At 43.5% G+C, this 72,089-nt stretch overlaps 1 protein-coding gene across 5 annotated transcripts; it reads left to right on the top strand.

The window, feature by feature from the left end:
• The first annotated feature begins 37,545 nt into the window (after positions 1 to 37,545).
• CDH5 (cadherin 5) lies at positions 37,546 to 67,161 on the top strand. Of its 5 annotated transcripts, none has more exons than XM_064671344.1 (13): positions 37,546 to 37,758; positions 51,122 to 51,191; positions 54,030 to 54,231; positions 56,424 to 56,712; positions 56,802 to 56,918; positions 57,670 to 57,834; positions 58,226 to 58,413; positions 60,132 to 60,385; positions 60,968 to 61,110; positions 61,541 to 61,665; positions 63,136 to 63,244; positions 63,514 to 63,759; positions 64,554 to 67,161. In XM_064671344.1, exons 3-13 carry the CDS (start codon positions 54,043 to 54,045, stop codon positions 65,057 to 65,059), a joined length of 2,331 nt encoding a protein of 776 aa, XP_064527414.1. In that variant the 5' UTR covers positions 37,546 to 37,758; positions 51,122 to 51,191; positions 54,030 to 54,042; the 3' UTR covers positions 65,060 to 67,161. The 5 variants fall into 5 exon arrangements, with proteins under 5 accessions (XP_064527414.1, XP_064527413.1, XP_064527417.1 ...); XM_064671345.1 differs by lacking the exon at positions 37,546 to 37,758 and adding an exon at positions 49,761 to 49,807; XM_064671343.1 differs by lacking the exon at positions 51,122 to 51,191 and having other exon boundaries at positions 37,547 to 37,758.
• Positions 67,162 to 72,089: the final 4,928 nt, after the last annotated feature.

The following is a 72,089-nucleotide window of genomic DNA, read 5'->3' as shown; positions in this document are numbered from 1 at the left end:
ATTTGCTGAAGACATGAAATCATTAGCCTTTCTTCATTTAAATTAAAGAATTTTTGGTGAATAAAGATTTTTTTTTATTTCAGTGCTAAAAAATTGTATTCTGGGCAGCATGGCCCAAGAGGATTGGACATGGGGCTGGGAGACAGGTAATCCTGACCTGAGTAAACTATTAGATATCTAAAATCAACCAATCAGCTATTTTAATTTCACCACTGCTAAAGCAGGAGTATAAAGCCAGCTCTGGTTACAAAACTCTTCCAGACCTGTCAGTGATGATCATTTTGGCTCCCCTGGCAAGCTGGGACAGGTGTCCGAGGCCATGTGAGGATTACAGGAGGATGGAGTCTGAGCACACTCTAAGCAACATTAGCTTTAATTACATACCCCCTTCCCCCTGGAACAAAGGTGCTCGTAAAAAGCACATTGAGCTCCTCCCCTTCTGGTAGGAATTACACCACCAACAGTGATTTGCAGACCAATTACTGCTGTCACACAAGAATAAACTTTACATCAGAACTGAGGTAGAAATAAAACTCCCCTGACATATATACAATTTTTTATTACCAGGACAATGCATTATAGAGAATAAAAAATCAGCATTCTGAAGGCTAAACATTCAGATACACTCTTAAATAAAGCACAACTAAAGCCTGTAGGTGATAGCATCAGTTGATAACAGATGGAGGGTCACAGACAGCCCTCCCCAAGAGCTTCCAAATGTAGATCTAAAGAAGAAAGAATGCATCATTTTATGCTTGGAGTCCAGTTCTATTAAAACAAAACAAAGCAAAAAAAATCCCACACTGGTCTACCAAGAATTCTGTGTTAAAACTCACGGCCATGCCCACATCAGTCTGCAGGAAAAAAGGGTATTTTCAGAGCTTCAGTTCAATAACACTTCACTGCTGCTGAGTCTGCATGAACAAGTTTTACAACACTCTTTGAGTTAACTTTTTAATATCAGCCCTGAAATATTAAACTTGAATTTAATCTTTAAGATGGGAGATCATTCAAACCAGAGTGAAATTTGAGAGAGAATAGAGATAAATGGTTGGAAACACTGCAAGCAGGAGGAGGCAATTTGTTGTAACCAGACAATTCTATGTAGTCCTGGACTGGTTAATCTACAAAGAACAGAAGGATGCCCTTTGTAGTGACAGTTCAGTTCCAAATAGTTGTAACCCAAGCTAAATGCAGGAAAAGCCTAAAAAAGAAGTTCACATACCTAGTTGTGCTTGTAATACCTAGTCAATGCTAAAACTCATGTAGGTTTATATCTGCAATATATATTAATATTCTTTTGTTTTTACACCAGAAAATATCTTCTCTATTTTCTGCTGTCTTCTGTTTTCGCTTCTACAATCATAATTTTCTCAGGTTCTTTAAAATTTGATTATCCAGTACACCAATATTGCTGTAGAAGTCCAGAAAAACAATATATATTCAGTGTGCTAATTTTTCTTTGCATAAAATAACCATATCTAATATAATTTGACCCCCATCTTTAGCTTTTGCAAAAAAAGGCTGGACTAGATGATCCTTGAGGTCACTTCCAACCTGCTCTTCTGTGATGCTACAATACTTCAAAAAAGTCACGCCACTCTCTCCTTCTATATTATATATAATTTTTCAAAAGTTCTATACAGCAGCTCTTCCATGAACAGCTCACACTTCCTGTAGTTTATTCCTCTCTTTGAAGATGGAGAGGGGAAGTTGATACCTCTTCAAGCAGCTTTAACTTCCAGAGTTACAGTTCCACCATCTCAGCAGTGCAGAGTCTCAGTAACCTCGGGATGAGGTAAAATAACCTTTCATAGTGTCTTACATCACATTTTCTTTCATTCTGATTATCTCTGTTATCTTTCATTACATTATATTTTCATTCTCATTATTTTATTTTTCCTTCATGCTCCACGAGTTACAGCCAGAATGTTAGAAAGGAAGGAAGGGAAAAGGAAGGAAAGGAAGGAAAAAGGAAGGGAAAAGGAAGGAAAGGAAGGGAAAAGGAAGGGAAAAGGAAGGGAAAAGGAAGGGAAAAGGAAGGGAAAAGGAAGGAAAGGAAGGGGAAAGGAAGGGGAAAGGAAGGGGAAAGGAAGGGGAAAGGAAGGGGAAAGGAAGGGGAAAGGAAGGGGAAAGGAAGGGAAGGGGAAAGGAAGGGAAGGGGAAAGGAAGGGAAGGGGAAAGGAAGGGGAGGGAAGGGAAAAGGAAGGGAAAAGGAAGGGAAAAGGAAGGGAAAAGGAAGGGGAAAGGAAGGGGAAAGGAAGGGGAAAGGAAGGGGAAAGGAAGGGGAAAGGAAGGGGAAAGGAAGGGGAAAGGAAGGGGAAAGGAAGGGAAGGGGAAAGGAAGGGAAGGGGAAAGGAAGGGAAAGGAAGGGAAGGGAAGGGGAAGGGGAAGGGGAAGGGGAAGGGGAAGGGGAAGGGGAAGGGGAAGGGGAAGGGGAAGGGGAAGGGGAAGGGGAAGGGGAAGGGGAAGGGGAAGGGGAAGGGGAAGGGGAAGGGGAAGGGGAAGGGGAAGGGGAAGGGGAAGGGGAAGGGGAAGGGAAGGGGAAGGGGAAGGGGAAGGGGAAGGGGAAGGGGAAGGGGAGGGAAGGGAAGGGAAGGGAAGGGGAGGGAAGGGAAGGGAAGGGAAGGGAAGGGAAGGGAAGGGAAGGGAAGGGAAGGGAAGGGAAGGGAAGGGAAGGGAAGGGAAGGGAAGGGAAGGGAAGGGAAGGGAAGGGAAGGGAAGGGAAGGGAAGGGAAGGGAAGGGAAGGGAAGGGAAGGGAAGGGAAGGGAAGGGAAGGGAGGAAGGGAGGAAGGGAGGAAGGGAGGAAGGGAGGAAGGGAGGAAGGGAGGAAGGGAGGAAGGGAGGAAGGGAGGAAGGGAGGAAGGGAGGAAGGGAGGAAGGGAGGAAGGGAGGAAGGGAGGAAGGGAGGAAGGGAGGAAGGGAGGAAGGGAGGAAGGGAGGAAGGGAGGAAGGGAGGAAGGGAGGAAGGGAGGAAGGGAGGAAGGGAGGAAGGGAGGAAGGGAGGAAGGGAGGAAGGGAGGAAGGGAGGAAGGGAGGAAGGGAGGAAGGGAGGAAGGGAGGAAGGGAGGAAGGGAGGAAGGGAGGAAGGGAGGAAGGGAGGAAGGGAGGAAGGGAGGAAGGGAGGAAGGAGAAGAAAGAAAGAAAGAAAGAAAGAAAGAAAGAAAGAAAGAAAGAAAGAAAGAAAGAAAGAAAGAAAGAAAGAAAGAAAGAAAGAAAGAAAGAAAGAAAGAAAGAAAACCAGCAATAGGTGGTTTTCCATTTAGATTCAAATGCTTTTGCCTCTTCATTAAAAGTGAAGCATAAAGTTCTATTGCACTTTTTGAGGGCCCCACCTATTTAGTTTTGAATAGAACCAAGTAAGACGACAAATTTACAATTAAACTCCTATTTCGAGGAAGAACTTGCTTATCTGTGTTCACTGGAGACAACAGGGGCAGCTCAAGCTGGTGGCCACTGAAGAGAGAGCCCAAAGCTGCTCCCAAAAGTGGAACAGCCAGATCCAAGTGCTCTGGTATGGCCACAGCAGGCTCAGCCCCAGTTTGTTCCCCAGAGATTTATCTCAGGCACCCACAGAACCCAAGAGAAGTGTTGCTGCCTGTCAGGGGGAGCAAAGGCATCGTGTGGTGTTCATGTTTCCCAAGCTGTGAATATTTATAAGGCAGGTTTAACATCAATACGGTTTCAAGCAAACCCAAAGAGCACATCAGACAATCTGAGAAGGCACACATTAAATGCTGAGATACTGAGACCTCAAGAGAAATAAGCTGTGGAATTAATTTATAATGCTATTGTGTTTTTCTGAATAGTATGGCCGGGTGTATATAAGGCACCTATTTAAGTATTTTCCTTTTTCTCCAGCCTCCAGAAAATAAAGTTTGAAAAGCATTCTTCTCCTTAAAAGCTTTCTTTGGTGTTTTATATTACACATGAAGTCTGAATTTCTTCTACAATTATTCAGATAATTTATCTACCAAAAGTGTAAAATGGATAATTTCCCAGCTATGAAAATACCAGTATTCCACTTCAATATATGCTGTTATTTCCTTACCCACAAAAAAAAAAAAAGGAGCTGAAGCCATTATCTACCTGTTACAAAGAGATTTCAACTTCTTAAAAAGCTAAGATAAGTAAAACTGCCATTCTCAAAGGTCTACTTTAAAGCAAGAAAGGTACATTTTATATTTAAAGGTGAAGTTTCTTCTTTCACCCTAAGGGCTTTACATTCTCATCTTGATGTATTAATTAAAGAACATTTATGGTGAATTTTTAATTATCTCCCTAATAAATGGTATCACAAGGAATAAAATGGTCTCTTCACAAGTCTCTCTAGACTCCCCTGTGTCTTGGAAACAGCACTAATTCCACAGCAAACTAAGAATGCAAATTGCTGGGAGGGCTGTGAATGCTGATGGGCAGGGAGCAGATGGTTGTCTTGCACTCTCTTTGTGAAGCAGAGCTGCAAAATGCTGCAGCCACCATTGGCTACACGGAAAAGATGAGACTCTCCTATATTTCACAGACTCACAGGATGTGCTGAGTTGGAAGGGACCCACAAGGACCATCCAGTCCAACCCCTGGCCCTGCACAGGCCCATCCCCAGGAGTCACCCCCTGTGCCCCAGAGGATCAGCCAAACCCTCCTGGAGCTCTGGCAGCCTTGGGGCTGTGCCCACTGCCCTGGGGAGCCTGGGCAGTGCCCAACCAGCCTCTGGGGGAAGAACCCTTGGCTGAGATCCAACCTGAGCCTGCCCTGACACAGCTCCAGCCATTCCCTGGCTGCTGTCCCTGGTCCCCCCAGAGCAGAGCTCAGTCCCTGCCCCTCCTCTGCCCCTGCCCAGGAATTGGAACTGCACTGAGGTCTCCCCTCAGTCTCCTCTGCTCCAGCTGAACACACCAAGTGCCCTCAGTGTCCTCACACACCTTCAGATCAAGGCCCTTCCCCATGTTCATTTTTTATGTTGTGTGACCCAAAACTGCCCCAATATTGCAGGTGAGGCTGCCCCAGGGCAGAGCAGAGTAGGACAGTCCCCTACTTTGACAAGCTGGCAATGCTGTGGTCAGTGCACCCCGAAACACAATTGGCCCTTTTAAAATACATATATTTCCTTCTTCCACTGAAAATAAGAGAGAACTGAGAAAGGGTTTTTTTGTGAAGCTACTTCCTAATAGCCTATTCCCTCGGTCAGCTCATGCTCCTCTGTACTCCTGGGCAGAGAGGGAAAGGACAAGCCCTTTGAGGTGTTTGCACCCACCAGTGCTGTCAGCATTTATTTAGAGTGCAAAGTAAGTCCTAGCCCAGTGGAGGAGCAGCTCAGGAGCACAGGACAGCAGCTGGCACAGCCAGTCCCACACTGGGGCAGCACCTCATGAGCCACAACGACTCCACACGGTCACACTGGGGTTGTCATCTACAGAAACAGTGGCTGATGGGGGAAATACCAGCACAGCACTGGGAAGTTCACTAAGCAGGTTCAAAGAAATGGAAGAATGACTATACAAAAAGCAGAGAAAAAGAGCAGCTTGCTGTCCCACATAACCCAGGCATCACATGGGGCAGGTACCTGTACCTGTTCGTGTCAGGCAGTGGCAGCACAGAGCAGGGGGAAAGGAGACATGGACTGTTCAAATGGTAGAGAGTGTTGCCTTTTTACCCATACTTATGTGCACATATGCACAAAATAAATATGTAGGTTGGCCTCTAATCCCATGGAAAGATTTGATTCTTGGGTTGCTTTCCAGGAGCTTCTTTACAGAAGACACTCCAGGCCCTGCCAGACAAAGTGTACAGACCTGTGTTTATCAAAGGGTAAACCAGGAATATAAAAAGCCACAGTGAATGACAGTGTCCCCCTCTAAGAAGGGGCTAATAAACTTCTCTGGGGGAAGTGACTGTTGCCCACTTTGCTTTTTATCCTCCACCCATCCCTCTTGTAGAATGCTTAGGATCAAATCAAGCCAGCACTTCAAAGCATCTGGTAGGGTATTCAATGAGTAGAGGTAAGTGTTCCTAATTCCCTCATAGCTGGGGCTATAAATCCATTTCTTTGTAAATGCTGGAAGTCAATTGGTATCATGCAGTTAAAATCCTGTTTGCTATTTTCCAAACAGACTGCACCCCATAGCCTCAGTGCCTTTGGCCTGCTGCCACTCACTTTAAATACAGAGAAAAATATCAGAATATATTACTGCTCTACAGAATACTTCATTGATTAACAGGGAACTTATGACTAGTTCTTTTAACCACAGTCTAGCTGTCCCAATCAATTTTCTCCACCTTTGGTTAACAAAGCTACTTCAGCTGTGCAGAACAGCAATCAGGAGTAGCAGTTTTTTAAATACATATACAATACCTTAAAGTCTCATGGCAGAGCATTACACAGGAGAGCATCAGTGCTCCACAAGACCAAGACCACAGTGTTAATTGACAATTGCATGTTTAGTTATTTGTGAAATAGAGCTTCCTGTGTTTATTGTGCAATGTTTAAAGGTCTAACAAGGTGTGGATAATCGGGAAGAACTGGTATCTCCTAACTTGTACTGAGAGGGTCTTATACACACATTGACCAAATCCATGAGTAGGCACATAAATAACACTTCTGGCATATTTAATGATTAGCATCCCTGTGGTATTTTCCTGTTGAGCTAAAAATTGTTATTAATTATGCTTTAGCAATTATATGTTTTCCAAACTGCTGTCACTCAGCTTCAAAGATGTCAGGAGTTCTGCAAGACTTCTCCACTTACCAGTTCAAGCTGCTACTCATTCAAGCTCCTAACTAGAAAAAAATCAATAGGAATTGTATACATTATGTATTGTCATTACATGCTGGCATGATTCCCTTGCAGAACAGATTATGCTACATCTCCAGCATGTTGATTTCCTAATAAAGCATATTAATTTGTCTGTGACAGTTATTGCCTTGAACCACCACAAATTAAGGATGAAATAAAGTATTTTATTTTTAACATTTTCATTTATATGCTCATCTGTTGAAGTACAGACATTATTTTCGTGCAAGTTATGATGTGCATGAATCAGATTCACTTGCTTGTAAAGTCTTAGTAGCTTGTAATTAAATAGCTTATTTTTTATGTAATGCAGGGCAAAGATTTACTCTGTGTGCACTGCCCTGGCACATGTGCAACTTCCCTTGCAGACCTGCACAGCATAGGCATTACAAACTCTATTTTTATATTTGATTTTCCAAGTCATGCCTGATTAGCATTACCTTACAGAAGGAGAACAGACACAAACTCAGGAGATGAATGACCTGGGTCTGCTGAGGCCATCAGTTCTGAGCACCTCCAACTCACACACACACACAAGGAGGTCACATTCCTGGTTTTGGGTCCTGGCTGGCCCTGGTTAACTCCCAGCTGCTCCCAAAGGCACCAGGAACCACCCAGGGTATCAGTGCAGGGCAGCCACTGGCTGAGCAGTCACACCACAGTAAAACAGGCAGGACATTTCTCATGGCCTTAAACTGCAACCTTCCCATGGGGAAGGAAGGCAGAGCAGAGCCCTCCAGTTACAGCAGCCAGAATTTTCCTCAGCTTTAACATGTGCCTTATTCCCCACAGAGATGGGGACACATCCTCCAGGCTGAACCCTGGGCACAGCTCCTGCCTGCAGGGATTCAGTGTCAGAGCATGGCTCCTCACTGTCATAGTCCCATCTCCTTTGTGTCACAGGGCCAGCTGGAGCAGGGGCATTATTGCAGCAGGTGGAGGGAGGTCACAGATGCACCAACTACAGCACTCACTGCAGAGGACAACCAGCCACGGAGCAACAACAGGGCACCACAGCCCCCCCTGCCATGGGGGCACTGGGGGCTGGCTGGAAACAAAGGATGGATGACTTCATACAGATGAGCACCATGTATTAGTCAGGATACAGTTAAAATAAAATAAAAATCTATGGCACTTAAAGCAAAATGGCACAGACAGCTGGAGCCAAAGTCATAGAGCATCGTTTGGGAAGTTACTCAAGTATTCTGAAGAAAGGTCATTCCTGTCTAAATCATGCTAAGCAGGAATGTCTGTAGCCCTCTAAAGGCAGAGAAGCCATCAGATCACAGACCTTTCCCCTCCCAGATACAGACCCCTGTGAGGTACCAGGGGAAGCTCCAGCTTTCCCACAGAACCGCCCCTTCTTCTCCAAAGAAATCCCACACTGGGTGAGCCCATCCCTCCTTTGACAGTAGAGCAGGTACATTATGAATCTATGGTCAAACCATGGCCCCTGCTTTCCTTCTGGTCCCTTAGCTGATCCTAGAGCAGCCAACATTCAGCTCTCAAGCAATTGATATTTCCACTCTGGCATAAAACACAGCAGAAATTACACTATTAATAATCTCTTGCACTTGTCACCCACTGAAGTGTCAACCCTTTGACAGCTGAATTGTTGAGGTTGTGTCAATAAGTGACGTTAATAAGTTTTTCCATAATACTTAGTGCAGCCACTGGTTGCTAGGCAAGCTTTTTATTATAGAACTGTATTAGATGAAGAGGTGCAAAAAGACTCATTAAAGAATGGCAAAGCAGTTTAACAAAAAGCCATTTATAAAATCAAGATGAAAAAGTGTAGAAATTCCTGAGGAATTAGATGAGGCGGAAATGTGTTGGATTATGCATCCTTTGGCTGAGTTTTCCACAGCAAAATATTTATCAGAAACTTTGAAACAGTAGCTTCTTCCTGAAAATTCAACAAAGCAAAACATGGATATCTGCCAGTTTCCATCTGAATTCTTCCAAATCAGTAAGTATCAGCACAGCTGCATTAACACCAGAGGGAATACTTGGGAAGTAAGGCACTATTGACAGGAATCTATCCTGTGGTTCCAACTAATATTTACTCTGGGAGAGGTACTTATTTTATAAACAATTCGCTTTCAGTAAAGTCTTCGTTTTCTGCATAGACCTAAACTCACCTGAGTAGTTGCACCACACGAACGGTGCATTTGTCCCAGAATTCCCATTTTTACAGGATATGTGTGTAGCTACAGCTTTATGCCCTTAATGAGGCTCTGTCAAGCAGCAGAATATAAAACAAAGACCTGTAATTAAGCCTCGTTCACCTCAGCCATCCTCTGCTGCAGCAGCCCCAGAGAACAGCCCCTCTCCCTTTTCTGCCTGGCTTTAAGACAGACCCAGAGCCTGCCCCAATCTCCCCCTTGTCCCTGCAGCACCTCACGGCTGCTGATAACCCCCCTCCGATGCAGCAGAGGAAACTTATCTCCTTCCCCTCGAAAAGGAGATTAAAGGATCAAAAACCTCTTACCACCTCTCGCCAGGAGGTCTGGCTAACACCCTGAAATATTCCCTTTCTTGCAAGTGTATGGAAGATTATTAATCCTTTCCCATTAAGCCTGTGCCACCCAAGAGCTTCCACAGCCCCCTCCCCAGACACTGCACGACCAACCCCGCTGCACAGAATTGTCTGCTCTCTGCTGTGAAAAGCTTCTGCTCTTCACTTCCAACCTGCCTAAAATATTTAATGAATACTTGAAACAGGCACCAACTTTTAGTTTGCCTCCTGAAAAACAAGGGGGAAAACATATGGGTAATATGCAGCCTGTTTTGCGAAACAACGATGAAGCATCTGGTAACTTCTCCAGGAAAAGAAATGGAAGCTGAGGGGATATTTTACAGGACTTGGAAGCGTACATGGGATGGTGTGCTGTTATCCAGCATGTGTCTGAACACAGCCTCCTAGCACAGCTTGAGGAGAGATATTTGGTGTATTCCTTGTAAATCTCTGGCAAGCACAGCATACGGCCACTCTGCTCCCTCCAGCAGGCACAGGAGCCAAGCCTGCTCCTCACAGCCAGCCCAGGCAGGAATGTGCCCAAAAATGCAGAGAAAAAGGCTTGTGACAGAGCCATGGGCAGACTTACACCTTCATTGTGCCATCAGCCAGCAGAGCCAACCCCTCACGTGCCAATGTGTTACTTCCTGCTGGGGTAATACACCTATCCTAAAATTCAGGGTTCCCTGGCATTTAAAGTTTATCCTCAACTCTAATTCTATCCCCTGCTAGGATAAATAAGTCCTCTTGTATGATTGAAATCTGAGGCATTAAAAATATACCTTCCAGACATCACTTTTATTGTATGGCCATAATACCTATAACCACACACAAAATGCCAAATTTAACAAGCAGTACATATTATGCACTACATAATGCTCATACACACGTACTAAGCAGTGTATGTGGAGCCACACTATCAGCTGGTGTAACAGACCCAGGATTTGCCTTAGCAGTATAAGAAAAGAATACTAATTAGAGAGCTGTAAGAGAATTTAAACCCAAGTTGTTATAAAATACTATTAAAAGGATCAATGCTGAGAGAGGGAAGGGCATGCAACTAGAATACACTCAGCAAGGGCATGATCAAAGGTAGGACAAATAGACTGCAAGCACTGTGTAATGTGCAAACACCTCTGAGGTGTGTAAGGGTCTCTGAGCATCCTCCCTCCAAGCAGGAGGCTGCAAGCACCTTCAGAGGCCTAATCCACCAACACATCACAGCCAACTCACATTTCTCAGGCAGGCAAGTTCTGCTGGGCTGGCCCAGTGCCACACAGTCACATGGCAAAGCTGTTCCCCACGCCTGTCTCTGCTCCCCTTCCAGCAGTGCTCAGGAAATTCCATGGGGGAATGGCACAAGAGAACAACCAAGCACCTTGGAGTCAGGGTAAGCTCCAGCCACATGGTGCCAGCCCCACTGCCAGGCAGGACCTGCTGCCACCTCAGCTGCTGTACCTGTCCCCTGCATGTCCCGTGTAAGACCAAAACAGCCCCCCCAGCTGAGGAGGGTCCACACCCATGCCCCAGCTGTACCTCACCTTACACCCCATCCCTGAGTTTGTCTGAGCTCTCTGCACCCCTCACTGTACACAGACCCCGGGGCTCCTGAGTACTTGTGTCCTTTGGAAGTTAGAAGGGGGAAGGTGGCAGTTTGGAAAATTCCAGCCTTAACCCAAACCACTCTACTACCAGTATGTGCAGTGCCTAAGTGTGCAGACTTCCAAGGAAGAATTAATTATTAATAATTCAATGCAGTGAGAGCTGCTGTTTTCATTCTCCTCACAGCTGTCAGGGAGGCACAGATGCAGCACCACCTTCTGTAATTGGAATCTTTATTTTGCAAACAGTGCAATAGACTGTGTTTTATCTCCTTTGATCCCTGTGTAATACAATCAAGGCTCACCAATCAAGGCTCCTTCCCCTTTGTTTGCCCTTCAGATGCTGCAGAGAGCCTCTTCCTGCAGGATATTGTTGCTCTGTGCACTGCATAGTGAGAGTGGTGTGATACAGCAGCTTTTCAGACAGCTTTTGTCCTGACTTTAAGGTATCCCCGTAGTGCCAACTGGCAGCACATTCCAGCCTGGCCAGGTGCTGTTCTTCAAAAGATACCATTATGTACCAACAATTAACAAATCTATCAACGCATTTCCTCTGTGATTCTTGGTGCTACAGAATTTAAATACCTGCAGAAGAATAACAGTGCCTCGGTGGTGTACAAAGACATGTCTAGCTGGCAGACCTGAAGGATGAACAGAGCAAAGCAGCTCTGCTAAACTCCAGAGGGATGGGAGCACACAGAAATCATAACCCTGTGAAAAGCCTTCAGCCACAGGCAGGGCAGGGGCTGTAATGGGGCTGCCTGACACTTGGAACTGCAGAACAGCAGCTGCAGGTGCAAACTTTGTCAAATCTTTAACAGCTTGGGCATTTCAAAGGGAGACATTTTGTGTGAGTATTTCAACCACAACACTTTTGCCACTTCTGAGAATGCCCCTGAAGCAACAACAAGCTCATTTTGCCCAGGTTAACTACAAACTTTTTTACTTTAAGATCAGGAGTGTGCAAGTGCTTGGAGCAAGCAGACAAAATACAAACAGCTTTAGTTTTCATGATAACCTGCCTGACTTTGAGATGACTTCAGAAGTAAAGTTCATGCCCATATTTCTTTACAGAAGTTTCCTTGGGAAATTGCCAAGCAAAATGTTTTTCTGTTCCTTTTGCCTGTTTGTGGGTGGCATGAAAGGTAAGAGTTTAATATTAGGGAAGATAGGTGCCAGCTAATCAGGGACAGCAGGATAGATCAGGAGCTGGGACTGGCTAGGAAAAAAAAAAAAAAAGAAGAAAAGAAAAGGAATGAAATGCCAAACTAGAGGTTTTGGCTACAAGCAGTACAAAAATAAACACACAAGAAGAATTGATAGGAAGCAATATACTGGGGGAACAAGCACTCGCTTGACAAAGAGCAGTGTCAATGGAAAGCCACAAAGACAGTAAAATAAAGACAGATTGGATGAAGAGCCAGGAAAATAGTGTAGATGATGAGTGTAGACTGCTAATGATCAGAGCTGGAGACTGTACCAGGCTTTGCAGGTGTGTAACTGCAACAGGAAAATCAGGACTAGCTGAGGAGTGCTTTGGCTTCAGGAAGGTGAGGAGCAAAGATCACCCATGTCCAAAGAGCACGTCCTCTCCCTGGCCCTACCATCACCTTCTGGGCACAGAAACATCTTCTTTATTTTGGGAATGATGGGGGGGAAAAGCACAATAAGCACAATTAAAATGCTAATTAAAACAGTTGTCAAATGATGAAGTGAATTTAGCTTGAGCAGCCCCCTGGTAACCCTGCAATCCAGGATCAGGGGGCTTTTGGTCTCTTTTCCCTGGGGGTGTCAGCTGCGTCTCAGCAGTTGGGGCCCAAATGTTCATCTCTGCTGCCATGAGCTGTGGTCACTTCAGAACGAGCAGGATTTGTTTCCTTATGCCAGGAATCTGTAAAGGTGGGTGAAGCTTTCCTGCCTCCCAGCCCTGTTGCCCTGAGCTGACTGCTCTTCTCTGGGAGCCCACAGGGAAGGGTGAGACCTTCTCTCCAGTGAGGGCAGTCAGGCCCCTCAGCTGCCCCAGTCCTGGTTCTGTGCCCTGGAGTCACCTTCCTGACCATCTTTCCTCTCTCTTCTCCAAGAGGCGGAGAGAAATCCAGCAGCAAGGAGATGAGGAGGCTTTGGATCAGTCTGAATTCCCCACCTAAATCCCAAGAGCTCAAAAGCTTTCAGCTGTATCCTATTCACATCTTTTCCTTGTCAGATATCCCTTGATGTGAACAAGGTCTGACAGGAGGGAAGGAAGAAGAAAATTACATAAGCAAAACAAAAGTGTAATTAAATTCCCTCTGCAGATGAGCAGATCAGGTCTCTGCTGTTACTTTTCTTCTTTCTGGCACATTCTGGACTGTTCTTTAAGGAATTCTCTGCTAACTGGAACTCAGAGGGCAGCTAAAGTTTTCCTTTTTCCAAGGACTGCCATATGTTTGGTCTCTTTTTCCACTCCTGCTGTCTTAGGCCATTTATACCAACCTGAGCATTGACTGGGTGAAGCCCAAAGTGTTTATTTTCAAGGTTCTAAAATGAAAGCACCAAAACCATGGTTGAATTATTCAGGGATAAAACTTCCACCAAGTGTCAGCCTCCCTGGGGTACAGTCCTGAGCTGACTCTGACTGCTCACAGCAGTAACAAAATGCCAGCTGACTGATACTCTTAGTGTTCCTAAGGCACCTCATCAATCACAGCCTCAGCCTTTCCCAGTGACTAACTTAGGAAAACAAGGCCATTCCTCCTGCTCACCCTGCTCTGACGATTTTCAGAGGCTCCATTATTCTGAGTTACTGACAGATGCTTTGTTTCTCCACCTGAACAACTTCTGGGTACAAACTACTTTTGATTGAGCACACAGATTCAGTCCTTACCCCGTCACACTTTTCTAATTGGAAAAAGGCCTGAGGCAAATTCAAGGAAAACTGTCCATGGTTCCTTCTTTCGACATAAAGTTGTGACATCTTTAAAAAGCACACAAAGGATGTTGGGGGTCAGGTATCTGAAGAAGACACTGCCTGAAGAAGAAAGAACATGAGGTCCTGATGAGAACACCGGGTTGTGCCACACTGAACTGCTCTGCTCCTGCTCAAGGTTATTGTGCAGAACAACCTGAAGATATTCCTTAGAGTGGGGGAAGTAGATCAACTCCAGATATTTTACCTGCAGGCAGAAGATCATCTTGACATTCTTGGACTGCTTAAAGAGATCAGACAAACTCAAGAGACTAAATTCAACTAAACCAGATTAAATCTTTTAACAAATAGAATGCAAACTACTGAACTACAATAGGTCTCCACATCCCAAGTCCAATAAGAACATTTTTGCTCACTTCCTGACAACTTATTTGCAATACATGCAACTTGAGGCTACTTTGAAAGGTGCTGGAATATTTTGTTCAAATTTATAATCTAATCATTCACATGGAAATGTTACCTTCCCTTTCAGATACTTTTAGCAGCTGGCTATGAAATTCTGGCAATTTATCCAAAGACTCTTCGAGACTCAAACTTAATAAGCATGAGTTCAATTTCTTACAAAAAATTGTGTCTCATTTTTTCTCAGTATTCCTTTACCAGCTGAAAACTATGCCTTATTTTGGGGAGGGAGGAAGGTACAAAAAAAGGAACAGCAAATTTTTTAAGTGGGGAATAGAAATTGTGAACTTTCTACAAAGTTGGAGAGAAAAGGAAGGAAGTGAATCTTTCAACTCAAAAGTGCAAAGTAGACAGCAAAGTCTCAGCATTTGGATCAGCAAAATCTACATAATGGTGCAGTCAAGTTTACTGCACTCACAGCTTTATTTCTCAATTTTTAACTTGATAGCATTTAGCAGGGGATTCAGAAAGTAATTATTTACATGGAGGTTTCACTCACTTTTAGGGTACTTTATTTTGTTGGTTTTGGGGTGGTTTTTTTTAGCTAATAGAGAACGACAGTGATGGTTAAGAGGAATAAATCTTTAGTTATAGCTACAGTAGAGGAAAACTGTCTCTCAATACCATTTCATTTCCATGACAGAACTATTTCTGAAATCCAGACTCCAAAAACTATCAATTCGATGCACTAGATGGATTTGCATGCATTGAAATTCATGACTTAAAACACTATCAACTGTACACATATAAAATGAACACACACACACACACTTGCCTCCATTCATTCATTACAATTTAACTGACCCTTATTAAGGGCTACCAGTGTTTTCCCAGGAAGAGAAGTGACTTAAGTGATCCCCAAGAGGGGGAACTGGGGTCCAAGTTCTGCCTTCCTTGACCTGCTTTAACATCTCACCAGAACTTCTGGAGGCAGCAGTTCCTCATCTCTGGAGGAGCTGGAGCAGCCCCAGGGCTGTGGGGAACAGGGCCCTGCTCAGCCCCAGCAACAGGAGCTTTGGCTCAGCTTGACCCTCACAGTGATTCCTCAGTGTGTGAGCACAGAGTGAACTGCTCTGATTTAGGAGGACACCGAGTGTGAGATGGGACAGCCCTGCAAATACTGCAATCCTTAACTCAGGTTTTGGGAGCTTTGTACCCTACCCCTGCCCATGCAACCAGACAGATGGATGTCTGCAGATCTAAGAAGTTTATTAACTCTGAGAGTTACTAATGATCATATTTCCAGCCACTTTTACCCTCAGGTTCTCACTTTTTTGCTGAAAACTGCACATGCAATTGCTTAATCCCTGCACTCAATGACTCAGCCCTGACCCTGGCACAGCCCAGATCCCTGCACTCCAACAGCATGGAGAAGCTATTGGGATGGAGTTGGTTCTGGAGAAAACAGCTAAAAAACCCATTTTTATCTCCCTCTAAAATCAAGATTATACTTGATCTTTTATGTAAAAAATCATGTTTTGTCTAAGAGTTAAACTAAAAGCAGTATATTTCTTTTTAAAAAAAATCAGTGACAACCAAACCATGGTACTTTATCCCTCCCACGAAATCCTGACAACATTTTTACTGTAAGTAGGAGCAGTAAATGATTGCCCATCTCAGCTGCAGAGGACACACAGCTTATATGATCCAAACAATTGACGGTAACATGCACAAAAGTAAGGAAAGTACATTATCCAAATTACTAAAGCAGCAACCTGATGTAATAGATTCATATACTATAACTTGCAGAAATATTCATTTATCTCTTTGCTTCATGCAATGTCTAGTACATGAAAATTATACTTTGCACCATCTTATTTACCACAGGGAAGAAGGTTAATGTAGGAGAACATATTAAAGGTCATTTTCATTCTTTGAAATAATTAAGTGTAGTACTTGCAGAATCCTTTTGAGGAGACTTGCAACAGAAAATGCTCTTAAATAGCTCCACAGGTAACTGCATTAAAATAAATCTTCAGACAGTGGAGACTGGACAGAGAACTTGGAATAAAACAGCAGCCCCTGTTTGAGAGAGTCCCAAGGTTTTTTCAGTTTCCAAACCAGCAGTGCCCACAGAACATTGTTTTGTCTTATGGTTCTTGTAGGTCCAAGAGGAAAATTATCATCTACTTATAACTAGACTAACTCAAGATTTTCATATTGGAATAAACCTTTAATGGACTGGAAATATGATACATTCTGCACTGTCATTTAACCAGATCTCTCGATGTTACCAAAAACACATTGGAAAACCAGAAAGGGAAGCTCATTAAACAAGAGCAGAAATAAGCTGAAAACACTGTGTTCTTGTGGTGTTGGACCCAGAAACTCCTCTTGCCAGCTCACAGAAAAGGTTTCATTCATTTGGGGCACAAAGAACTGTCAAAGCTCCTAAGCCAGCACAGGGGAATCTGGGTCTGCAACCAGAGTGAGGAGGTAACCCCAGCACCACTGGCATGGATGGAAGAAAAGCATTACCTGCCTCCCCTTGGGGGCCTGACATTTTTGTTAGGGGGGGCACAAATCGTTTTTAATACCCTTCCTTCAGTGTTGTCTTCTCTTGAGGCAAAATAGCTCAAATATACAATGCTGGTGATAAGGACACATATGCATAAAAAAGGGGAGAAGGAAAGGAAGGATCTTGTATTTTAACCAGCAGTTCTAACATACATGGCAGGAATCATTGAGGCCACACCACATGCAGGAAGCACAGGAGTGGCAAGCATATTTTCCCTAAATTAGGTCATACAAAAAGCAGTGGGATATGTCAAAATCATCAGACAGAGAAGCCCCAGCTCCATAAGGTTTTGGTGGCCTTTTTCAGGCTGACAGCTACAGGGACACTGCTGTGTTTGAATTACACCAGGTGACAGTGAATTACACCAGGTGACAGTGGCAAACTTATAAACACCACAAATCTGGTCCCCAGCTTCACTGAACACTTCAGCAGCCTCGAGCTGCCCACCAGGACAGAGTGAGCCCCAACCCCTGGTTAGTGCTAACTGGGCACCAGCAAAGAGATGAACTACAAACCAGCCTGTCAAGAGCAGTCACAGACTTGGTTCAACTTGGTAGATATTTTCATTTTGATACTTTATTGTTCAGACTGAACCATAACCACTTGTTTGTACAATAACAGTCAGGAAACCCTGAATGGAAAAGCCAAAGCGATTGAGTTTCACTGTGTCCTTTAAACACCCTTAAGCTGCTGGCAGTGGTGGGGGCAGCAGATCCATGACTGCTGCCCACTCCTTGACCTTCACACCTACATTCCTACCTGGGAGGAGCAGGCAGTGCCTCTCCCAGTGCCCACAGTCCCTCTCAGGTCAGGGGAACCCCCCAGCAAGGGTGACAAGATGCCATAGAAAGGCTTCTCCTCCCAGCACAAACTGCCGGGGCACAACCATCAGAACTATTTTCCTGCTGAACTCTGCTGTCAGCTACAGCCCATAATTTGTACCCTTGGACACATTACAAGCATAATAGAGAATACATAAACGAATGCGCAATGATTATAGATATTTATATGCATCCTGCTGCTGAGAGATCATGCCTATAATTCATATGTGGTAAAGCCACAAAATTATGAAGGTCTTCCTAGCACAGCCATTTATAATCCAATGGGAATCCATTACATTTGTATTTCTCATGTTACAAGAGGCAATTTATGACTGTCTCTATATCACATTATGTTTTAGAGGTGATGATAATGTAAAAGCAGCCTGACCTCAAAATGGAATCACTGATTCAACCCAAAAGCAATTGCGCAATATGTTTACTTGGTTTCTTAGAGAAATAAGCGACCACAGCTTTTTAAATTTTTGTTATGGAATCCATTTTAGAAAACCCTTTCTGTCAGAATAATCTCTTTCTGGGGCCATTTAATTTAATTTTCCTTTTATGAGCAGAGGTGTGGTTTTATTTTATTCTCTAATCACAACCAAACATACATATCAGAAGCCTTAAAAGAGCCCATTCTCTAGTCTTTCACTCTGGTCATTCCCAAGCCATTTTGTGATCAATACTGAGCTGTTCTCAGCCCAAATGGAAATTTCAAGACTGCTACTATTTATCTGCCTCCTAATTGAGTTTTAACAGGTGAGCTCTTGGTGCACGTACACACATTTAAGAGTTACTGGGGTGACATCACTACCAGAGGCCAGAATTAGTGTCAGCTGGTTGTCACATGTAAGACACACAATTTCATGGGTTTGATTTGTACCTATTGCTACTTAAAAATTAAATAACATTTGTGACAACAACTATCCTATGTCCTCTGCAAAAACTGCCACTCCTGAATGTGGGACATGACCTGAATGTTCCTTTATAACTGCTGTTATTGTTGGCTTTGTTATCCTTTCTAAGGATAAGTGTTCTATTACATTCATTTGGTTTCTTAACAGCAATATAATTTTGTTCATACCTTTGCAAACCTACCACGTTTTCATTCTCAGATTCTCAAGTTTCCAGTATTAAGGAGAGCATTGCCATATTCCAGTCATGGTTTTTTTAAAGCTGTAAATTCTGCTCCACGTTGAAGGGCTCTCTCTCTGGGGGCATAAGTATTTCAGAACAGATACATAAAAATTGACAGCTAGCTAAACTTTATACATCCTGACCTCACTCAGAGTTCTGTTTCACCTGTAGTAGAGCCATTTATATTGGCATAATATGTTACACAAGTCTAGCTGAAATAAAATTACACTTAATAAGCCAGACTATATTTTAAAAGAAGATGAAATAATGACTATAATATTTAATGTGTCACTTAGCTCTCACATTAATAGTAAATCTATCAGTAAAGATGACAGAGCTACAATGATTTAGCAGTTACCAATCCAGACCATTAAAGCTTTATGAGTAACACCAGCAAACAGCATTGTGGGACCAATTCATATAATTTCTCACATGGAAAATTATTTTTTGAAATTCCTGAACAGCCTCAACTGGATGGGACTATTATGAGGCTGCCCAGAGTCAGTCTAATGTCAGACTGTGGCTCTAGCAAGTGTAAAACATGACACCATTTTCCATGTTTTACTGGAATACCTCCTGATGTGAATTCTGTGCCACATCTGAGCAACCTGCTGGCTGTGTCACCCTGAGAGGGCCTAAAGACAGACAACTCTTTCAGCATCAGACAGGAATTCCTTCTCAGATTCACCTGCAGAGGTGAACACTCCTCAGCCAGAACCAACTCAGACAGTGCCCTGGAGGGATGAGAGATCAGAGAGGGGAGGTGGGAGCAGAGCAGCCCAGGGATGTATCAGGTGAAGCTGCCTGAGGCTGAACGCCCAGAGTGGACACAGCTGAGGACTGACTGCAGTCTCCTCACAAGCCCCAGCAGCTGCAAGTACATCTCTGTAGAAGGGGAGAGAATGTTGCCTTTGTTGGATCTGCAGTGATGCATTTCAGGCCTTCTCCACCTATCTGGAGACTATTTTAATTTTCTTTTAAATATCACTCTGACTACACATACTGAAACAGTGCTTTCTTCTTTTCATATTAAGTGAGCCTAATGTTGGACCAAGATGCAAACTTTTTCCCACAGTCTAATGCTTGAACTGCAACTGAGCTTCTGAATATTTCAGCAATGTCAACCCCAAGCTCTCTTCGCTCACCAAGGAAAACTGCAACTGCCCAAGTAGCCTTCTTTTTATAAAAAGGCAACAGCTCCAGTTCCACCATGCCCTGTTGTCCCTTAATTCATTGAAAAGGCCACTAATCCAGGTTTAGCAGATGCTACATGGCCCATGTAGTCGAAACCCCACTTTTCTTGGGCACTGAACATTGTTCTCCAGCCATACGAGAGAACAAGTTAAAAGCTCCATGTCCCTTACAAGCATCCCAGGCTATTTGATCATTCAGATTAGAAAGACTCTAAAGGTTATACAGAAAACACATGGGTTTACAGTTAGCTGCTCTGGGCTGTGTGCTTGGTGTGCTCTGTGAAAAGCTTTCTCAACAGAAGCTGAAGCCCTTGTTTATATCTTTAGTACCCACCCCCCTCACTGGCACTGTGGTCTGCTCCAAAATTCAGTAGTCTCTGGCCACAGATAACCATCCACTAAGTAACCTTAAATGTTATCCCATCAAGGTTAAAAAAGTGTGTTTAAGATTACTTTGGCTTTCAGGTCACATTCTTGCATCTTTCCTGAACTCCTTCTTCCCAGGAGATTTTGCCCGGTGATGGATTCAGTGTGTTTTTCCTCTTGTTCTTTAAAGTCAATTCATTCATCACACTAGGTGGGGTACATTTTTTAAGCACTGGAATGAGAGCTGGTCAGCACAAAACAGCATGCAGGAAAGATAAAATTATGGTGAAAACAGACCTGGGGTAGTGCTGAGGAAGAGTCCAGAGAAGTGCACAAAAACCTCTCCTACCGAGACCTTGTACCAAGCAGCTCACTGCACCTCCCTCTCAAAAACTCTGTAACCTCAAGTGATGTTTCAGGTATTATGCTGTATTAAGGTTTATTGATATTAACCTGGAATATAACTAAAAAAATTCAACATTTTCTCTCATCTTTGAAGTCTGCTGAGGGAAGGGACCCAAAAAGAAAACTGCTCAATAGCCAGCCTGGATTAGTATTGTCTATATAATGAACCCAACATCATAGACAGGACTTATGACAAGTATTTTTCAAATAATTTTTAATAGACAGTTACTTTTCTCCATATATATTCTCTGTTTCATGGTACCTACCCTTATCCTCTTAACCCTCCCATATAACTGCCAAAGAAGATCTGTTAGAAAATTCAGCTTTCTCTGCTCCTGAAGTCATATGTCATTGTAAGATATGTCTCACCATTTACTTCTCATGTTACAACCAAGAGTAATTAGGATGTAATTAACACACATCAAACAAAAATCTACTCATCAGATTACTAAGAAAATTTCAGAAGGAATTAATAACAGGGTTTGCCTTTGCACAGTACAGATACACATTCCTATTAGAAAGTCCTTGGTCATTGAAGATTTGCCTATTGGGACTGGGCACAAAATCCAGGACATGGACTTTTCATCTCTAGGCTTAGTCACTGCTGCAAATTGACTGTTTAGAACTCAGGTTGCTTATACAAGATCACAGAACACATTTTGAATTCAGACCTAAAAGCATCATTGAACTATTGGCATAGAAAAAAATTAAACCCTAGAGAAAAAAATATTTCTGCTGCTGTTAGTTTTCATGTCCATCTATAACGCAGCTGTCTCCTTTGAGAACACACGCAGGATCACTCTCGAGGAGAAAAGGCAACGCAGAAAGAACCGTGTCTTGCAGAATACACCATCTAAGGAGTCTTTCTGCTGTGCCTTTTGCAATCAGACATGTCTGTCACGGATTGGCCTCATAAGCCACCAGTGTGCCTGTAACAAATGTGGATAGAGCCTTCCCAAATCTTCGTTCGCGAAGCCCAGCCATGATGATGAGTTTTCATGTATCGCTAATCTACATGATCTGTTATTTAATCTACTAGTGCTATCACTGATTTTAATGGCCCAATGGTAATGATTTTCTTTTAAGCTGTCACTAAATACAGAGAAAAAGATGTCACAGCCCTAGAAGAGACATGAACCGAGCAGGTGTCTGCCTGCTGAATCACACCAGCACAGGAGGGGATTACCATATCTTGGGGTACAATAGCTCTTCCTGAGGGGGTTTCAGGTGTAGGCAAGGTGAGACACAACTCTTATCTGTTGGAAGAACTGATATACATGGCAAAAGGTATCTTGGATCTCCTCCAAGATCTCCTATTTCTAAAATGTATTAGTATTAAAATACTACAGAAACACAGAAAAATAATTTTCTCCTTTTCCTTACATTTTGCTTTGTTTCCCCAGTAGCCAGTTTCTGAAGTGTGGAAAAAACCCAAAACATTCCCAACAGAGAAAAGCTCACTTTAAAGGTACAGGTTTACCATTTTACAACAGTCTATAGCTTGTTTCAGCAAAAGCCCAAACACAGTGTGCTTCCTGTCCCCAGCTTTGTTATACAACGGAAATCCTTTCCACAGGAGCATAGATGGGTCAAAACAAACCAGAACTACTGCATTCAGAAAGAAAAAACTTCCCATTCTCACCTATTATTCTATTCAAAGAGTATTTGAGAGCATTTATTGGCACCCAGATTGAATCTTCCCCTTCACCATGATATGTGATTTTTACTGAATGCCTTCAAAAAGCTGAGAAATCAGTTGGTTATTTTCTCTTCAATGAAAATCTCCTCTCATGACCAAGGAGAGGGGACACAAGTCATTCAGTAGGTAAGAACATGCAGCAAATGTCATGGGAAATCCAAGCCTGGGGTAATTGAGCTCCACAGCACCTCCTGCAATGGCAGCCCAGTGTCACCCTGCCTTGGATGCACAGACAGTGCCAGAGAGGACACGTCCCTACGACAGCCCTTAAACCAGAGAACAAAGCAACACCTGACAGCAAACAGCCTTCCCTGAAGGGAGAGTCCAGCACTTAACACACCTCAGCAGCATCCTCAGCTTGGGCTTTTCCTGCTGATGAAGTGCTTTGTGAGTGTTTGTGTCATTTATAGAACCCAGAGCAGCTCACACTACATGGTGCACAAAACAAAATGCTACCAATCCAATTAAAACCAGAAGTCAGCTTCTGCTTTCCAGAAAATGAAGGCATCATTTGATTTTAAATAGTTATAAAGCCTTTAAAATCACCGTTGTAGTTGTTACTACTTTCAAAAGATACACTTCCAAGCTGCATCATCCTCCAGTAGTAAAGCAGAAATTCAGATTACCTTACTCATTCCAGCAGTACTAGAAAAGGAAATGGGCCAATTGGTCCCACTATGGTTGTATTATCATAACATTGTGGGTCATAGATCAGAATCCAGAATGAAAAGATCTAAGCCATCCTTAAAGAGATGTGATAAACAAAAACTAGGAAATCAATAAGAAAATTAATAGGAAATAATATTTGAGCTATTCACAGGCAAATTTGTTTCATAGAATCATAGATTGTTTAGTTTGGAAAAGGTCTCTAAGATCATCAAGTCCAACCATCCCCCAGCACTGCCAAGGCAACCACTGATCCATGTCCACAAGTGCCACATTCACTTGGCTTTTAATCCCGACAGGGACTCCACCACTGCCCTGAGCAGTCTGTGCAGAATCCCAGAGTCACTGAGGTTGGAACAGCCCTCCCAGCCCATGGATCCCCCCTGTGCCCAATGCCCCCCTTGTCCCCCAGCCCAGAGCACTCAGTGCCACGGCCAGGCCTTCCTGGGACACCTCCAGGGATGGGGACTCCAAACCTCCCTGGGCAGCCCCTGCCAAGGCCTGACCACCCTTTCCAGCAAGAAATTCCTCCTGACATTCAACCTGAATGTTGAATGCTGCAGTTTGAGGCCGTTTCCTCTTGTCCTGTCCCTTGTTCCCTGAGAGCAGAGCCCGACCCCCCCACCTTGCTAAAACCTCCTTTCAGGTAGTTGTAGAGCATGAGAAGGTCTTCCCTGAGCATCCTCTTCTCCAGGCTAAAGTTCCAGTTCTTCCTTTCCAGTGCTTAACAACCATTTCAGTGATGTTCAGTCACAGAATTTAACATAAAGTCACTTTTAAAGCTTAATTAAGCTACAGCTGGGTAAACAGATAAAAATGTTACCCTAATGCCTGCAACCCCTTGCAGGAGTGGAGAAAAGAGAGTTCTGTAGGCCAAGAACTGAAGATTTCAAACCAATCAGTCATTTGCACAATGTTCAGCACAACAGGGCCCTATTCCATCCTGGACATCCTCAAAACCTTCATCAGCAGTGGACCCAGCAGGTCTCACCTGCGTTTGTGGCACTGCATGTGTTTTGTAGATGAGGCACCAGTGAAGCTGGAAAGAGGTGTTTTAGCCCTGAAACACAGAGCCCCAGGACAAGCTTCTACCCCACACTGCGGCAGGGTGGCTAATTTCACACATCCCTTTATCCCAGAGAGTATTTTTGGCACTATCTATTGTTCCTGGGAAAAATCAGAAAAGCAGGAAAGCTGGATTCAATCACTCAAGATTCCCTGGTCCCACGGGGGCAACTGCTCCCTCCTGCTCTGCACGGGTTTGAGGGCACAGCTCTGCAGCACAGAACGAGCTGGAGGCACTGCAGAGGGAACCAGGGCAAGAGGAAAAGCAGAGGAGCTGCAGGAAGGAGCAGGAGAAGGATGTTGAGTGTGTGTGGACTGGCAGGGAAAACAAAGGAAATGCCATGTGCTGGCTGAAAAAGGAGGGGATGAGAAGGGAACCCCTCAAGTGCAACAGAAAAAACAAATTCTCTACTTTGTGACAGGAATATGTGCAATCATCCAACCATCACCACCTGTTTGGCCCCAGCAATTCCCTTCAAACCAGCATGACACCTTTCCAGTGCAACTGTGCTGCTCTGCCTGACAGGCACAACGTCTCCTACAGAAGAAAGACAGTCTCTGACCCTCCAGCAATAAGTAGAAGGAAGCAAAAATTATTCTGCCACTAAATTCTTCTGGTTATGCAGCAAACCCTACTTGTGCATCTTTATGAACAAAGGCGACACAGCAGGCTCATTTTATCATATTCTAGTTGGTCTCTTGCTCTGGAAAGCCAAAACAAAACCTGAAATTTCTCATTTCCCTGATTGTGAGGCATTAAGCCCTTGCTGAATAGTCCAACCCATGCCTACAATTGCTCTTTATTTCCTCTCTACTTCCAGGCTGCCAAATTAAAATAAAGCACAGCATTTTTTCCCATATAACCCAAGACACCTGAACTGATCAAGCACTGCTAAAGAAGTAAATTCACTCTTTCAACTATTATTATAATTGTAATAAGTTGTTTTAAAATGTAAGTTTTTGGACAACTGTTCTTTACAGCCTTGGTAGAAGCTCTTTATAATCACACTTGTGTAATTATCAGAGATCAAGTCTTCTCCAATAGTGTAAAGTGATTTATCATAAAAAACCTCACTTTGTTACAAGCTTTACTATAGTATATTAAATATCTCAGCCTGCCCATAGATGCAGCCACTGGGGTACCCAGCATTTTAGTCTCAAGACTGTGAAAATAAATCTCTTTTTTGTAATTATAGCAATATATTTTTTTTTCCTCCAGGTAAGATGGGATGGAAACTCTTTGCCATGACAGTCAGAAAGTGCTTGTGTGAAACAAATACACACAATGTGCTCTTCTATTTTAGCACAAGACGAGCTGAGCTGTCCCCTGTTGGGCTGGGCGAGGCATCTTCCAGCACAGGGACATCCCACACAGTCAGGGCTCACTCCACTTGACTGAAACACTCTGAAGAGCCACACCACGTGCATTTTCTCCCCCCACCCAGTTGGACACCACCAAGGAGCATCTCCCCCAGCCAGCAGCACATTCCAGGCTGTTGACTCACTGCAGTCACTGCCATTGGGTAGGTGCCTTTGCCTTTCCAACAGCCTCATTTTTAAAATGTGCTCGTATTTAATGCTCACACTTCAGAACACTTCTGCACTCGTTTGCTACGTGCAGCCCTAGTGTGCTAGGGATCCACAGGGATCCACAGGGATCCACAGGGATCACACAAGGATCACAGAATCCCAGAATGTGCTGCGTTGGAAGGGACTCACAAGGACCATAGAGTCCAGCTCCTGGCCCTGCACAGGCCCATCCCCAAGAGTCACCCCCTGTGCCCCAGAGGATCAGCCAAACCCTCCTGGAGCTCTGGCAGCCTTGGGGCTGTGCCCACTGCCCTGGGGAGCCGGGGCAGTGCCCAACCAGCCTCTGGGGGAAGAACCTTTGGCTGAGATCCAACCTGAGCCTGCCCTGACACAGCTCCAGCCATTCCCTGGCTGCTGTCCCTGGTCCCCCCAGAGCAGAGCTCAGTCCCTGCCCCTCCTCTGCCCCTGCCCAGGAAGGTGATGATTAGAAATGGCTCATGTTTTACCCAAGCTCCCTCAAACCAACCCCTCTGACGGTGGAAGGGGTGGAAGGGCAGCACGTAGAAGGATTTCTCATTGTGCTGCCTCACACCTGCAGCTGCCGGCCAAGGTCAGGGAAGGAAACAACAAAATTCTTCAGGAAAGCCAGCTCCTTTGTCATCTCAGTGCAGCAGGAAACATTGGAAGTGTCTTAAGAAAGTTCTTCTAATGAGATCTGAGCCCAGCCTTTCAGAAGCCAAATACAGATGATCATTGCAGGTCCCTTCCTACTGAAATGGTCCATTTTACCCCACACAGCTTTGAGGAACAAACCCCCTGACATGTGGCTGTTTCAGACCAAGACCCAGGCAGGCCAGGTCCTCACTTTCACAGAGGTTTCTGTGGTGCTTTACAGCACAGGAACAGCCACAGAACTTGGGTTTGAGGGGAGGGAAGGGTCAAGGGCTGGGTCAGACCTGCTCTGGCTGAACTACTCCATCCACCAAAAAACCTGATTCAGGTTCTGTTGCTCTGGTTTAACCTGAGGCAGATTTCAGAGGAGGCTGAGTTACTCTGCAACACAAATAATATCAATTACCAGCCATTTTATTTCATAGATACTCAAAGCCCACTTAAAAATACTGCACTCAGTGTGAAAAAAAGGCAAATCCAGTGTTGTAAAATTATGCTTTGTCTCCAAAACAGATTTTTAAAGTTAAATCAGCATAATTTTCTGCTGCATTAAACTGGTGACAAGCCAAAATGGCTGCAAGTCTACTTGAAGTAATTAATGAACATTTATCTTTCTTCTTGTTTATTGTAAATATATCTTTAGAGAATAAATTAATTTTGCACACTTTTTCAGGAGCACTCAGGAAGACAGATCCTAATAGAAGTGTTCGTGCACAACCCTTGCTAACTAGCAAGATCAATCATTTTTCTATTTCTCTGAGTTTCCAAAATTAATGTAAATCCTGAAAAGTCAAAGCAAAGATTTAACTGTCTTAAATTTCCCATTGTGCTTTTAAATATACATATTTTCTCCTTTGAGATTCTGTTTGAATGTTAGGGAGCAACTCTTACTCTTTTTAATCTCTGTTAAAGTGCACAGGGATGGGCACAGCATAGCAATTTGTACGTTCATGAGGAAATATCAGTGAAAGAAATCTGTCCAGCGTGAATTATGAATTCCTAAAGCCCGAGTTTCTTCATTATTCATTACCCATTCTTCATCGAGCAGTACTCCCTCAGTTAGCAGAGCTGCACTGAGATCCTCACAGCTCAGAAGTGTTAGTGTGGGAGACCAGCCCCACACCTCAGCACTGTCAAAGTGACCAATTCACAGGTAACCACAAGATTAAAATTGTTTTTCCACTGCATTGCAAAGATCAGTCAGTGAAATATGGCGCTTTGTAGACCAAGCCCTTCAGCCTCTGTGACTAGTTTCCCTGACTATTTGCAGGGTATTTCTTTATGCCAGAATTACAAATGGGAATATCCAAACCCAAATCTTCAGATTCCCATCTGATCTGCTCCATCCCCGTGCTTGAGAGCTAAGAAGCTGTGCAATTATAAACATGTTTATTCCATTAAGAATTAAATTCTATTTTATCAGTTCTAGAGAAAGACTGAAACTTATATTCCACATTTCACTGCAATGGCTTAATTCAAACTAATGCTAATCAGAGCAGCTTCACTGCAGAGGAGACAGCACAGCAGAGAACAGCCTCCAGTGTTTGAGTAAAGGCAAACACTGGCTGCTGTAGCCTCCACACAGATGTCTGAGTTTCAACAGGCTGGGGGGAAAAAATCCATACTGACTGATTTCCAAGCCATTAGGAGTTCTTACACATGCACTCATTGGCTAAGAGGCACAATGCCCACTGCAGCACGGGAGCAATACATGGGGATGGCAGGGATGCACTCAAACCATCTGCATTTGCACAGCACTTGGCAGCAACACCAGCAGTGAGGCAGCCCGGGTCTGGGGGTGTAATAAAGAGACTGGAGAGAAATGAGTAAAAGTCACTGAACCAATTTACGAGGCATTAGTGCTCTGGCTTTCACACTTCAGCCCCTCAGCAAGAATTCTTTGAGAGCAGCTCCCTCTACCCTGCTCTTGGCAAGTGCTCAGGCAGGCTCAGCTCAGGCAGGCTCAGCCCAGGCAGGCTCAGCTCAGGCAGGCTCAGCCCAGCCACACATCCACCAGCACTTGTAGAGAAGTCACAGGCACCTCCTTCCCTTCTCCCATGTGCATTCTGACAACACAAACCAGCCTGGAGTGCCGTGCCCCTGGGAGAAGGGTGGCAGTGAGTTGGCAGTGGGGTCCATCTGACACATGGGGTGGGAGCTGTGGAGTCTCACAGCCCATCTGTGGTGTTGCACAGCCTGGGCCCCACGTCTGGCACTCCCCCAGCCCATCACAGCACTCACACACGGATGGCAGGGTGTCCCAGCCTCTCACATGGATGGCAGGGTGTCCCAGCCTCTCACATGGATGGCAGGGTGTCCCAGCCTCTCACATGGATGCCAGGGTGTCCCAGCCTCTCACATGGATGCCAGGGTGTCCCAGCCTCTCACATGGATGCCAGGGTGTCCCAGCCTCTCACATGGATGCCAGGGTGTCCCAGTCTCTCTCACATGGATGGCAGGGTGTCCCAGCCTCTCACATGGATGGCAGGGTGTCCCAGTCTCTCCCCACCATGGAACCATATTCCAGGGAGCTCTGGCCGGCCCTAAATGCAATGTGCCACCCAGCTGGGGTGACACTGCCTGCTCCAAGCAGGACCACGGCTGTGCACAGGAGACAGCACGTGTGTGTTTGTGTGTGTCTGTGTTCATGTGTGTGTTCATGTGTGTGTATGTTCATGTGTGTGTGTCTGTGTTCATGTGCATGATCATGTGTGTCTGTGTTCATGTGTGTGTGCTGTGCATGTTGTATTTGTGTGCGTTTGTATGTGAGAGTATTTGTGTGTGTTTGGGGTGGAGTATGTGTGTTTGGGGTGGAGTATGTGTGTTTGTGTGTGTGTTCATGCATTTGTGTGTGTCTGTGTGTCTGTGTGTGTATCTGTGTCTGTTGTGTCTGTGTATGTGGTTTTGTCTGTGTATGTCTGTGTGTTTGGGTGTTTGTGTATCTGTGTGTGTGCTGTGTCTACCTGTGTGTATCCACGTGTGTGCATTTGTGTCTGTGTGTGTCTGTGTGTGTCTGTGTGTGTCTGTGTGTGTCTATGTGTTTGTGTGTCCATGTCTGTGTCCATGTCTCTGTCTGTGTGTGTGTGTCTATGTGTGTCTGTGTTTGTGTGTCCATGTCTGTGTCCATGTCTCTGTCTGTGTGTGTGTGTCTATGTGTGTCTGTGTGTTTGTGTGTCCATGTCTGTGTCCATGTCTCTGTCTGTGTGTGTGTGTCTATGTGTGTCTGTGTGTTTGTGTGTCCATGTCTGTGTCCATGTCTCTGTCTGTGTGTGTGTGTCTATGTGTGTCTGTGTGTTTGTGTGTCCATGTCTGTGTCCATGTCTCTGTCTGTGTGTGTGTGTCTATGTGTGTCTGTGTGTTTGTGTGTCCATGTCTGTGTCCATGTCTCTGTCTGTGTGTGTGTGTCTATGTGTGTCTGTGTGTTTGTGTGTCCATGTCTGTGTCCATGTCTCTGTCTGTGTGTGTGTGTCTATGTGTGTCTGTGTGTTTGTGTTTGTGTCCATGTGTGTCTATCTGTGTCTTTGTGTGTATGTCCATGTGAGCATATCTCTGTGTGTGTGTCTGTGTGTGTATCTGTGTCTCTGCGTGTGTTTCCATGTGTCTGTGTCTGTGTGTCTGTGTGTGTGTCTGTGTGTGTGTGTGTCTGTGTGTGTGTCTGTGTGTGTCTGTGTGTGTCTGTGTATCTATGTGTCTCTGTGTGTGTTTCCATGTGTGTCTGTGTGTCTGTGTGTGTATCTGTGTCTCTGCGTGTGTTTCCACGTGTCTGTGTGTGTCTGTGTGTGTGTCTGTGTGTGTGTATCTGTGTGTGTGTGTGTCTGTGTGTGTGTGTGTGTCCGTGTGTACCTATGTGTCTCTGTGTGTGTGTTTCCATGTGTGTCTGTGTGTCTGTGTGTGTATCTGTGTCTCTGCGTGTGTTTCCACGTGTCTGTGTGTGTCTGTGTGTGTGTCTCTGTGTGTGTGTATCTGTGTGTGTGTGTGTCTGTGTGTGTCTGTGTGTCCGTGTGTCCGTGTGTATCTATGTGTCTCTGTGTGTGTGTTTCCATGTGTGTCTGTGTGTCTGTGTGTGTGTTTCCACATGTCTGTGTGTGTGTCTTCATGTGTCTGTGTGTTTTTGTGTACCACAACAGGGCCCCCCATGGCTGGGAGATCTCTGACCCTCTATGGTAAAGCCGGGAGAAGGGAGGGGTGACTGGTTTCGTGGGACACCCACGTCACTGGCATGACTTCACACACGGAGATTAAACCACTGTAGCACGGGCAGCTCAGTGTAACAGATGAAAGGAAAATCCAGATACTTCAAGGGGCATCAAGGAAAGCATTTGAGATATGGGTCATCTCATGTCCTGTAAACACCCAGTGCAGCTTCCCTTCAGGAACTCGTTCATTTGCAGACTCTGCCAGGGAACAAAGCACGAGTGAGACACATCCCTTCTCTGGCCAGTTTATGAGTGGATGTGGTGGGTGGGGAAAGACCCTGAGATGAACAACACCCCAGCACGGCCCTGAGAGCAACCCAAAGTGACCTGCTCTTTGTAGCACCCTGCTCTTTTCACCCCAACACTGTGAAATCTTACTCTCGAGATAAAACTCCCTCTGCACTTGACTGGCCACACGAATCCCAGTACAGCAGAGGTATCTGTGTGCTGCAGCTTTTGGGATGACGGCTCTCCTGTGTCTAGAATGGTTATTTGGTGTATAGGTTGCAGTTCAAGCAATAATCTGACTTTTTATCTCCCCTGAAGCTCTCACAGAACAGTAAGATGCATAAAAAATTAGATTTCAGCTTTTTTTGAAAGAAAAATCAACATTATTTTGACCTTTTTGAAAATCATCTTCTGTTTCAGAGCTTCCTGGCAGACATTTAACTGCCGACGAAGCATCCAGTGCTGCTGAGTGCAGGGACCGAGATCCACTGCCCTTGGTCACCCCACCACTGCAGTCAGGAGCTTGTAGGCTGAGGGGAAAATGGGGAGAAAGCCATATGAAAGCCAGGATCAGGATGGGCACACAGCTATGTAAATAGTGTAGGAAGGAAAGGGTTTGGGAAGCACAGGCAGGGCTCACACAGAGGGAAATCTCCACAGTCCCTCCTGCCCCAGCAGCCCCACAGCATCACCTCTCCACCGCCTGCTGCATACTCTGCTTCTGGTTATTCTCTGAATTAATCCCACAGTCATAAAGACTGTTTGCACTGCAGACTTTACCAAAAATTAAGATGGATATTATCCCTCTCATTTCATCTCTTCTACACCAAAACATGACCTTCCTATTTACACTACCAGTCAGAGGTAGAAGCGGGGCTGCTTCGACAAACAACCAGCAGAGTTACTGAATGAAAGGTGATGATTTTCATCATTTTTGTTTCAGTGGGAGAAGAAGAGACTGTTGGTTTGGAGTTCTATTTTAAGAGACATGCCAATTAAAGCAGATATGTTCTTTGTGTGAAAAAGATTTCACTGAAATCAAGATTGTTTGTCAGAAACCTTTGTGGAAATTTTTTATCACACCTCTGCATTAGACCTGCTCTTCAAACTGAAATCACAGATGAAGGTCAGGGTGCCTGAGTTAGCCTGCAGGCTTGCTTGTTGCAAATTCCCGTGGATTGTGTGTCTTCACTGCACAAATCAAAGGGATTCATGATTCCTTCCTTTCAGCTCACTGGTGACGCAGTTCCATTTTACGGCTCCTGCTCAGAGTGTCACTGAGCTTTTGTACAAAGCGGGTGCATTTTCTGCCATCTGTTTTTTCCTGTCATTTCCAAACAAGGAAACAAGATCATTTGGGATCATTCTCTGCTGAACATTTTAGAAAAAAACCCTGCAGTCGTTAGTCTTTATGCAGCCAGAGGTCTCATACTTGATGAGAGATTTGCCTGATTAAGGAGCACAGAGTTGACCCTTCCACAAGAGATCTAATTTAATGAAATGCATATGGTACAGCCGTAACAGTGCTCTGGAAACATCCCAGAAAATGCTATAGCATATCCCAGCAAACATCCAGTTCCACCAGCTTTAACTAAAATTCCTCAGCAGTTTTTTAAGTACAACTTCTACTAAAAAAAAAAAAAAAAAAAAAAAAAGTCAGAGCTACATTCTTTTGTTTAACAAACCTGACAAAAGGAAGCTGAGTCAGATTCCCTCCAGGATACACACCTCAAGCTGTGACAAAAAGGAAACCAGTTACCAGGTGGAAATGACTAAGAGCACTGCACTGCCCTGATTAAAAGGCCCAGAAATAACAAAACCTGCTGCAGAGATTATGCTTTCCACATGGAGCAGTAATTGTTATTTTTTAAACTTGAAGTAATATTTCTTCCAGAGAGCCTTCAGACAACAGTCAGATGCAGTTGCACATTTCAAATGGGAGGGATTTTACTACGATTGTCTGAGCTGTTCAAAATGAGCATTTGGGATTTATTTTTATAACTGAAGGAAAGCTTATGCTCTCCTATAATTCCTGACTGGTCAGAAAAACATTGACACAGGGTTACTGCTGTGACTGAATTTCAAACCTTGGCAGACCTTCACTTGCACAGTGTCTGTAATGGTCTAACAAGACAGACTGCTAGGTCTAACCTTTATAAACTGTTACAAAAGCATTCCTGGGCTGTACTGCTGAGGGCAAAGCCCTTCCCCAGTGAGAGTCAGAGAGTAGGACATTGCTTTTGAGAATCAAAATCCTTAGTTGCAGCTGTGTCAATAGCTGTCTTTGGTTTCAATGACTGTGCTTATTAATAAGGGCTTATTTATCACGTGGAATTTCATCAGAAATGGAATTACTTGCAAAAAAAGAAAATGCCATGGGCTGCTTTACCAACTTTGCTGGGATTTGTGGTGGTTAGGGAAGCAATGAATGTGTTCCTGCAGCTGTGGTTTCCATGAATTCTTTGAGGAGACCTCCACAGGCCCTGATCAGAGGGGGCAGAGAACAAGCACTACAGTGAAAACCTGAAACCAGCTGTAACCAAGAGCTGTCACCACTGCAGTCAGCCTGCCTGGCTGCAAGGAAGGAACTGGAGCTTCAGCTCACCTGACCAGCCTCCTCAGCAGCAGACAAAATATAATTCTGAAGGAAGATGCAAGTTTTGATGTCACATTTATTCCGTGCAGGTACCAACCCCATTAACTTGCACTAACCCACTCACAGGTGTCTGTGCAAGGGAGAGCAGGCAGGTTCCACAGACAGCACAGTGAATGAGGGCTCTGTTTCTGCCCAATATAACACATTATTCCCCTCAGCAGCAGCAAGATGACAGTTATTACTTTAGATTCCCAGAAATGTCAAATTTAAACTATGCACAAGCACCTTCAAAGCAGAGTTGAGTTTTACCCCCCTATTCAAAAAGGGAAGACTATTTTAAAGTTTACTAGCATAAGTAATCTGGCAGATTGCTCAGACACCTGCATTTAAGTAGCACAGGCTAACATCATAAAGTTTCATAGAAAGAGATGCTGCTCTGAACCAGACAGAGCTAAGCCACATGCCACAAAGTCCCAAAACAGCAGCTAATCAACACCTGTGGGAAAAGCTCATGGAAAGAAGCAAATGATCCAGTAGGGGCAGCTGGATAGAACATGGAAAGCTCATACAGCAGCACTGAACTGACCAATGAAAAAGGCCTGGTTACATTGGGGAAAGAGAGCAGGAGGAAAATACTGTGACATTCCAAGGAGATAACTATCACTCCTTTTATTTCTGCCACCATCTCCATCTAGGAGTCACAAAGACAGTGGAAAGTTGTTAGGTGTTATTGTTCCTATTCACTTTCACAAGTTAAGAGTTCATACACAAAATGAGGCACCTAAACAGTAAGTGTACCTGCCAATATTGTCTGATCATGCACAGGATTTTTCCCATTAGCAGACCTTGGTGTGAATTAATAATATGTTGTTTAAAACACTACCCCCATGCTTGCAAAAGGCACCAGTCATCAAGGAGTTTTTCCAAAGTCTATTGCTTTGGCCCTAATGATAAAGAGAAATAAATCTGGAAGTCTCAGCCCTACAAGCAAACCTGCTTGCCAACATTTTCAGTCAGCAGCTTTGAAATGTGGTGACATTCACTGCCTAGGAGGGACAGCAGGGCAAATGCCAAAGGACACGGGGTGCTCTGAGCCATCAGGAGCTTTGCTGCCTGTTGGAATGGGCTGCAAGGATGGATTCTTCATTCCATAAAATCTCAGTGGACATTTGCTTACAGCCAGAAAGAGGACTTAAAGAATCAGTTCAGCAGAGATGTAATCTCTAAAGTGTAATGGGTAAGGGTCTAGATCATAAATCAGGTTTCTAAAATTTCAGTGGAAGTGTCTTCCTCAAAGCTCATAAATGGTTTTCAGTTATTCTACTGAGCTCTGAAAAAGAACATGTGAAAAGGCCTTTAGAAACTTTCTCATTTGTTTCCTTGAACTTTTCAGTAGAGATTAAACAAATCAGGTAATACAGAGCTCATGTAGCAGGTATAAAACAGACCTGGATAACCTTGGCCTATGAGATGAGCTCAGTGATTAGAGCAGGGTGCTAATGGCACCAGGTTGTGGGTCCAACACCCTACAGGCCATTCCCTTAGGAGCTGGATTAATCCTTGTGGGTCCTTTCCAGTCAGAATATTCTGTGAAATACAATTCTGTGAAACACTGGGGTTTCCTTCTTTCCTTTCTGAGCAGTGGAGATGATGAGCTCCCTTCCCTTGCCCTTTGTTTAGAGCAGCTGAGCAGGTCCCAAACCCACAGACAGGGACATCAAAGGCTTTGGGACGGTTGTGAATACATTTGCAAGGGTAAATCATATCTGGGCCTGCTGTCTGCTGCAGGCACCAGATTATCAGGGAGCTGCATCCTGATCAGATAGCTGAGCTTCCCTGGAAAACTATCAGCATCCTCCCTGCCCCTCGCTCAGCAGTGACACAGCAACGGCTGGTTTTTGTGTGAGGAAACTGGACTCTGCTTGGGCTCCTTGCATAAGACTTTGAAAAATGTCATCTCATTATTTGCTTAATTTTTTTTTTTAATAATTAATGTAACTTTTTTTTAAAAGCCATTCACTTTGCTGCTGTACATCCTAGAAATGTGAAAAAATCTGACCAACCTCAGCCTTCTGGCAAGCCAAGGGAAATCAGTGCCAGCACCTCTGCTGGACTGTGATGACAAATAGGAGCAAGAGAATATATAACTGTGGAACATTATTAAAAATTTAATTTAATTTAATAATTAAAATTATTAAATCCCACTTAAGATACATTGAACATTTGCCTACATTTATTATAAGTCGTTCAAAAAAGTAAGTTTTGAGTTAAGTCCCACACTTCTCAGTTTTCTTCTGCATTATTTAGTAAAATAATTCCTCTTCCATTTGTACTGCACAATGCCAGAGCTACACCTTTGTGTTCAGTTCAACGGGCAGGCAGGGATCAGGAACAGGCAGGGGGCTCTGAAGAATCCATCACAGTCCCACAGAAGGGTCTGGGCACTCAGCACAGGCTGGAGAAAAGCCCACTGGTCCATCAGGAGACCCCGACACCTGTGTTTTAGTGAACTTCCCCCACTGCCACTGCCCCACAGTCACCCTCAGAAATGTAACCCAAATGCTGCAGCTTTCCCTTCTGTCTGCCCTGAGTGCTCTCCAGACTTAAAACTCACCATAATCAAGATGTTACAAATATTTTCTCCTTCTAGAAGGCCCACCTACACTGTCTTGTTCGCAGGGTTTTCACTTTACATGTGAAAAATCCTGTTAAATTTCATTTTTACGTTCAGCGCTGATAGAGCTTTAGAGGAACTCAGTCTCATTCATAGAATCATAGAATCAATTGGGTTGGAAAAGACCTCCGAGATCATCGAGTCCAACCCTTGGTCCAAATCCAGTCCATTTACTAGATCATGGCACTCAGTGCCATGTCCAGTCTGCATTTAAAAATCTCCAGGGATGGTGAATCCACCACCTCTCTGGGCAGCCCATTCCAATGCCTGATCACTCTCTCTGTAAAGAATTTTCTCCTGATATCCAACTTAAATTTCCCCTGGCGGAGCTTAAGCCCGTGCCCCCTTGTCCTATTGCTGAGTGCCTGAGAGAAGAGACCAACCCCCACCTGGCTGGAACTTCCCTTCAGGTAGTTATAGACGGTGAAGAGGTCACCTCTGAGCCTCCTCTTCTCCAGGCTAAACAACCCCAGCCCCCTCAGCCTCTCCCCATAGGACTTGTGCTCCAGTCCCTTCACCAGCCTTGTTGCTCTTCTCTGGACCCGCTCCAGCACCTCAATATCCTTCCTGAACTGAGGGGCCCAGAACTGAACACAATACTCAAGGTGTGGCCTCACCAACGCAGAGTACAGGGGAAGGATCACTTCCCTGCTCCTGCTGGCCACACTATTCTTGATACAGGACAAGATCCCATTGGCCTTCTTGGCCACCTGGGCACACTGTTGGCTCATGTTGAGCTTCCTGTCAATTAGTACCCCCAGGTCCCTTTCTGCCTGGCTGCTCTCCAGCCACTCTGTGCCCAGCCTGTAGCGCTGCAGGGGGTTGTTGTGGCCAAAGTGCAGGACCCGGCACTTGGCTTTATTGAACTTCATCCCATTGGAATCAGCCCATCTCTCCAGTCTATCCAGATCCCTCTGCAGAGCCCTCCTGCCTTCCAGCAGGTCGACACTCCCTCCCAATTTAGTGTCATCAGCAAATTTGCTGATGATACACTCAATCCCCTCATCTACCCACCCATCACACCACTGGTGACCGGCCGCCAGCTGGATGCAGCTCCATTCACCAGCACTCTCTGGGCCCGACCCTCCAGCCAGCTCCTAATCCAGGAGAGGATACACTTGTCCAAGCCATGGGCTACCAGCTTTTCCAGGAGTATAAGGGCTCTACATTTTTGGCTTCCAGGTATAAAAATCCTCCAAACTGCTTTGAAAATCCTGTTTGTGCAAAACAGACATAATTTGTGCTGATCAAATATCAGACCCTGAAAGTACCATTCAGATTTGCAACTCCTAAAGCTCTTTCTAAAACAATACTAAATAACAATACTAAATAACACACCAACTTTGGTCTTTCTCTCAGAGCCAGTTTCCTTTTATTCAGCTCCCTCATTAGAGTCAGCAACAAATAAGTAGATATAGCAATAATAAGGCTAAGTTTATCTTGTTTCCTTTTCCTCCACTCCCTTTTCTCACTGTATTGCTAAAACTTGGAACAATAACAGGATGCCGGGATGCAGGGTGGGAAAAGGCTGACTCCCAGCTGGAAAACCTTGGAGACTGGAGAGCTGAACACTCCCAGTATTGCTTAACGAAAAGAGAAGTGGATTTTGCTATTTGATCTTCATTTTTTGTGTGCTGCTTAACATTTTGGGATACTGTTGATTTGAGTTTGCCTGATCTGGGGACAAACTGAAGCTTCACCAACTCTGACTCAGGTAAGAGATAAATGTTATTTGCTGTCCTTCCGCTGTGAAGTTCATTGCAAAGGTTTTTTACCTCCACCAAAATTATTTTCTAATGTGTAAAATAGTTTAAGAAATACCAGCAAACAGGCTCTGAATTTTATATACAACCACAGATCCCTTTGGGCCTCACATCGAGGGCACTCACACCAAGTGCAGACAACAGTAGAGCTGTTTACAACTGACACTGCAAGAGGAAAATCTCTGGCTTTCTTGGGCTATAACACAATACTCCCAGGTTGTTTAAAAGAAGAGACATTTCATGATTTTTTGGAGGAACATTTAGATTATGTTGTCGATGCACATTCATAATGGAAAAGGGACAGAAATGATCCTGCAAATTGCACCTGTAAACCCTTTAGGAAAGGATTTCCCTTGTGGTGTGGACAGTTACTGTTTGGAGGGAGCAGGTGTGTGCTGGGCTATGACTTGGTGTAACAGGTTTTATTATCAGGTGGCTGGTTGGGCACTGCCCAGGCTCCCCAGGGCAGTGGGCACAGCCCCAAGGCTGCCAGAGCTCCAGGAGGGTTTGGATGATCCTCTGGGGCACAGGGGGTGACTCTGGGGATGGGCCTGTGCAGGGCCAGGGGTTGGACTGGATGATCCTTGTGGGTCCCTTCCAACACAGCACATTCCGTGATCCGGTGATTAAAGTGGGGGTTGTTTTGGTATCTGTCTTTGAGGTGCCACGGCTTTACTGTGCCCAATGCCAGGAGGTGACAGCCACCATATACCAGCTTTGGCACATCGCTCCTGCCAAGAGATTTATTTAAGGCTTAGAGGGGAGTTTACATAAACAGGTCTGATTTTGTCTCCTAAACTCAAGTTTAAAGTGGCCCAGGTGCTTTAGCACCCTAATCCTGGGCTGCCAGGTTTTACAGACCCTGTTCTAAGAGACCAGCAATTCTTATTTCAGAGGTTTCTTGATCTCAGTGGTCCAAAAAGACCTACTTTTTCTGATGAGGTATTTTATGAGCAGTGGCTTGATACAAAAAGTTGGTTGAAAAGGCTTTTATCTTATCCTAAAGCTATTGTAACAGGTCCCTGAACTAACAAGCTCCCTGTACAGCCTGCAGAGATGAAGCATTTATGCATAAGAGATGAACTGATTGTGTTTTTTTCTGTAAGAACTCTATGCTGTAATAGTGGGACTGTCAGTGTGCACAGTACCTCACTGTGCTGGTTGTCACACTGTAATAAAGATAAAAGTAGGAAAGAAATGCAAGGAAAAAAAATGTGGAAGATGAATCTCTGCAAGAAAATCTCTTGCATTCTTAGCTACCAAAGACTTTCTAAGTTGGCTGCTACTGCAGTTAACAAAGGCATAGTTAATCAATGTGTCCCTGCCTCCACTGATTATAAATCATTAGATCAGCATTTGTAAAAGCACACAGTATTACAGATGTTCATGTAGGATAAAATATTAGACAAAAGCAAGGATGCTCCAGTGATTTACAAAAGCTTCTCATCTTAGGTTAATTTGTGCCTTGTAAGAACAGTTCACAGAAATGCTGACTTGCAATTTATCTGCAGTATCTCCAGGAGGTACTTTTTATCCTTAAATAAAGGGTGACCCACAAGAGAAAAGGACACTGGATTAATTTAGCATATGAAAGCCTTAGAATAGTACAGTATAGCATAGAGAAGAATGTGAAATTACAAACAATAAAACAAATTAATTTGAAAGCAAAATATAAACTCCATTAACAAATCATTCCTGCTTTGCCCACAAACCTGGCTTTGGTTTTCAGGCTGCTACAACAGAAGTATTTCCCAAAGCTTTGCTTTAGCATAGGATCATAGAACTCTTTTTCAAACATTTTAAAAATAATGCTAATGCTGAAATTGTGCCATGAAAGGGATACCTGTCCCTCAGCAACGTGCAGCTTGCAGGGTGGGAGGTGTGAGGCAGCTGAGGCAGAGCAGAGTTAACAGGTCTGATGCCAGGTTTGCTTCACATCCTGCCTCTGCTGAGGGAAACTGCACTGAAAACAGGATACAGGCAAAAATCCCAGGGCATGGTTTAGAAGCTGCTCTGATTTACAGCACTTGTGGAACAAAGGCCTTCATTGCACAGCTGTAAATCAATTACTTCAATTAATATTTCAAATGAAAAACAGAAAAACTTTTTTTTAAATTATTTTTTCTTATCAGGGTATGTGTCTACACAACTACAGGTTTAAACCAGGCCAGGCAATATTTTATATTTTCTAAAAGAACAGAGGTTCACAGAGTCGAGATAAAAGATTAATTCTAGCAGCTGAGGTTTCTATAAGGCATCTCATGATATTTCTGGGTTTTGCTTAGGTTCCAGAAGTTTAATTCAGAGCTTCAAATGTTAGTGCCAAGAACAAAATAAGAGGTTCCTTGTTTTTGTGAGAAAATTTGTTGGACATGAAATTATTTTGGTGTAATTTTTTTTAAATAAATGTCTTTCCCCCTGTTATCCTTGTGAGTTTACAAACCAAAAACCCCTCCAAGTTTAGCCCTGATGTGTCTGGTTTCCATTCTATCCAGGAACAGCAGACAGTGGTTATTGTGTAAACTGGAGGTTTGCTAGGGCAGAGACGCCCAGCTCACAATGACTAGAACAATTCCCCACATGTGCTTGTGAAGAGCTGAGCAGAGTCTGAGCTTGGAGAACAGACCTTGGCAAGCCCAGAGCTGGATCCTTGTTTGATCTGTGATAAGAGTTTGTTGATCCCCCCATGGATCCCAGTTCAGCCCCCACTCCATCCCAAGGGCCTCTGCAGGTGTATCAGCACTGCAGACACACAGAGCAGAGAACACTCTCCTGTCAGGTCATGGCCAGGAGCCACCACTTTGGCTGCCAAGGAACTTGCAGGCATCCTTTTCCAGAGCCTGTCCAAGCACAGAGCCCACTGCAGGCCCAGGGATCCTACCAACTGATGCAGGGAACAAGGATGGGCAAAATCAATGTACATCTGTCAAGGAAACTTGCCTGTCCACCACCCCGGAGCCACTCTGGCAGCCACACTGCCACCCCCAGACTGGCACTGCTGGGACAGGACCCCTTCACAGCAGGGGCTCCAGGAGCCAACAGGTCCTGCTGGACTCCCCACACCCCCCCCCACACTGTCAGACCAGTTTCCTCACCAGTTCCACCCCAGTTTTCCCATGGCAGAGCCTCAGATGTCTCATTCCATAAAGCTATTTGTGCCCAGTGCAGTAACACAGAAACAGCCCAAGCTGTCACCTCCCAAACAAAGCAATTCCTGGGCTTTTCTCCCCTCCCAGTCCAAGCACACCAGAGTCTGGAGCCCTCAGCTGGCTGGGCCACATGTACCTGTGCCCTTTGTTATGCCCAGGCCTCTTGCCTGGGGCTCCACTCATCTCCCACCCCGAGCCCACCCTGAGCTGCCCCTGAGCCCCCTGCACTGAGCCCCTCCACACACCCTCATTGCATGTGCTGCCCACCTCCCCAGCTGAACCGGAATCACTCAGAATCACATTCTGAGTTGGAAGGGAATGGCCCATACAGGGGTCAAACCCACGACCTGGGTGTCATTAGCACCAGCTGAGCTTGTCTCAGGGTCACTGCAGTGAGCCTGACCATGAAATACGGGAAAATTAATACAAAATCTGGAAGAACCTCTTTGCAATTCTTCAGTGCAGGAATACAAATTTGCCCTTCCATTTGATTTCCACACACCTTCATATGAATTTCAGATTTGCCAACAAGAATGGAACTAGCCATATATTGAATGGAAGGTTTTGCTGAATATTTTAAGTTTTCTCATACTTCTGAAGTGGATGTTATTTGTGCCATGAGTCTGTTTAATACACATGCTGCTACACACATCTCTTGGGCAGGCAGTGAGATTTGGGGCCCAGCCCTTCTGGGTGCTAAATAAACCCCATGGAGGTTCACAGGGCCTGGAGCAGTTCAAGAGCTGTGATTTTCAGGGCTGGCAAAGACAGGAGAAGGGCACAGGGACAACTAATCCATCCATTGCACTGTCTACACTTCAGTTTTGCTACTCTGAGACTATCCCAGTAAATATTTACAACCAGTAAACCAGAGGCAAGCAGGTGCAGGGACACCGATAAGTATTTTTGTGTCAGACAGACAGCAAAACTCTTAGAAAAGATTAGCAGCTGAAAGTGTTTCAAGTATTTTCTATGAAGGCCCAGAACTTACAGTGAAAAATGACTGGTATTTTAGAGGTTACCTGGGACACACTGCAGAAATGGCACATGTACCTTCCCAAAGAGCAGCAGAGAGCAAAGAGTGTTCTTGTGTCCTGACACTGCTGTCTGAATGCAAGGGGGTACAGAGCACTGTCACAGGTAGAGGTAGAGCAAAACCAAAATTGTTTTAAATCTTCATTTTCAAAACCCAAAGAGGTCAGTTCTATTGTCCCAGTCTAGTTGTCATCAAGATCCTTCTGCTCCTGTCCAACTTCACCAGCCAAAACTTGAGGAGAAAGAGCCCCCATTTCTATTATACATTCCTTTAAAAAGCCTCCTGTCAGTCTCCACAAACTCACAGGAGCCCACCTGGCTTTGTCCCCACTGAAGTCACCATTTCTCTGCATCCTCTGCATCCTCCTCTCTCCCCAAACCCAACATCTGGAATGGTTTTCCTGACACCTGGCAAAGCTCAGGGGGCACAAGGTGGGTTATCTGCAGCACACAGGGGCCCTGGGCCTTATTGTTTATGACAGTGCAAAGGGAAATTCCACTTCCACAGTGTGTCTGGAAGATACAGTTGAATTCCTTCTCCTGCCTTTGTCCACATTTTTAAGCAATCCTTTGGTAGGACCAGTCTTCCTTTTCCCCTTCCTTTTATGATGCTATCTGGTATGAATTTGTGCTCTGGAAATCCTCTAGGAGGCCCAAGTCTGCCTTACAACACATTGCTTGAGCAGACCAAGGGCCTGCTACTGCTCTCATGCAAATGAGAGGAAATCCTGCCATTGATGGGAATGGTTCCTGTGAGATGTTCAACTTCATTGGCAGAATCTCCACTGGCACAGAGTTTTAAGTCACCATCTCCATTCGTTTTGTGGAATACTCCCTCCCCCTACCTCCAGTCCTGGACCTGAATTCAGAAGAGATTTGCATTATCTTGGTGGCTTTTACTGTCATTATCTTTCAGATATACATGATCTATCTGCAAGGCAACCAGTTACTCATGACTTGATGATCTTAAAGGTCTTTTCCATCCTCAAAGATTCTATGATTCTATGTTAGAATTAGGCCAAGCAATCAATACTACTAATAATCAGACTTTTCACCACCTGATCTAGAAACCTACAATGAAATACTATACATTATATATAGTCTGCTAGTAGTATAATTAATAGCATATATTGTCTATTTGCTCAGTACTGTTAATTTAGGTGTTTAGGCTCTCATTAAACATAAACAAATATTGCTACACCATGCACATTTTAATATTGTTCAGACTACCAGTGCACTCTGCCAAAGACACTTACCCAGCACAGAAATTAAGAAGTGAGGGCAGAAAGCAGAGAGCACAAAGAGCTGAAATGCTTTTTGTAATGGGTTCGTTTTGCAAAGAAAATAATGTCAATGTGACAGTGAGAGAGCTCTCACAGATCTCTGTAGCACCATTTAACAAACACATCTGCTTTGTACTCTAGATCTGCCAGCAGCAGCCTTGGTAAAAGTTTAGGATTGGAATGGGTACTGAATTACTGAATAGTAATTGCACTTGGAGGTGACTTCAGCTTCAAACAGGAAGAAAGGGGCACATTTCTCTGTGGAATATATTGTCTCATTTTCCTGCTGTGAAATCGTGAGCTGTATCACTTGCCTTGTATGGATTAATCTTGGGCTTCTTTATGTGATGAGAAAGGGTTCATTCACACAGGAAAGGGGTTTTCAGTGGCCTTGATTAAAATGTGAGCTGTGGGAGAAATAAATGTTCCACCTACACAGCCACTAAAGAGACAAAATATCCCACCTCAGCCCAGAAGATATCTCCAGCTGTGTTTGGGGTTCGGGCAGCAAAGCCACACATGCAGCACTGCTGGGAATAAGAACTGCCCAAACATCAGGGGACTCAGAGCATCACTCCCAGGGCAGGCAGCAGCTCGAGCCTGGGGGAGACAGGTTCCTCCTGGCCTCTGCTCTGGGGTGTTAAAACTCATCAGCCTGATGATCTCCTTAAGCCAGAGCACAGGCAACAGAGCAAAACACAATTACTCCACGTGGAAACAAATCCACACTGACAAAAAAAAGTCATACAACTTACAACAGCTTTCCTCATCTTTATAAGCTTCCCTGAATTTTCAAATTTTCAGGCTCTTGGCTTCCCTTTATCAGCACATCGAACTGGCAATTTGCTTCCCTAGTTTTAGTTTGATTTCCAGATGAGATTTTCCTGACAAGAGCTAAGCTGTAAGTAAAACTATTGAAAGGCTCATTGTAAATTCACTGGGGCAGTAATAATATCATTTGCATCATCTCACAACACATGGAGATTATAACAATGGAAATGTTCCAGGAAAGGACTGTAACTATAGAGGTGGGCTGAAAAGGTCTAAAGTTAATTAAGCCTGGTCTAGAAGTCTAGTTGAATAAGGGCAGGAAACAGAGAAGAATGAACTGACATTTGAATGTCAGGGAGAAAAATACTGAACACTAAACAAAATCTATCCAGACACACCCTGTTTTTTTAGCCTCTTGCCCAGACAGAAAACAAGAGATTTATGTATATGTACATGCTTTCTTTATCTGCCAGAAAAATAATTTTCAGAGGAAATACTAATGCATTCAGTTCCCCAGGAGAATACCCTGGACAAAGGAATGAGCACACAGAGCCAGCTGAACATGGTTTCTCTGTTTCAGATTACTGTTAGTGCAGTAAATACCAATTACTGTGACCTGGGCATGATGCTTGTGTTCCAGACAGATACTTTTGCTCTTGAGCTTTTGTTAAAGGAAAATGTCAAAAAAATCTTATCTGCTGTAAACACAGCTACATTGCACCTTTAAAAAAATCCTGTTTATTGTATGTGGTTCCTCAAAGGATTGGTACTTCTCCTTAATGAGAGTGACTCAGCTGGAGCTCTGTGCTAGGAGGCCTCTCTGATAGTAAGGTTTTATCTGGAAACAAAGGGGAAGTGGAGAAAGCTCTTCATTACATTATTCTTACAGTGTACCTTATTTTGTTTCAGCTTGTCCTAACTCTCAAACATCCAGTGACAGCTTCAGCTGATCTCTGTGCAGAGCAGAGCTAAGCAAGGGCAGTACCAAAACAGATCCATTCTGAAAGGTGCACACAGTTTATTGTAGGGAACAAAGCTCCTGGTCAGAGATGCTTGAGAAGTCTTTTAAATGACAACAAACAACTCCAGTATGCCCAAACTATTCCACTTCTGCACTGGAAGGAGCAAATAATTTTTGAAGGATTCCCTTGTCCCCCCACTCCCCAAAAACCAAACATCACCTGGGTGTGGGGGGTGCTGGGATGAGGGAAGCTCAGTGCTGAGACACCTGCACCTCTGTCTCTCCCACTGGAGCCACCACAGTTTGGGATAAAGAAAAGGAAATTGGCTCAGAGCAAGAGAGAAAAAAGCTGGATGTACAACCATGTAAATATGTCCCTGAGACTCAAAGTCAGTGAGGCCCTTCTGAGCAGTGAGTGCCCCTGACTGCGGGATCATCCCTGAAAATGGCTTTAGGAATCAAGGGAGGGAACAAGCTCTTTGCCCGTTTGCAACACTGGCACTTCATCACCGTTTGCAGCATCTGTCTTTATCAATAATTAATCTGGACAGGAGATATTTTCCTCTGGGCTCTTTATTTTGGACAAAGAATTCATGGGGGGAAATGTCTGCAGTTCCAGACTGTGATGCAGGGTTATCCCACCCACCTTATCAGCTCACTTCAGAACAGGGCTGTATCTAATGCAAAGTTAAGCCCCTAAAATAGCTCAGATTTCAACAGCATTTGGCAACTGTTATCAAAAGATGTGGCCAAGAACAAATTTTCTGTCACCTGACTGTGAGCTTCATCCCTGCAACATCTGCAAAGCAAATAAGTCATCCCAGTCACAGGGACTACGGGCTTCCTGATAGTAAAAAACACTCCAAACCAACAGAGCACAGAATCTTTATGATACATGGATGATGAGCTAATACTGTTCTGTACCAATACCTAAACTCTGCTTGTGGGTTTGAGCACATTCACTAAACACCAGAACACTCCTGCTCCTCAGGAGTCCTTCAGCCCTCGTAAACCTGCTCCCAGAGAGCAGAAGCTGTAACATCTATAGCAGAGTAGTTTGTGACCTTAAAACTCCATGCTGTCCATGGTGGCAACAACTCAGAGAATGCCAAAACCTTCTGTTTATGATAATATATTTATTTGTTACGAAACAGCATCAAAAATTAGTTTAATAATTTAATCACAATTGAGCTTCAACATATTTAACAGCTGGGTTCATCCTGGGCATTGTGCTTAAGCACATTTTATTCTTTCCTGTATTTTGTACTGACAGATTTGTATGTGAAGTAAAATGACACATATGTATGTGAAGTAAAAGGCTTTATGCATGGAAAGACTGGACAATGCCATTTGCTTCTTCTTTAAAGGACTCTAATCCACTTTGGGGACACTTCAGGGAAAGTGTTTATAGTAAAGCATTATATGACTGTAGTAGAAGAGTAAGAACCCTTCAGCAGCACCAGGACACACAGATTTTAGTGCTTCATATCCTGTATCTCCTCCATTTCAAATTGGTTTTCACCAGCACTCAAGTATCTCTACAGTCTCTGTGATGACAATTAACTTTATCATGAAAAATGAGCAAAGACAGGGATTCTGCACCTGCCAAGAGACATGATCTGCGTGTGAGAGTGGGAAATGAGGAACATTCTCAAGAGTCACCCAAGGATTGATAGACCTCTGGCTGATAGACCTTCATCCTTGTTTCTCTCCTGGGCAAGGCAGTTTTACCAACACTGGGTACTTGCTAGACAAACCAGGATGCTCATAGGAAAAGAAAATAGCCATCCTTTAAAACAACAATTTTGCGCAACCAATCTGATGAGAAGACCACAAAGTGTGTGCTCTCACCACTCATTTTAATGACTTCAAAGTATTGTTTTACCTCCATCGTGTGTCATCCTCACCACAGCAAACAACCACCACTTACACAGTGCAGTCATTTCAACAGCAAAAGTCATTCAAGAATTAATTATTTAGCTAGTCCAAAACTAGTGCTTCCTTAAAGTCCATGGAAAGACCAACCCAATAACTAAAACATAAACATATATTTAATTTGTTTCTCAATTATTAGATTCACAAGGAAGAAACTCAGATAAAAACCAGGTTACTACAGATTGACAGAAAAATTATTTGATTAGAAATGAGAATAGGAATCAAAGCTTGTGCACATGAACCAGAGAAGTAGTCCCTCCTGGCTGACTGACTTCACTGTGTAGGAGTTTTGACATGACACATAAAAATTAGCCCTGGTTTCTCTTGACCTATGTGGAAGTTGCTTACTTTTGTACAGACCCTACAGGTACATAGAAGTAGAGCCACATGTTTTATTAGAGCAGGTATGGGATTAATTTCCACAAACAGAAATGTTTCAGACCCTAAACAAATTTAAACAAACACTATCCACAAAAAGCTACAGGTAAAGACCACAGAACAACCAGGCACAATCTATCAGCCCATCTCCTCCAAATTTTTCAAGGAAAAGATACTGTTTGAGGCTTTCTTGAATTCCAGCAGTAGCCCAATTGAGAGCTGATTCCGAGCTGTACAGGTGTTATGTACAGGTAAATCAAGATCTAAGCCAAATAAAGGGTTATTTGAGAACAAGAAATTGAACCTGAACCACCACCAGCAAGACACACTAAAAAAAAAAAAAATAGTTTTATAACTAATCCATTCCTTATCAGACACGAGTCATGTAGGAGCACAGGCAGCACCCTCCAAACTGCACATCTATTTTTGAAAGTTTTTGGAAAATGTGCATTAAGAGAAGGTTAACTAGAGATTGAGAGAAATCAGTTAATCCTTCAAGCTCTGAGATTTTTGGCCTTGGTGCTGGACTGTCCAACAGACTTGCCTCAGAATTCCCTCAGCCAGCATTTCCCAGCAGAGGATTTTTGTGAGCCAGAGTGGGGCTGTGACCCTGTCCTGCCCACACAGAGCTCTCCTGTGCACAGATGAGAATAAGCCAAGCCTGCTACAGGCTGGGCTTTCCCTGCTCATGCCAACAGCTTTACCTCAGTGGACCTACCCAGCTAAAACATTATGAGGCACATCACTGGTGTAAAACCAACTGCAGCAAAGTCAGGAGACTTTACTGATGCCAGAGCTGATCCTGCACCTGACTCATCCCGCTTCTCTTCCAGATCCAGACCTTCCAGGTCTAGGTGCTCTCTAGCAAACAAACTGCCAGTCTATACATCCCTTTTCCATAAACGTGTCTTGCCAAGGAACAAACAGGATCTTTCTTCCTCACTCATTTCTCTAAAATCATTCTGTTTGCAACAAATGTCTTCTCAGGCCATACATTTCTTATTTTCAGTTTGCACTCTGCCTTTTCATGTGCCCTTCTCTCAGGATTCACTGAAGCCCTTTGAACCTGGAGCCAAATGCAAGCAGGGGTGTCAGGAAGCTCTGGGAGGACCTTTGGGTGGATTCATTCTTGCTGCTCACCCATCTTCAGTGCACAAGCTGCCACTCACGAGCTTGGAGAGTGGCTTTGTTTCTTAAAAAAAAAAAAAAAAAAAAAGAAAAAACTCAGGTCTTGCCTCCCCCATTTTTAGCAAGTTCTGTATCTGAGATAAGAGAAAGATTGGGAGCCCAGTTTGGCTGCCTGCTTTCCACCAAGGTAATAAACCTTTAATGTACACACAGCAAGTATTTGTAGGCCTCTTATAGCCAAATGTCTTCATTTCCAAAAGAAGAATCTGTCCTTGCTGAGGACTCCATCCACCCATGAGCTGGAGTTGTATTTTGTATCATCTAGGAGGGGATTTTCTGGGGAGCTGAACAGACAGGGGAAAAAATCATTAATAATATTAAATATAATATATAATATTATATAAATATTATATAAATGTATATAATTATATAACATATAATATTATATGTTATATAAATCTATATATTTTTATATTATATAAATATATAATTAAAATAAGCATTTTCCCCAGACCTACCAGAAACCTGGACCTGGAATCACAAAACAATTTCAGACTAGAATTAATTCTCTTTTTCCCTTGGAAAAAAAAATATAAGGAGCCAAAACCAGAATGAAAATCAGAAGTGCTGAATTGTGTCCTCACCATCAACACCGAGGACTGAACAGCACCAAATGCAGCAAAAGAGCTCTCACAGCACTGAGTGATGTGTGGGGTTATTTTTAAAGTAGCAAGTTTGCTTAAGACATTGCTGAAGTGGCTATTCATTCAAAGGCACTATCACAAGTATAAAATGTCATTTTACAATGAGTTTTCAGGCAGGCATTTGCACTCCAGATTGTTTAGTCATCAAACTGGCTATTTACCTAAAGGCACCATCATGCATACAAAATGTCATTTTAGAATCAGTTTGCAGGTAGGCATTTGAACTCCAGACTCTTTAGTCATCAGTGGAAACCACTTCTCAGATGCATAAAATTGCCATAAAGGCAATCAAAAATATAACACCAAGTAGTCAGGCCCATTTAAATCAGCTCAATAAAGCAGAAAGGAAAAAGCAGCAGTGTTCTCAGGAAAGGCCTATTTTGGTCATTGTTCCATGTTGAGGACAAGTGACAAAACAGAGAAAACCACCAAGTGACCACCCTGAAAAAAATCATATCTGAAAACGCAAAAAAAAAAAAAAAGATTGCTTCATATCAAAGGTTGCAGAATTTCCTCAGACGGCTTTTTTCAGTGGTGTCACTAGAGTTTGAAGCCCTGCCCTGGTTCCCATTGTCACTGTGAGCCCTCAGCTCCTCTCACTGAGCTCCAGGAGAGAAGGAGGGTCACATAGATGCTGAGGAGAACCTGGAGTGAAGGTAACAAACATATCCATGTGGTCACTTGGGGTGTTTCTCTGGGGTGTTAGAAATTGGTTGGAGCAATATTGTCTAATTATGAAACGAAGAGCAAAATCTGAGACTAATTATGAGGTGGAGAATACAATCTGAGACTCTTGGTACTCCTGACCCTGGTCCCCTGTCAGGAGATCACTGTGCTTCAAACGCATCTTTAAAAGGGATAATGCTTTTTAAGTGGCTCTAGGAGTTTTCACAGACACATGAGGAGCTTTATCATGTGTTTGCACAGCCCTTTACAGCCCCTGAAAGGCAGATTAGGCACTGTGAGGGCTATTTTCTTTTTGTCTCCTTAGCAAAACTACAGGCACTGCAAAGAAAAAAAGATCATTTGTCCCCCTTCCGTGTGTGGTGTTCTAACTTTCTGTTTCTTGAGGCTCATGGCCTTCACACATTTACTTTTGGTTTTATACATCATAGATATGAGAAATTAATGTTCAAATGGGTGTTGTATGGCCAGGCTCTTCAGAGTCATTGTGTTACTTGGGCAGATCCTGCTCTCTGTGTCCCTCATCCTCACTGAGCACAGCAATTTGGGAGTGTATAGACAGTGTATCAATGTATATTTTTTACATCTGAAAAAAAAATTTGCAGTGTTGTCCATTCTGTGAAACCCTGTTTTATTGTATGGTTTGTTTTTTTTTCATTTGCATCATTCAGATCCCCACCAAGATAGTGTAAGCAAAAATAATCTTTCATTGCCAGCCTTCCTCACAACCAGGTATGAAATTTATCTCAACAACAGGGACACAAACCTTTGACAATGTATTTCTTCTCTGGTGTATGATAGAAATTTGTTCAAAGTGGCTCAGGATGTTCGTTATCACTCCTCTACCACTATTTGGGTTTTTCGGGTGCTGAAAAATTCTCAAAGATGAGCATGAGTTTTAGTCTGATCAACCAGAAAAATACATAATTTCAGATGTAACTGTCTCATTTCCCCAAGTCTCTGTACAGAAACCTGGTTTAACTTCTATTTAACATGCAAGCATAGAACTAATTTCTTTGAAAACTAAACTAACCTTACATAAGCATTAATATACACTTTTAGAGTGAGAAGTGAACCAAGTGAGAGGCAAATACTGTAAAAAAACCCATAAATGTTCATAGGAATATTTCTTCCAGTGTTTTCATTATATGGAGACCTTATTTATATTAGCTGTTCATCACCCTTGCAGCTGATTACTTACCAAAACAACTCATAAAATGCAAACTTTTAATTAATACAGTATTTTCTGTATCTCCACCTGACTTTTTTTTAATAATTACTTCCAGCCTGCAAGAAGAAACTTCACTGTATGAGCCACGTCTCCATTAAATCACTTTGAATACCAGAATTTCTCAGGTAACTGTCTATAGTACCCTGCAGACCAAGAGTTATTTGCTAAAATAATTCAACATATAAAATGAATAATATGGGTGGAAAAACCCATCATTTGCCAAAAGAAAATTTAAGAGCAATGCAAGAAACTCAGCTGCTTGAATAAACCATTCCCCTGCTAACTTTCAGGAGCATTTATGGTCCCTGCTTAAATTGGAAGAAGTTTGAATTATTGGGCTAATCAGTCAAGGGCAGAGGGATAACGGGGGACTGTACATTAGGGGAGAGCAGGGAAGGGACCTCCTGGCAGCATCCAGGGAAGGGACCTCCTGGCAGCATCCAGGGAAGGGACCTCCTGGCAGCATCCAGGGAAGGGACCTCCTGGCAGCATCCAGGGAAGGGACCTCCTGGCAGCATCCAGGGAAGGGACCTCCTGGCAGCATCCAGGGAGAGCCACGTGGCAGAGGTTGGGCAGAGCCCAGGCTGTGCTTGCCCTTCTCCAGAAGCCTGTGGCCACAGGGGTAATTATTTGCAGGGGTGCATGTGATTTCCTCTCCTCAGTCCTGGCTGCCACAGCAGGCATGGGAAGGAATGAAATGTCATTCCCTGTCACCCCCCAGGAACTTTCTCTCTTGTGACTCCATGGGAACTCATTCTCCCGCCCAGGCATGGGAATGTCTCTCTACTGCCTCTGGCATTTCCAATGAGATCTGCTGGGAAGGAAAACTATCAAGGCCAGAAAAGAGAGCATTTAGTACAGCCTGTCAAGGGCTGCCATCCACGGAGCGTGGCCTTCACACCAGGACAGTGCCCTCGTCCCGTCACTGCTCCGGGAGTGCCCGTGTGTGCTGCCAACGAAGGGCATTCTGAAATGCTGGGATGAATTCAGTGACAGACTCACAATGGCCAAATGCCAGACCTGCATGGTATCCTAGAAGTGTCCTCAGAGCCAGCCTGTCCCATGGAGCAGAGCACACACAGTGTGAGTGGGCACTGTCACTGCTGCCAACAGGAGCAGTTCTGAGAGGTGCCAAAGGCCAGGCAGGAGCCATTTCTTGCAGGAGGTTCTGCTGTCCCAGCCTGTGTTTGACCCACAGTGGGAACCAGAGGGCAGGCCAAGCTCCACCAAATTACCCACAAGGGAATATTAACTTACCAAGGAGGCTGGGCAAGTATTAACAAGGAAACCATTAATGAAGAGTTAAAGGAAGTGAAGCCACCTTAAAATCTAAGAACACAAATGGATCTGTTGAGTTAAAGGGTTTGCTTAAGTTTCAGCTGAAATGCAAACATATTTAAAAAGATTCAGTCAGCACTTTCTGTATTAGTGGGCAAGTTCCCAACAGCAGTACAGGAGAGCTCCACTTACCAGAGCAACAAGAGAAAGGGACTTTTTAAACACTACACTCTGGTTTTTGCAAAACCACAGCCTGTACTACTTGACATCAGCCAACTGGTTTCCTTTGGTTACCATGTTTTGTAATCAAATCACTGCCTTCCAGTTTCCAGTTGTAAAGTGTCCATATACAAAAATAAAACATACAAAACCGACTAAACCTTACTAATTTTTCTAAAAATATTCAAAGTGCATAGAATACAAAAAACTAGCTAAATCAAAAGATTTTGTTTGAATCCAGAAAACTGTATTAAGCACAGTTTAGCTATTAAAAAGCAACTTCAAAGCCACCTTATTCGGTCACTTCCTCCAGAGCCACAGAGGAGGAATGTTCCTCAGCTTATGTATAACAATGCAGGAGAGAGAAAAGTACAGGAAAGCAAAATTTCATGGTAAATAAAATCTTTTTCCTGACAATGATGCTGCACCACAGGATAACACTGATTGCCTGGTTACCAAAGAGTACTTTTGGAAATGTATCAGCACCTTCCTGATGAAAATATTAATTTAATCTCACATCCAGCAACCTGTGTGATGTCAACTCCTCATCACAATTAACAGGTTTATTTTTGATGTGCACCTGACAGCTCCTAAAAGCTAATGGAAAGTCATTTATGTGCAATTTAAAATCTGATTACTTGAGTGTTAAAGTTCCCTGACAGTCCTTTATATTGGGAAAGGGAAATTTAGTAATTTACATTAAAATAATTCCTCAAATCTGATATGAAAGTCAGGCCTGAAGTCTGCTAATATTAACACATGATGCAAAAATATGGTTTCAGCTGAGAATCATTTCACAAATTATCATTTTGTAGATGGTAAAGCCTGAGAAGAGGGCATAAAGAAACTAAGAAACTTCATGTGTGTCTTCAAAAGTTTCAAAACACAATTAATTGAGTCAATAAATGAGCTCTTTGAGGAAGATCATTTGCTGTATTGTACTTGGAATTGATTGGAAATCTCACACCAATCACTTTTTCCACCAAAAAAAAAACAACCAGTTTTTATTTTAAGTCAATATTTTCCACATGAAGACATTGACTACAGCATATTTTGTGTCAGGGATTGTCAAAACATTGCACTGGAGTTTGTCAAGATGGAACATTTCATTTCAAGTGGAGTTAACCCAAACTTTGACCTCTGCTATGGGCAGCACTGTCCATAGGGATCTTTCTGCTCAATCTGCTCCTCAGACTAACAATGGTCACTCAAGTCACCTCTTCGCCAGCTTTCAAAACACATTTTTTTATTTCACTGAAATATTTTTTTGGTTTTTACAGTTAAAGCTCTTTCATGGAAGGAAGAAGCCTGACATTTCAAATGTTGGTGCTAAGGCAAATGCAAAGAAATAAAGTAATTAAACTCCCCTACAGAAGGAATGTCCATTTGCACTTCTACCTGTGCTCTCTCTGCTTAATCTCATTCTGTCGTTAGTTATATATTTTCATTTTTATATTACTTTCTAGGCTGCAGAAGAAGATGGACTACATTATTCTACTCCATTCATTGTTCTTTACTCTAGCATTTGCTGACAAAGAAAGTCAGAAAAAACCCCAAAACCTTTCTTCAAACAAGGCCAGTCACAAACGGCTGAAGAGAGACTGGATATGGAACCAAATGCACATCAAAGAGGAGATTGATGCACCATTGCCACACCATGTGGGCAAGGTAAGCAGCAATCTGTCAGCAAGAATGAGCAAAAAGCAGTAAATGAGGATCTTGGAAAGCATTGCTTGTTTGCAGTCTGGGCAGCAGAGAAAAACAGAAATAGAATGGGATTTATTACTTACGTATTAAAGTGTTAAAATCTTGGGCAAAGAGTAAATCAATAACAATGTCAAAGGGACTCTAATTCTTCTGGAGAATACAAATAAATTCTGGGGAATGGCAGGTATGGAGCATCCTCAGTGCAAGAACACTGTGTGCAGGGCACACTCAGGAAGGAGTCTGGTGCTTGATGTTTGTCAGTATTTTTCTGGCAGCACAAGATTCTTTCAGAAACCTCAGAGATCAGCAAATAAAAACATATGCATTAAAAAATACACAGTTCACATCTCTCAGCCTGGATACTAAACAGAGGTGTTATGTTTAGCAGTACTGTTACACAATCAAAAAACTGTTTCACAAAGCGAAAGAAAACAATTTTTAAAAATAATAATGAGCATTGACCTGCTTGCAAACTCATTTTCTTCAGGGCAGTGCTCATAAAATCCTGTGGTTAACTGCGTATCACCCAGACAAAGTTCTTCCAGTCTAGTCTTTTAAACTGAGCCACTGTGACACTTTGCAGACAGATGCAGTTGTAGGTTTTCCTCCCAGTGAACAGTGCCATCAGTCAGGGCTGTGTCACAGGGGAACAGACTCCTCTGCATCACTGCTGTTCCCTGCACAAAGCACGAGGGACAAAGCAAAGGCCAGAGGGTCCTCTCAGCTCACACAGGGCATCTGTGGCCCAATTCAGCCCAATTCAGCCCCAGATTGAGGAGAACACTTCCATTGCTGAGCTGCTCTAAATCAGAGGATTCCCTTTGTGCAGCAGCATCTGATTGCTCTGCCAGGGCTGTGTGGGCACATCTGCAGCTCTGAACACTTGATAAACCCTCTAGAGAAAGGCCACAGGAGCACAACTGAGTGACAGCTGCAGGAATATGCTGATACATCCTGATTTTATCTTTCCCAACCTTGGGTGCTTTCCTTTGTGTGTTCATCCTCAGCATTAGAAAAGGCATTCTCAGAAGTCTCTACTTTTTACACCAAATAAGAAGGTACAGACTTTGAGACAAGGGGGTGGTTATTTCTCCTGTTACATCTCCAGAGTTGTAACCTGCTCTCCAGCAGCCAGAAATATGATTAAATATGTGGAATAAGGGAAGGAAATATTAGCAAAACATTTCAAAATAGAAAACTGAAATTAAAAAAACATTCGACAGTAAATGACAATTATGGGATAAATCAAATTCTGAATGCTCAGCAGCTGAAATTTATGATAACATCAGTAACAAAAGACCAGAAACTCTTGGCCAAACCCAGAAATCCCTGATAAATAGCTTGCTGAAATAAGAATGCTTACATAGTGCATGGAAAATTATGGTTTAAATGTTCTATCAGTGTCCTTATATGGGTGAAGGTATAGAAAAGGAAGAATCACCAGATTATTTGCAGATTAAATAATGCACAAAAGCATTTGGAATTGGATTAAATTACATTTTAAAACTGATTAATGTTCATTCCTTTTGCCCCATCCCTTTTTCATTGCATGTGATCTTCAATTTTCAAATCTATGGGGTGAAATTTAACCTTACTGTCGTAGCATGAGCCTGAAGGCTGATCATTAAAAAATTGCATGTGACTAAACACAAGCAAGTTGTCAGCTGTGGCAGGAATCCTGCTAAATGCTAAGGAAAAGAGACTGATGCTAAACAATGTCAGCAGCTGTGAATGCAGATTTGCCCCTGTAACCCTGTGTTACAGCAAAAGCCCTGGTAGGGTCAGAAAGTCACTTGCAAACCAGACTGGCTCAAACTGAACCTGATGGTGTGTGTTATTGCAGACACTTAATGATTCATATGTGTTAACAGCATGAACCATTTATATCCAAGAAATACAAGATATGTTTTTAAAAGTGCTTCTTGATATATAACCAAGTTTCAGTCTGGAGGCAAGTTTCATCCTGTAACCCCACTGTAGCTGCTCTGGGGCTTTAGCTCAGTAACTCTCCAGCTGACAGCAGAAGTCCTGCTGGCCATTCTGGTTTCCAGCTGAACTGAAGGAATCCTGGTTGTGTATCTGCTGGGAGAAACTGTGCTGCATCCAGGTGCCAAAGCCCACTTTTATCTCTTTGAATTATCCTTTCCTTCCAGATCACATCCAGCGTGAGGAACAACAACGCCAAGTACATCATCGAAGGGGAATATGCCAACACCATCTTTAAAGTGGAAGAGACCAGTGGGGATGTCTATGCCTTTGAGAGGCTTGACAGGGAAAAGAAAGCAGAGTATGAGCTGACAGCTCTCATTATTGACAGAAGAAACAACCAGTCACTGGAACCCCCATCTAAATTCATCATCAAGGTTTATGATATCAATGACAATGTCCCTGTGTTTGTACAAAAGGTGTTCAATGGATCTGTCCCAGAAATGTCACCAGTAGGTATGTTCTTCTGTCAGTCATCTCCCTTCATGTCTCTGGTTAAAATGCAGAATTCATACTAAATATGCTGTTTGAAAATCCTTTTCTAGGAACGTCAGTCACCAAAGTGACAGCTGTAGATGCTGATGACCCAACAGTGTCAGGTCATGCCACGGTGAGTTACCAAGTCATTAAAGGAGATGAATATTTCACCATTGATGACTCTGGTAAGTGAGATACACAAATGTCCTTACACTTTGTCCTTACCCTACCCTGTGAAGAAAACACAGGGTTTTAAGCCTTCTTCATTCTGGAAAAAAAGGAATAATAATAAAGCAATATAATTTTAACCATGATTTAGAAAGATTTTTTCATTCACACCCACTCAGTGTCACCACCTGAATCTGGAAATGAGCTAAAAAAGTCAAGATACCAGGTGCCTTTAATGAACTGAGAAGATAAAAGGTCATGTTTTTCCCACTGATGAAAAGACTGACCAGGAGTTGAGTTCATGTTTTCAGTTCAGCAGAGATATCATTCCTTTGACCAAATAGGAAAAGGAAATACATAAATTTTGAAGCAGCATTCAATAATCAATAATCATTCAATCTCCTAAACTTTCCTGCTTAAATTTTACCCAGTTTTAGAATTCTTGTCAGTATCTCTTGTAACCACACTAGTCTTATAGAGCAAATAATGCAGGTAAAGAGGTGCTCAGACAGATTCTAGAGGCTGTAGTGACCAAGTTTAGATATCGTCAGACTGCTCTAAGCAGAAAAAAATCAGTTTAAATATTACACAGAATCTCCTAATATTCCATCATGCAGAAAGATTTTTAACATTTCTAACCTTAGAAAAACACCCCTGTAAAAATTCTACTTAGAGCTGAATGTGTGGCATAAGATAAAAACTTGTTATCAAAGTTAAGAGATGATGGACATGCAAAATCTAAACATATTCAATGTTATTTTTTCACAGGTGTGATTTTTACAACAAGGCCTGATTTAGACAGAGAGACTCAATCAACATATGAAATTATTGTCAAAGCAAAAGATGCTCCAGGGACTTCAGGGGATTCCAGCACAGCCACAGTCGTCATCACTTTATCTGACATCAATGACAACTTCCCAGTGTTCAAACACTGTGAGTGGAATGCAAGTTCTGGAGCACTTGGAATCCAGGCGTTGACACAACTAAAACGAATTTAGGTCCTGGTTCAACACAGTGCAACTTATCTTAAAAATGGCCAAAAGAATCTTGCATATTCTGAAGGTCTTCTGTATTTCATCCCAACTTGGACCCCTAGAACAGAAAACAAAAATCTCTATTAATTTCATCACTTTGGACAAGACCTTGACAATTTGGGGTATTACTTATACTTTTAGAAAAAATACATCAAAGTACTGTCTTAGAGACATAAATGCTGAATTCTCAGTGAAATATTTTTCTGTACATTTATAAGCTAAGCACGAATTTAACTAAGTTTTCCATAAACACACTCTTCATGTCTTTCTTTTTTTTTTTTTTTTAACAGCATCATTTCACTTTAAAGTGCCTGAAAACATTTCGGTAGGAGGAGAAGTTGGCAGAGTCAAAGTAGAAGATGTCGATGAACCACAACATAGAAACACAAAATATAGTTTTGTCCGAGGAGATTACAGGGACACCTTTGAAATTGTAGCAAATCCATACACAAATGAAGGAATCATTAGGCCAAAGAAGGTAATTTTCCCAGTAACAAAGATGATTATTGTGGTTTTTTTCACAGGACTCTTTGATTTGGTTTAGCATTAGCAGCAGGAAAAGTGGAAGTGTGTGGAAGTCAGTATGAAATATGTTAATCCTGAACACCTGCTCTGTAAGCTCTGTGAGAAGAAGAGCTGGTGATTTCTAGTCCATTTCAATCTCCAGTCCTGAAAAAATGTAGACTTGCTGCAGAGTGCAGTGGGGACTAACTCAGATGTTCAGGTTACACACCTTGGGCTCCTCTCAAACTTCAGGTAGTTGGCTGCTTCAAAGAATCAGTGATTTTAACAGTTGAACCAACTGACCAAGTCAAAGAATCCTTCCCTTCTGCAGCCCAAGTGAAACCAAAGCAGAAAATGTGAACAAGTCCACCTGACCACTTCTTTACAGTGTGCTCTTTACAGTTTGCCATTTGCTCCAGTCTGAGCCACAGCTCCCTTACCTTCCCCACTAATTTCTCACAACTCATTAAGAAGGCCCAGACTCTCCAAAGCCTTTATTATGATTTGTTCTTTGGGTTTTTTAAATTCTCAAACCTACTTGATTTGTATCAAGGGACCTTCCTACATCATGCAAAGCTCTGCCAAACCAGCCTTCATTGATTGCATTGACTTGTCATTAAAAAAAGGAGTAGGGAGGACTATAAATCACCTCTTGTAATCCTCAGATTGACAGGAACGTGTTTTTTACTTCCAAATATCTCTCTGTAACTGTTAAGACTAGAAATGTCGTTAAGAAGGAGGAAAAACTACCAAGTACTTCCAGACTGGCAGTGAAGTCCTCGGCTCACATTGGGAGGAAGCAGCTTTCCCCCACCTAATGCAGCCCTTCCTCTGGTCTTCCCATGACCTGAGGAATGCAGTGCTTGCAACTGCTGCCCAGAGGAGGAGCAGCAGGAGACCCCACACAAACACTCCCCACTACAGAGGGATTTGGAATCAACTCTTCTTTTAACACATAGCAGGCAGAGTTCACCCCTCTGTTTCATAATGTGATGTTGGCCATGCACATGTCATAATGTTAAATATGCAGCCATGTGAGATAAAATTTCAGCTGCTAGATAAGTACTATCACTTCCATCTGCAATGTCTGCTCAAAGAGGAAAACAAGAGTCACCACAGTTAATTCCTGTGTATCTCAGAGTGCTTTTAGAATCTCAGGCAATATCACAAAGGGCCCTAGATTGAAACGAGCCATAGCTGCCCGAGCTCCAAGCCTTCCTCCCATTGTGTGACTCCTTTTGCAATCTGAGGCAATGGGAAGAACAGGGAAGAGGATGTCATTTATCACTAAATGCCCCAGCTATCAGTCAGTGCAGCTATGCAGTCTGCCTGGAATGCCTTCAGAACAGAAAGCTTTGCCAAGAGACAACCTGGTCCCCAGCCCTTGGGGAAAAGGAGCTTAACCAGGTTTGGTTGTTACAGGATTATAAAAAGAAAAGTGTTGAAACCAAGAAATACTTACTGAACTTAGAATGCTGGATGAGTCTGTTCCAAACCAGGAGTTGTTAAAGCCACGCTGTGACAGAGAAGTTCAGTTGGGAAATGCTCTCCCATCAGTCCAGCCAAGAGGCAGTTTGGTAATGTTTCCAAACACGAGTTAGAGCTTGGAGCTTAAATTTGCACAGTTAGCTAATGCAACATTTACTTGGACATTTCCAATGGAAGAATTTCTGTATTTGTCTTTTTTTTTAGCCCCTGGACTTTGAAAAAGTAGCAGAATACAGGTTTGACATTGAAGCAACAGATCCCACCGTTGATCTCCGGTATTTTAAATCTGGTGGCTCGAGGAGCATTTCAACAGTCACCATTGAAGTCACTGATGTGGATGAGCCTCCTGTCTTCACTAAACTACCATATGAATTTAAAGTCATGGAAAATGATGCAGAAGTAAGAACACTTGGTTCAGTTTGGGCACACGACCCCGACGCAGCTAAACGGAAAATCAGGTAAAACAACACCAGCTTTAGTAATTCTACTTTGAAGTGAAGAATTCTTTAGGATGCCAAGAATTTGACAAAGAACTGAGACTTGGGCCCCGTTTCTCAAAATGTGAATGCCAAACAAAAACCAGAAAGAATACAATTTAATTTTTCCAGCACTGCAGCCATGGATATATATGGTAACCAAAAACTGAACATAAATTACACTTACCCATATAATTACCACATGAACTTACTGATGAAACATTTGCACATTTAGGGCAAAATGTATAATCCTGGATATCTTCCCATGGCTACAGTTTAGTGCTGTACTTTTTATTGTAAGAACTCTCCCAAGCATGTGCTTGGAGAAGAAAATAGACTTCTGAAACAGCAAAGTACAAAAGTACAATAATCTGGAAATTCTTTCAAGAGATGTATTTCACTCTCACAGCTTGCACAGTTTTAGGGAAATATTCTCAGCCTGCCTGGTCAAGATATTAATGTAATTTGTCACACCAGAACTCTCTGACCTTCCACTAAAAGAAATGAAGTGAAACATAGTTTTAGCCCCTGGAATTGACATATCTTGTTTTAAACAAAAAACAGATTTATTCGACGAAAAGCAAGTCCTAATGGAGACTATATCAGGGTGTCTGATACTGGAATTATTCAACTTCCCAAGCCCCTGGACAGAGAATTCAGCTCCTCATACAACATCACTGTAGCAGCTCAGGAAGTCCTTGAAGATGGTAAGTGCCACCCACTTCCCTGTTTGAAAGAAATCAGGGAACACCTTTCCAGCAGGGCTGTAGCTTATCAAAAAGGAAAGCCACAACCTGCCAGCCTGTTCCCACTAAGCTACAAATTACATGGATGCTTCAGGGTTTGCACAATAATCTTCCAGATCTTCCCACAGCCACACAGTGTGAAGAATCAGGAAGCCATGAACTTCAAAAGGGTCATTTTACTCCTCAAAGATCCTTGATGATTTAGCCATTAGGAAAGTTTTGTAGGGAAATATCTAAATGTCAAGGGAAAATTTAAATTAAAGATGGAGCTACAAATTCTCCATATTTTTCATGCAGGAGGCACGAAGGGGGGCACAAAGGGTAGAAAGGGGGGTCTAGCCAGCCCTGGGATTCCAGACATCTGAGACCTGCACTGTTGTTGTCATTTTAGGTCGTCTTTCTGACAGAGAATCACATGCCCATGTTCATGTAATAGTTGGTGATGAAAATGATAATGCTCCAGAACTTGTTTATCCTGAGGAACCCAGAGTGTGTGAAAATGCTGCACCAGGAAAGGTGAGACCGGGAGAGTTTCTCCCCAAAACCTGAATTACTACTTGTAAGCTCAAGTGAAAGTTGTCTGTTAATAAAAGTTAGTTTTTGCACCGAAACACCTGCTCTTTTCACTGATTCCCAAAACATCAGTGGACAGGAAAATCTCTTCAGGACATCACAGTGCTGGAATATTGACTTTTATCTGCTCACACACATGGGCTGTGCTGCTCCTCTCCCTCCAGGCTCTCAAGTCTGTACGTGCATTAGCAGCTGAGCCATGAAGGACAGTCAAGTTTGCAGAGCAAAAATCAGCAATTCGGTTCTATCACATAAATATTCATATGTGATACTGAGAAGGAAACCACTTTAAAATAGCAAGAGAAACATTGCTGCATGTGACATCATTGTAGTGGTCAGCAGAGTGCACATATCTGCACGTACAACAGTGTTAGTGTTTGGCAAAAATGGTGTTATGCTAGTATTTTGGATTTACATGTTCAGCCTCAGACACAAGTATTCAGCCCATACATGTAACATTTGTTTAATTAAGACATTTTGTGTCATGGTTTAGAAATGGTACTCCCCAGTTTAGTGCTCCCACTGGCACTCCCTTCCCTCCAGCTGGAAGCCCAAAAGGCAAAGATTGAGATCAGAAGAATTCACTGGAAACAGCAATGAGATAAGAAAACAGACAGTACCATCAGCAATACTGACTGCAAGGGTACAGAGAGGGTGATGTACAGGCAAAATGCTCACCAAGCCTGGGACAATGAAAAGCAGTGGTGGACAGACCCTCTGCCCCCCACACTTCCCTCAGCCCGAAAGGAATCCCCTTTCTTCTCAGGAGAGACACAGAGAGAGGCCCTTTCCCCTGCCCCCAGCAGTGAAGTAAGATGGTATAGAATAACATCAGTGTCTGGGCCAGACCCGGGACATCAGCCCATACATTTAATATTTGTTTCATTAAGAGACTTTGTCACAGTCTGGACTCTTTGAGGGAATCTGATATAACACAGAAGGTATTCATTTCACCCTTAGTTTAATTTTTAAAATATCTCGGGGACATAATCACACACTTTTTTTTTTATTCTATACATCTAATCTATGCTAGGTTGAGGTTTTCAAACCCAACATGTCATTCAGGTGTGGCAGCCTCAGTGACATTCCAAGGATGACAGTCACACCCCCAGGTAGGTTGAACACTTGAGAAGACAGCCACCTTAGGCATTTAAAGAAGCCACATATCTTTCAGCATAAGGCTTTTTTTATGCTTTCATTACAATCTGAAGAGGCAAAACTGATCTTTTAGAAGACCTACAAAGGAATTGCTTGCCTTGAAAGGACTTGAAGAGGAGCATCATGAGATATCTGTGTCCTGCCCGTTACTGAAGGGTTACCCAGGACACACAGCCCAGCTCCATAAATACTTTACATGATTTTATCACTGGAGAAAATGTATAATGAAAGCTGTGACTTCTTCCATCTTTGTAGGTGATCGTCAGGATTTCAGCTACTGACAAGGATGAACTGTCACCCAGAGGGTTCTTCAAATTCTCCCTGGCCACAGAAGACAGCAACTTCTCCCTGATTGAGAACTACGGTACAGTATCCCTGCAATGCCTTTCTCAGCTGCTCCAAGTGGGACACTGGGGCTCAGGGGAGAAAAACTGCAGCAATGACCTGTGACTGGTCTGGCTGAGCTAAGTAATATTTATTTTTAAAGGCTTAACATACTGGAAAAAAAAAAAATTGTTTGTTGCCAGCCGAGTTTCTCTAAAGGCTGGCTCTGTCTAAGGGGAAGATATACCACCAGACTGGGAAACTTCTGGCAGAGATTATCACTTAATTAGATGTCATTACTTCTTGCAGATAACACAGCAAATATCACTGTCAAATACGGACAGTTTAATCGTGAACTTGCCAAAATCCACTACCTGCCTGTCATCATCTCAGACAACGGTGTTCCTGAGCTCAGCAGCACAAACACTCTTGTCATCAGTGTCTGCAAGTGCAACGAAAAAGGCAACTTCACTTTCTGTGAGGAAAGAGCCAAACAAGTGGGAGTCAGCATACAAGCACTGGTGGCCATTTTTATCTGCATCTTCACCATCATTGGTAAGGATCTGACCTAGGTAATATTCTCTGCATTAAAAGGTTTTGTTCTTTCTGAACTGAGATCTACAAAAGCTTTGTGCCTATAAAATGGCCACAGAGCCAGAAATTCTGTAACTATTTGATTTATCTCACGTGTTCTTCCTCTTTGGTGTGTTACAGAGCTCAGCTACAAAGCTGTTCCCTCCACTGGGCAGGCTGAGTCACTGGAAAGGTTACTGCACATATGCATAATAGACTTGATTTACTGCTGCCAGGCTCACATGTAGCTAGAGAATAGGAAATTTTTGCTGGGCAATAACAATAGGATTCCTGTTTCCAAAGGCTGAACTTGTCTGGAAGCCCTTTAAACAGTACAGTGGACATACATACATAAATATATCTGTAACAAGCCAGCAGAGCAGTGCTTATCTGCTGCATTTGAAATCTATCAGAGAAGGCACAGTACTTTTTCTTGCTTGAAGTACTTTTCAAGTACCACATAAGTAGCATTTGATGCTTGGCATTAAAAGATTTACCAGCTGCAGGCAGTAGGTGATTCAATGAACTTGTGACACCATGTATGTATGTATGTACTTGTGATTACAGCTCGAGAGTCAGGGGTGCAATTCCTGTCCAGACTGAACTTCTTCAGAACACAGTAATCCTACAGCTAAGCAGTATTTTTAACTATTCCTTTAAAAAATAGGTGTTAAAAAAATCACTTCAGGAAAATAAACCACTTCAGACTGTGTTACATATCTTAAATGCAATTTGTTTCACTGCCTTGCCTCTCTATTTACACGTGCTCATTTAAGTTCTCTTTGCAGTACTTGCAATGCTGCTTCTCCTAAGGAAGAGACACAAGAAGGATCTGAGCGGGCTGGGGAGGAGCGTGGCAGAGATCCACGAGCAGCTGGTCAGGTATGATGAGGAAGGTGGTGGGGAGATGGACACCACCAGCTACGACGTGTCCGTGCTCAACTCCGTGCGCAAGAACGGCGTGAAGGCAGAGGCTGCTCCCTCTCCGTATGCACAAGTCCAAAAGCCTCCTGGAACTATAACTTCTGGTGCTGGAGAAATGGAAAGCATGATCGAGGAGAAGAAGAGCGAAGCTGACAACGACAGGGATTTGCTGCCCTACGACACTCTGCACATCTACGGCTACGAGGGGGCCGAGTCCATCGCCGAGTCCCTCAGCTCGCTGCAGTCGGGCTCCTCGGACTCAGACGTCGACTACGACTTCCTCAATGACTGGGGACCCAGGTTTAAAATGTTGGCTGAGCTCTATGGATCAGAACCTAGTGAAGATTTTGTGTATTAAGTTCAAATTAGCCATGAGTTTTCTCCCTCCCACCACAAATAGACATCAGGAGACTGTCAGTGGCCACAGGAGAACTCACAGCTCTTCCCTCAAGCCATACTAGGATTTCAAACAGACGTGAGAGAAAAACTTGACAACAGTAGGGTTAAAAAGACACACAGACCATGTGTATTAACTTCCCCCAGCACTGCTGTCCTTGCTAACATTCAGTTCTGTCCCCAAAATTGCTCCTCATGGACCTGCTCAAGTCTCCTAGGATTCCCATCAAGGTAGACAATTCTTAAAAACTGGGCTTTTCCCCCCTGTTTCTCTTTCATTCCTCTCCTCCTGTACTGTTTCCATCAACATGTATCCAAGGTCACCATCCACTGGGAGAGAGAGGTTCAGTGGCCTTGCTAAGGGATGTTTTAAGCCCCCTGTATCTCCAGCTGGCTGCTTTGCCTGCCCCTTCTGGAACATCTTTATTGATGTTCCACACTTATGCTTACCCAGTAGAGGAGAGGAGGAACATATGGTCCATCACTTAATATTAGAAATTATTCCATCATTTTCAAAAAGAGGCATGTTTTCTCCTTCTTTCCATTCTATTAATTATTTTTGTTTTATAGTCTTTGATTACATATTCGAGTTATTCAAGATAAAATTAGACAGGATTTTTAGACACACAATCTGGTTTCATCTGTCATTTTTAACAGCCTGATGATGATTTCAGGCACCTTTCTGGCATGATAGAATCTGCTCTAGCTAACAGCAAAATTGTTTTTTCTCTCTGTAAATAGGATTTTAGTGTTACTCCATGGAATATATCCTGCAGGGCAGGAAATGGGGACATCAGGGGAATGTTAAGACTCCAATACTGTACTTTTCCATCTCTAGATGGAAGCATAGGTCTCTCTGTATTTCCAAAGAGGCTGAATAGGGTTTTTATTCAATGTTATTAATGCAGTTGTATTTTTTCAGGGACAAACAAATGAAGGGCCTCATTACTGTGAATCTGTTGTGACTTTTTCTAAGCGGGTACTGTAAAACCAGTATTTTCCTCCTAGGAAAGTACTGCAGACTTCTAAACCTGAATGCTACACACCCACACTCTCATCTGCATAAGGAACCACCAGTGGAAGGAAGGTTTTGGAGCTACAGCTTCTCCATCCCTGTGTATTTAGTGTCTCACCTGAGGAAGAGCCACAGAATGACCAGAATGAAACTTCCAAGGGGGGAAGTTCCCCAGCCAAATACACTTTTTGGAAAAAACGGGTCTCTTAGGACAATGGCCTGTCCCTGGCTTGCAGCAACACAGATTCCTGTTGCCTTCAGCAGGAACAGAGCCCTGTACCCAGATACTGCCCTGGGCAGCATCTGTGCTGGAGCTGTAGGTATTAGTTTAGTTGATTTAATTATTTGAATCTGCTAGCTAACCAAATAACACTAGATTTTATTTTTTTCCTAAACCAGTATAGTGGAACCTCACAACTTTGCTTTTCCCTTTTTCATGTCATCTCTAATTTACACTCCCCCATAATTCTTTCTTAGTAGGAAACAGGAATGCACTATAATATGATCTCACATTACTCCTAAACTGGATAACTACTGGAAAAAAGCTATCCAATAAAATACTCGCCTGGACACTAATGTACAGTCACATCAGTTATACAATCACTCAAATTTTCAAATATGAGCTAAAAGAAAACTGAGTAGAATTCTGTCCATCAATCAAATCAGTTTTGGATCCCATCCTTCACTAAAAAAAAGAAGCACATTTTAGGATGACAGCGTTGGCTTTATTTTTCATGTGTTCATTCTCTCTTGCTTAATCCAGCCAACAGTGTGTGCTATTGGGGTTCCACATGTTGGTACATTATAAAGAATGCTAACTACTAATACAGTTTAATTTTTTTGTCAGTAATTAAGGTATTGAGTATCAACAGGTAAAGTTAGTTGTTAAATTATGTAGTGCAGTAACTAAGTACTTTGGTAGGCATCACCCAGATAGTATTACCTGTAATCCTTGGTTTTAAGTATTACCTGTACTCGGTTTTTTAAAGTTGTTTTTTTTGGAAGCCTGTATGCAGTTCCCTTGTATAAAGATGTAAAGTTCCTTTTTATATTCCTGTACCGTATTTTTTTTTTTTACTACATAAAAGTGAATCTCAAATTTGTGTTTTCTGTGCATTAATAAGCTTCACACAGAGGACAATATCAGGCTTTGTGCCACATTGACCTCAACCATAAAAACACTGATATCTGTGCTCTAAGAGAACCCAGACTAGCCATAATTACCCCAAAGGACTTTCTGTAAAAGCAGCTTTCTCCCACTCCCTGTACAGCAGGCAGGATTACTCTGGGGGACAAAAAAGCCCCAACTTTCTCACAGCCCAGGATTGTCACACATCAGCAACAGGAAATAAATTATCCCTAAATCTGCAGCTCCACATAGCACAATTTCTTACCCTTCCTTCTTACTGCAACTAAAGACTGCCCCAACAATTCCCAGGATTATTCTAGCACTTAAAAAAAAAAAAAAAATTACATCCATTTTCCCCAGATATGGCACTTATAATTTACAAAGCCTGGAATAAAGCAAAAAAGTTCAATTCCTTCACTGCTAATTGCCGTAAGCAAACTCCAGATCCAACACACTTTAGCACAAGTTATACTAAAAACACAATAGATGTGCTAATTATGTTATAATGAAATGCATTTTTCCATAGAAAGAATTTGATTAAACAGCTACTCGCAACTTGTAGCAGAGAGTCTCATAAAGGTTTTCATTAATCATTTCATTAATATGCATTTTAATCTCATATCTTTAAAAATATATCATAAATTATTATTTTATTACATTCAGATGCCAAAGTTCATGCCATTTAATAAAGGTTCTTTTACTCCCACCGCATTAGAATTTTCAATGAAATAATGACTTGTGATGAGAATCTCTGATAGGTATCAAAGCAGCCATGAAAACTCTTTGAGTGTGAACACCTGGCCCAGTGCCACGTGTCCCAGGTAGGTCAGGGGAGCAAAGGTCCCCTGATCAAAGCAAATTTCCACTGTTCAGAGAAAGAAAGAACATGTTCTATCACACATTATCTGATTGCAGTCCAGTCCAACTGACCCGCTGGACACAGGAATTCAACAGCAAATCCAGTGGGAACAGAAGGATCAGTTATAAAAGAGAAATCAAAGCATCTTCTCTGAGTTCTTGTTCTTCAATAAGTGGGTTCTTCCCTTTTCTCCTTTCAGCAAGAAGAGCCTGGAATAGCACCAGGAGGGACCTGCCAAGCACAGGAATTGTGTCCCAGCCAGCACTGACTGGAGGGAAAGCCATGTAAAGCCCTGCTGGTTTCTGGAGCTCAGAGTTCAGAGCACAGATGCACCTATGAAACATTTATTGTAAATGCTTTCACTGTGAGACTTATGTCACGTGCAGGAGAAATGCTCTGGTGGTAGTAAACGTGCTGATATACAATCCTATTTGGCTAGAAATAATAGTTATATTTATTTTCATTATATTTCAGGTGGGGCGAGCACAAAAGAAGAAAATTAATATCTTTTTTGACCTATTCTCTCTTTCTACCTAATTTTTTAAATAACCGTTTCAAGTTTGAGAAAGTAAGAAATAAAACTCTGGTGGTTTTACCTTCACACACTTCCTGGAATGAAAGACATCACTAAGGTGATTTTTTCCCCACTGAAGAAGTTATCACAATCTTACTGTACCACAAGTCATCAAATCTTACCAGGAAATTAGGAGTCTGATCAGATCACAGTGGATGATTTAGCTTGAATCTAGCCCATAGAAAAAGCATGACAGAAAGCAAAACATAAAGACACCCTTTTGGTCTGCATCAGGGAAAGAAGAAGAAAATAATACCAAAAATGCTCTTTTATGAGCAATAAACACCCACAGCTCTTTGCTTGACCTCTCTCAGCTTCCTGACTTTGTTTCTGCCTGATCTGATGGAAAAGGGAAAAACAGCATTTCCTTCCACTTATCCTCAGTGAGAGGCTGTCCCACCTGCTGTCCCACCTGCTCTCCCACCTGCTTTCCCACAGGGCTCTCTTAATTCATTCCAGTTAACTCATTCATCAATGCCACAATCAATCAGCAATATCTGCAATTCCTTAATTCCTCATTACAAAGGAACCTCCACTTCAAAGCCAGTGCTCAGGGAGAGGTTACCAGAACAACCAGAACGAGCCAAGGCAGAGCTCCCCAGGCAAAAACACCTAAACAACATAAGCCAAGGAAGGTTTTTCAGGAAGACCTGGGCTGCAAACAGTCCCAGAGCTCTTCTGGCAGCCTCAAGAGTTCGAGGCCTGGACTGCAGTGCCCCTACAAACCAGTGCATTCCCAGACGGGAAGGGTCAAAGGGAGCCCCGTGTAACCCCCTCTGCTCAGACCCATCAGACCTCCCTCACTGCAGATGTTCCTGGGGACACTGTGCACCCCACAAACTGCCTTAACTGGGGCAGGACAGAGAGCCTCAAACTGAGCCCAAGACCTGTCATTTAAAAGTGTCTTAACAACCATCCATGCTTCCCTCTCCCCATTAAAGAGCAAACCCGAAGAACCCAAAAATGCCAAAAACCCGAACTGCACTGGGTGTGTCCCCCAGCACAGAGGTGTGAAACGCAGGCTGGTGTCATGGCAGGAGACCAGAGGGGGCTTTATTGCACATCCCTGCTGCCAGCACGGGACACCTCCCTCCATCCCACATCCCTACAGCCAGCACGGGACACCTTCATCCATCCCACATCCCTACAGCCAGCACGGGACACCTTCATCCATCCCACATCCCTACAGCCAGCACGGGACACCTTCATCCATCCCACATCCCTACAGCCAGCACGGGACACCTCCATCCATCCCACATCCCTACAGCCAGCACGGGACACCTTCATCCATCCCACATCCCTACAGCCAGCACGGGACACCTCTCCATTCCACATCCCTACAGCCAGCATGGGACACCTCCCTCCATCCCACATCCCTACAGCCAGCACGGGACACCTTCATCCATCCCACATCCCTACAGCCAGCACGGGACACCTTCATCCATCCCACATCCCTACAGCCAGCACGGGACACCTCCATCCATCCCACATCCCTACAGCCAGCACGGGACACCTCCCTCCATCCCACATCCCTACAGCCAGCACGGGACACCTCTCCATTCCACATCCCTACAGCCAGCACGGGACACCTCCATCCATCCCACATCCCCACAGCCAGCACGGGACACCTCCATCCATCCCACATCCCCACAGCCAGCACGGGACACCTCCATCCATCCCACATCCCCACAGCCAGCACGGGACACTGCCCTCTGTCCGGCGTTCCTGCCGTTGGGACACTTTTCTTTATTCCCCGTCCTGCTGCCCGTCTTGGGACACTTCTCTTCCTCTCGTGTCCCTGCCCTCAGTACCAGCACCATTCCCTGTATCCCGTGTCCCTGCTCTCCGCACCATTCCCTGTATCCCGTGTCCCTGCTCTCGGCACCATTCCCTGTATCCCGTGTCCCTGCTCTCCGCACCATTCCCTGTATCCCGTGTCCCTGCTCTCGGCACCATTCCCTGTATCCCGTGTCCCTGCTCTCGGCACCATTCCCTGTATCCCGTGTCCCTGCTCTCGGCACCATTCCCTGTATCCCGTGTCCCGGTGCGGGGCCGATCCCTGTATCCCGGCCCGAGGGGCTGCAATAGCCGCCGGTGTCCGCCCGGTGTCGCCCGATGGCAGCGCTGCCCCTGTATCCCGATGGATCGGCGCTGGATCCCGCTCGGATTGCCGCGGGATTCCAGCTGGATCCGCTCCGCTGTGTCCCCTGAGCCTGTTCGGGGACACCAATAACACCCCGAGGGCCGTTCCACCGGGTCACACTTTAACGCTGAATTCTCTGAAGTTCTCAGACTTTTCTCTGCAGGAGCAAAGCCTGGATTTGCAAAGGAAAAGCAATGCCCTTGGTGGGGCAGCAGTTCTGAAGGGCAGAAAGGGCAGGGACAGAGCTCTGGGGGAAGGATGCCAGTGCCAGATGTCTTCTTTACTCAAACGTCGGTCCAGATGAGACTTCCTGGGCTGTGTTTGCCTTTTGCCAGAAGGAGTCAAACAGCAAGTCCTGCTCTTTTGTCATATGACAACTGCAATCTGCTTCTGGTGATGAAGGGCCAACCCTACTTTTTTAAAATATTTTCCTTCCAAACCAAACTACAACTACTAAACAGGATTTTCTCAAGCAACACCAAATAATTTTTATTTTCAGTGACTCTTGTAGAATGGTCGTGTTTTGCCTTGCCTTGAATGAGAATATTTGTGTACAAACACACTCATTATCCACTAGTCACTATTTGTTAATTCTTTCTATATTATAACCGTGCAGCAAAATTTTCCCAAGTAGCCACAGAAACAAACCAGTACAAGGCACCTTTCAGTGACCACCTAAAAGTTGAAATCACTTGTCACACAATCACAGTTACACAAAAGTCAAAGACTGTTTGCAAGGGGATTCAGTTCAGTATTTGTAATCATAATTCAATCAGACTCCTCTGGACAGATTCCTGCAACTCTGCTGGTCCACCAGCTCTGCCAAGCTCCGTGTGCAGCACGGTGGGAAAAGCAGGCTTTGCCTTTGGGACACAGAACCATCTGCAGGTCACAGGGATGAGCTCCAGCTGGTCAGCCCCAAGAAGGACAGGCAAACACCTAGCCCAGGTTCAGATCTGTTTGTAATATTTCATGGGGCTAAGGTTATGATAAAGGTTTATGTCAGATAAGGGACTGTGCACACAATCTGCCCCATAACAGCCCTGGACAGCAAGCACATCCTGCTAGGATGAGGAAACAGCAGCAGGTGAATTTGTAGGTCAAATACAGGAGAGAGGGAAAACAAGTTCTTTCTCCCTCTTATCCAAAAAGTTATGCCATGTGCAATAGCAAATGTTCTGTAAGCAGAGCATGCCCAGAGGGACACAGCTTCCCTGTTCCTGAGCTGCAGCTGAGCCACCTCAGCCTGCTCAGCTCTCAGATCTGCTGCCC

Source organism: Pseudopipra pipra, chromosome 14, assembly GCF_036250125.1.
Source record: "Pseudopipra pipra isolate bDixPip1 chromosome 14, bDixPip1.hap1, whole genome shotgun sequence".
In the NCBI taxonomy this organism is placed as follows: Eukaryota; Metazoa; Chordata; class Aves; order Passeriformes; family Pipridae; genus Pseudopipra; species Pseudopipra pipra.
Note: the sequence above shows the minus strand (reverse complement) of the source record. Positions and strands in the feature narration are given on the sequence as shown.

Excerpts from the sequence above, each read along its gene's own strand:
- CDH5 (XM_064671344.1), top strand. The coding sequence starts at position 54,043 with ATGGACTACATTATTCTACTCCATTCATTGTTCTTTACTCTAGCATTT. Across the intron at positions 56,919-57,669 it reads TTTCACCATTGATGACTCTG|GTGTGATTTTTACAACAAGG; the intron begins GTAAGTGAGATA and ends ATTTTTTCACAG. Across the intron at positions 60,386-60,967 it reads GCAGCTAAACGGAAAATCAG|ATTTATTCGACGAAAAGCAA; the intron begins GTAAAACAACAC and ends AACAAAAAACAG.